The sequence below is a fragment of the Gossypium arboreum genome, chromosome 8 (genome assembly GCF_025698485.1).
Source record: "Gossypium arboreum isolate Shixiya-1 chromosome 8, ASM2569848v2, whole genome shotgun sequence".
Lineage (NCBI taxonomy): Eukaryota > Viridiplantae > Streptophyta > Magnoliopsida > Malvales > Malvaceae > Gossypium > Gossypium arboreum.
In genome coordinates, this window is record NC_069077.1 from 133,213,495 (window position 1) to 133,285,583 (window position 72,089).

General features: G+C 33.5%; 3 protein-coding genes and 1 non-coding gene across 6 annotated transcripts; all 4 read right to left on the reverse strand.

Annotated features, from left to right (window-relative positions):
- Window positions 1–3,288: 3,288 nt before the first annotated feature.
- LOC128279719 (small nucleolar RNA R71) lies at window positions 3,289–3,395 on the reverse strand. The gene has a single exon (XR_008269916.1). It is a non-coding gene; the product is annotated as a small nucleolar RNA R71 (small nucleolar RNA).
- A 12,748-nt stretch (window positions 3,396–16,143) lies between these two features.
- LOC108469358 (uncharacterized) lies at window positions 16,144–16,797 on the reverse strand. Its single transcript, XM_017770249.2, has 3 exons — window positions 16,662–16,797; window positions 16,501–16,589; window positions 16,144–16,419 (listed from the first exon to the last, which is right to left on the reverse strand). The coding sequence occupies exons 1-3, from the start codon at window positions 16,683–16,685 to the stop codon at window positions 16,272–16,274; spliced, it is 261 nt and encodes an 86-aa protein (XP_017625738.1). The 5' UTR covers window positions 16,686–16,797; the 3' UTR covers window positions 16,144–16,271.
- A 408-nt stretch (window positions 16,798–17,205) lies between these two features.
- Window positions 17,206–20,610, reverse strand: LOC108467984 (pentatricopeptide repeat-containing protein At3g53170). 3 transcript variants are annotated; one of them, XR_008286988.1, is made up of 4 exons: window positions 19,960–20,610; window positions 18,739–19,837; window positions 17,990–18,373; window positions 17,206–17,797 (listed from the first exon to the last, which is right to left on the reverse strand). XR_008286988.1 is itself a non-coding variant. In XM_017768827.2 (3 exons), exons 1-3 carry the CDS (start codon window positions 20,272–20,274, stop codon window positions 18,330–18,332), a joined length of 1,458 nt encoding a protein of 485 aa, XP_017624316.1. In that variant the 5' UTR covers window positions 20,275–20,610; the 3' UTR covers window positions 17,796–18,329. The 3 variants fall into 3 exon arrangements, 1 of the variants encoding a protein (XP_017624316.1); XR_001868945.2 differs by having other exon boundaries at window positions 17,796–18,062; window positions 18,245–18,373; XM_017768827.2 differs by having other exon boundaries at window positions 17,796–18,373.
- Window positions 20,611–21,349: 739 nt separating this feature from the next.
- Window positions 21,350–26,387, reverse strand: LOC108470188 (cycloartenol-C-24-methyltransferase). The gene is made up of 14 exons (XM_017771452.2): window positions 26,138–26,387; window positions 25,903–26,059; window positions 24,577–24,643; window positions 24,180–24,253; window positions 23,996–24,080; window positions 23,852–23,907; window positions 23,332–23,386; window positions 22,973–23,020; window positions 22,725–22,808; window positions 22,443–22,559; window positions 22,275–22,358; window positions 22,066–22,191; window positions 21,852–21,949; window positions 21,350–21,692 (listed from the first exon to the last, which is right to left on the reverse strand). The coding sequence occupies exons 2-14, from the start codon at window positions 25,983–25,985 to the stop codon at window positions 21,629–21,631; spliced, it is 1,041 nt and encodes a 346-aa protein (XP_017626941.1). The 5' UTR covers window positions 25,986–26,059; window positions 26,138–26,387; the 3' UTR covers window positions 21,350–21,628.
- Between the last annotated feature and the right edge of the window lie 45,702 nt (window positions 26,388–72,089).

A 72,089-nucleotide genomic window follows, 5' to 3' on the forward strand; every position in this document is an offset into this window, starting at 1 on the left:
GTTCATAACCTCGTACTTTTCGATTTAAGCCCAAATCTCAATTTTCTTGATCTAACATGATGAAATTCATTCATTTAATCATTACATTAATTAAAACATTCTATAATTCACAATTTGGCAAAATGATCATTTTGCCCTTAAACTTTACAAAAATTATGATTTTTCCCTTAGGCTCGTAAATTGAATTTTATCGAATTTCCTCCTTTACCAAGCCTAGCTGAATTCTTTTTATAACTATAGCAACTCACAATTTCAATTATTCCACACATTTACAACTTATTTTACAACTTTACAAAATAGCCCATTTTTAGGTGTTTTCAGGCAAACTTCTTTCACAAAAGTTGTTTATTACACAACCAAGTCTCATTTTCTTCCATAAAAATTTAGCAAACAACATAAGTGCTCTCATAGAAAAACCCTAGACTTTATACCATTTTATAAAATAGTCTCCAAAAGTGTAAAAATAATCAAGAAAACTTATCAAAATCACTTACTTGCAAGAGAACTAAGCAGCTGAAAGCTCAAGCTCTTAAAACCCCCTTGTTTGCTACCATTTTCGGTGGGGAAGAAGAAAGATAAAAAGATGATACCTTTTGTTTTATTTTATTCTATTTCTAGTCAAAATTAAGTTACCAACCACACCAAATTTTGACTTTTCTACTTTCTTTCTCTCTATGGCCGGCCAAGCACCTTTTTTAGGGTCTATTTACACTTTAACACTCCAAATTTTGGTTCTCTAGCTATTTAACATATTTAGCTAGCAAAACAAAACTTTTTCCTTTTATGCGATTTAGTCCTTTTTCACAATTAAGCATGGAATCGCTAAAATTATTTCACCAAAATTTTCATTCACTCATATAATCATGCTATAACACATAAAATAACATTATAAATAATTTCCCTGGCCCCGAAATAGTGGTTCTAAAACCACTATTCCGACTAGGCCCAAAATCGGGCTGTTACAGAAAATATGGTCAAAGAGTCATTGCATGCAAGGGTATAAACGTGAAACAAACTCAGAAAGCCTGGTATATATACACGATATAAGTACTCCTTCTTTGGTGCACAAGCTCTATATCTGAACTTGTGTGAGGAGGAAATGAAAGGATGTTGTGTAATATGATAAAAGAAGACACAAGTTTTGCCACCGATATGGCACTTTGGTGCAAACCGTGACTGGTGAAAACCTGACCTTGCAGAGGAACATATATGTGATAAACCATAATTTATACATATTTTTATCCCATGCTTAGCCTAATTATGAATGGTTTCTCCTTAGATTTCGTGAATTCGATGCTCCTAATCCTTTAATTTCATGTTTTATACTTAGGAGAGCATAGGAGAGTAAAAAGAGCGAGAAACGGGCCGAAAACGGAGAAAATGGACCCACGTTGGAAATCAACATGGCCTGGACTTTCTCACACGGGCGTGTCATACAGCCATGTCCCTTTGGCAGGATTGAAGCACGACTTACACGGGTATGCTACACGCCCGTGCCTGTACAACAGCCTTGACCACGGGCTGGAATAATCACACGGGCGTGTCTCTGCCGAGCCTAAGTATAACCTTATTCAGAAAAGGCCAATTTTAAGGGCTCATAGGCATTCTAAAGCCTATTTAAACACCTAATGAGGCACTTAGAAGGGGGACGCAGAGTAGGAAGCAAGGAATTACTCAAAGAAAGCCGATTGATCTATTTCAGAAGCTGGATTCGTCATCAAGACTAAAGATCTCCCTTCAAGTTCCTTCAGAAGTTTTGGGTTTTCTTATTTTTTGTTATCTCTATGCTTTTGAGATGTTTTCTTTCATAAGTATGAACTAAACCCCCTAAATACGTAAGGGGAATCAAACCTATGACGGATCTTGTTATTATTATCTGAATTGTATGATAAATATTTGACTTGTTCTTAATTATGTGTTCTTAATTCTTGTTTTGATATTTCAGGATATTGATTCAAGTTAAGCTCTTATTTAGAGGAGGAATAGACCCTGTCTAAGAGTAAATTTGTCATAATTAAGCGAAGTTGATTGCACACCTAGAGATAGGGTGATAAGATTTTGTCAGATTAGGGTGAAACCTAATAAGGGAATCCATAGATCGAGTTAATGCAATTCTAGGGTGTTAATTAGAAAGATATTTCAATTATTCAACCTAGGGTTAGATGTTATTAGTCTCGAGAGAGAAAATAATATAACTTAGGGATTTCTACGGATCAAGTCAAATGAATAAATCGTCTGATTCAGAGTCAAATTACAAGTGAAGTCTAGGTGGATTTTTCCTTAGGTATTGTCTTAGTCAATCGAATTTCCCCAAAAGTATTTTCCCAAATTTTTTTTACGTGTATTCTTAGTTAATAATGAGTTTAGATAACCGAACCTCTTAATTTTTAGGCTAGATAATAAAAAGGAAGTAAATACTAGTATTCGTAGTTCCTTCGGGTTCGACAATCCGGTCTTGCTGAACTATACTACTGTTCGATAGGTACACTTCCCTTAATCGTGATAATAAGTTAGTATCAAGAATGATTCTTTCATAAATCTTTAAAACCTGTTACGAATATCATGTATCAAGTTTTTGGCACCGTTGTCGAGGAACTAGGATATTAGGAACACTTGATTTTTATTACTTTAGTCATTTTACTTTTATTACAATATAAATTTTTATTTTATTTTCTAATTCTTAATTTATTTTCTTCTAACAGGTTTTTCTAGTTTATGACCAGAAGAAAACCATCAGGACCGTTACTATTTGATAGTGAGCTTGATCGCACAGTTCGCAGAAACCAAAAAGATATAAGGCAAAGCTTACGATACACAGAGAAAGAGCTAGAGGACAATACTTCAACCACAACTGAGGAGATGCCTGAAAACCAAGAAAATCCATTACCTCCTGCAATTGCAGTAAATCAGAATCCTGCTCCACGCACTATGCATGATTATGCTAAACCTTCTTTAACAGGAACTGAATCGAGCATAGTTAGACTTGTTGTAGTTGCAAATACTTTTGAACTAAAACCCAACACAATTCAAATGATACAGCAATTTGTTCAGTTTGATGGTTTGCAGAACGAAGATCCCATCGCTCACTTGGCAAATTTTTTAGAATTTTGTGACACTTTTAAAATAAATGGCGTTTTTTATTACGCCATTCGCCTTCGGTTGTTTCCCTTTTCGTTGAGAAACAAAGTTAAACAGTGGTTGATTTCGTTACCACGAGGGTCAATCACTACTTGGGAACAAATGACCTAAAAGCTTTTATTAAAATATTTTTCACCGGCTAAAACGGCTAAATTATGTAATGATATCTCTTCTTTTGTGCAGATGGATTTAGAAACACTCTACAATACATGGGAGAGATACAAGGACCTCTAGAGAAGATGCCCTCACCATGGGTTACCACTCTGGCTATAGGTTCAAACGTTTCATAATGGCATGAATTCTTCGACTCGACAGATGATTGACGCAGCTGCTGACGGAACCATCAATAATAAGACACCTGAAGATGCTTATGAATTTATAGAAGAGATGTCACTGAATAATTATCAGTGGCAAGTCATGAGGATAAAGCCAACAAAAGCAGTCGGCGTTAACGTCGATTCAGTCACCATGCTCTCTAATCTAGTAGAACTCTTGAATAAAAAAATTGACGATTTTCTTAGTTCTTCACAGGTTCACCCAGTAATGTAGTGCGAAGCAAGTGGAGGTGGATCGAGCAATCCAGATTACCCACCCTATGGCCACAACATGGAAAACAAACAGTTAAATTACATGGGTAATAATCCTCGATCTCAAAATAATCTTTATAGTAATACTTACAATGCAAGTCGAAGGAACCACCCAAATTTCTTATGGGGAGGCCAAGGAAATCAGAGACCACCACCACCTCCAGGCTTCTAACAACTGCCCTACCAACAAGAGAAAAAGCTGAACCTTGAAGAGATGCTAAAAAATTCATATCAGTGCCAGAAACTCGTTTTCAGAATACTGAGACAGCACTTAAAAATCAACAAGCGTCGATCCAAGGGCTCGAAACTCAGATAGGTCAACTCATTAAATTGATATCTGAAAGACCACCAGGAAGCCTGCCAAGCAACACTGAATCTAACCCAAAGGAGCAACTCAACGCGATTTCCATTTAAGATGAGGAAGGGTTAGTTCCAAAACCAAGGCCAGAAACGGTGGTAAGCAAAGGTAAGAATAAGGTAGGCCAAAATGACCCAAAGCCGATAAGTACAGAATATAATCCTTGTGTGCCATACCTAAATGCAACAAGGAAAGACCGATCAGACGAACAATTTGGTAAATTCCTTAAACTTTTAAAGAATCTACATATTAACTTACCGTTTATTGAAGCCCTTTTACAGATGCCAAACTCAGTCAAGTTTTTAAAGGAGCTTTTAACAAATAAACGAAAGTTGGATGAGGCGTCGCATGTGGAGTTGAATGCAGTTTGCTCAGCCATATTACAGAATAAGCTACCCAACAAATTGAAGGATCCAGGGAGTTTTACGATTCCTTGTTTAATTGGTAGATTAGATGTTCATCATGCATTGGCTGACTTAGGGGCAAGCATTAATGTTATGCCTTATAAAATGTTTAAATAGCTAAGTCTTGGGAAACCCAAACAAACTAGGATGAGCATTCAATTGGCTGATAAAACCATTAGATTTCCTAGGGGTATCATTGAAGATGTTCTTCTTAAGATCGATAAATTTATATACCCAGTAGACTTTGTTGTTCTAGACATGGAAGAGGATAGTAACACACCTTTAATTTTAGGATGACCCTTTTTAGCGAATGCTAGAACCATTATTGATGTTCGTACTCACACTTCGTGGTGGAGATGAAACAATCACCCTTCAAGCTCGTAATTCAAGTAACACATCAAAAATTGAATGTAACCGTACAAATCATTCTACTAGTATTGATCATATGGTGACACCCTCTATGCAAGAAACAGTTTTGAAGAATATATATGAGCCGTGTTCAAACAACAACAAAGGACCTATATATGAAGAACGAAGGTTACAAATCGAGGAGCTAGATGAATGGCAGACATAAAAACTGAGAACACCCGATAAACTGAAATCGAGCCAGGACAAGCTCAATACCTCACCAAATCAACTTAAGGTTGGAGACAAAGTACTACTAGATGCAGCAGATCCTCGAATTGCCACTCCTGAACCTAATGAAGAAATCCCTCTTATGGTACTCAGTATTTTCCCATATGGTACAGTCAAGGTAATTCATCCCAAATTTGGCACATTTAAGGTAAACAATACCCGTCTTAAACCTTATGTTGATAAATTTGATAGCAGGGATGAGGAGTGTAAACTCCTCGCACCACCTTGACCATGCAGAAGAAAGGTAAGTCGAGCTTAGACTATAAATAAGCGCTTCTCAGGAGGTAACTCGAGCATTAACAATGTTAATTTCTTTAAAATTTTAGTTTTTAACGTCTAACATACTAATTGAATCATGGAACGCAGACTTTCAAAAGACCACAAAGCCAGGCACACGGGCGTGCATTAGGCCGTGTGAAAACACGGCAAGATTTTCTCCCTAACACGGGATGCGATAAGTTGCCACAACCGTGTGACATGGCCGTGGGCGAATCTGCCAAAACAAAATGGGCGTGAGACACGCCCGTGCCTCAAAACCATGGTTGAAACTAAGAATGTAACACGAGCATGCGACATGCCCGTGCCATCCACCCGTGGTCGACACTGTCAAAATGAACACGGGCGTGGACCTATGTACACGGACGTGGGAGAAGCGAACAAAGTAAGACACGGCTGTGTGCACCCACACGCCCAAAGAACCTGGGCGTGGGCCAAATGTCAGACGTGCCTAAATTTAAAATTCGCGAAACGCACAGGCAAAAATTAGGCCACACGAGCGTGTCCCACGGCCGTGTGCCTCAAAATCTATATAAACCCCTCACTATTCATCACCTCCCTCCCCAAAAAACCCTAGCCCTAGCTGCTGCAACTTCACATACCCTACCCACCACACCCGTGTGCCACCTATAACACTGATTCTGACGCCTCAAGCTCCTTCTTTTTGCGTTTGTTTACTCTTTTCTCTCTATTTTCTTTAAATATGTTGCTTATTTCATGACTCCTCTACTATATTGAACTATTTTGAACGAATATTCATAGTTAGAATATTAAAATACTCATGCTTGTTTAATAAAAATTTTTTTTAGTTACTACATTATGCTATACTCTTTCATTTTTCCTTGTTTCCTTGAAATTTATGCTTACTCACATGCATTCATTCATTATTTCTATAATCCTATAACTTGATATATTTAGTAGTTTTAGTTTCTATCATCTCATACGTAAATCTCATAAAATATTCATATTTAGCCTTGATTTTCCATACAATTCTTGGGGCATATTGGTTGAACTTTAATTTTTCAATGCAGGTACAATGTCGTCCTCACGTAGTAAGAAGACCGCTATTCCCGCCTCGAAGAAGTGGAAAGGAGCAATGTCATCCTCGGGTCCTATCACGGAGATTAGGCACTCGTTCTTCTAGGTTCTCTTGGGACCCCAGGAGGAATTATATCAGATATTAAGGGCCCAACCTCTAGGTGTAGGCTGCTGCATTGACTGGGACACACTCGAACAGATTTAATTGGCTGACGCGGTCTGAGCCCTCCTAACGACTGACCCATAACTCTTTTTTGATATCGTCGAGCCGGCGTATCTTGAGTTTACATTGGAACTCTGCTCGACGTTCTATCTTCAGACTGTCATGACAAACTTTGACGATCCTGGAATGGTCCAGTTTCACCTTGGCAGTCTAGTACGCCAGTTGAGCGTACCCGAGTTCGGGATTGCACTAGGGCTATACACGGAGGGAATCATGGACAATAATGAACTCAACACCCTCCACCGCCACATCCACTACTCCCCCTCAAAATGCTAGAGGGACCTCATCCATGCCTCGACCACTTACGACCCTAGCCGCTTCAAGGCATCGGCTCTTCCTCCATCCTTGAGGTATCTATACGCCATCTTGGCTCACACTCTGACAGGGAGACGAGAGAGCACCGGCGTCGTCACCACCCACGACGCCTATTTCTTATGGAGTATGAAAAATGGGCACGTCATCAACCTCGCCTACTTTATTGCCCTCGCCATTCGCCACCAGACGGAGCGGCACAGGAGAAGGTTCATCTCTATTGAGCCCTATGTGACTCAACTGGCTCGGTACTTCGGGCTCCTCAACACAGCAGCCCAATCATCCTCCCTTACTCTCACTTTCCAAATGTCCCCGCAGGGCATCTCGAGCATGCTAAGTATAAGGATGATCGAGAAACGACGTGGCACCTACCCTCCCCAATACCGGCTGGTCCAGTCCACCGAGGAGGAGGATCCAGAGGACATTACTGGTTATGTCCTTCCACCTCATGAGGACCCACCATCTCAGCCACCACCCCCCTCTCGTCTAATTCATGCGGTGGCTTCATACGCTAACATCTCTGAGCGCCTTACTCGATTCGAGCAACAGTGTTTTCAGTGCTTCGATAACATTGATGCTACTCTACAGCAGATTTGTCAGCACTTTCACATCTCACCGCCACCCCACCTCGCGAACTATCTAGCGATGAAGATGTTTAAAAACTTTTATTTATTATTTTATGTTGTTACTTTTATTCTATTTTAAGACTACTTTTTATTTTTCTTTAAGCTTATTTTTATTAGGTTTTATAATTATTATTTTACAATTTTTAATTTCGGCTATTTCATTACAAGTAATTATTCTTCTTTATATATTTCCTAAAACAGTTCCTGATTCTATCATAGTTATAAAGAGCTCCAAAGCTCACTATTACTTAGGAACTTGGAACTCCACTGGGAAAGGTTCTCCACGACTGCCATGCCCTACTCGACCATGACAATAGCCAACATGAGATATAATATTCTTTTGGCGTAGTATTTGTGGAACCCAACCTCTACCACAACCGGAGTATCCTCCTCCACCCTCATTATTACTTTGGCCGTTTATTCTCCATGACTCCAATTCAAGGAGTTCATTAATCATTCAGGAAGTTTCACTTTCAGGAAGTTTCACTTCTCTCCCTACCTTATGATTATAAATCTATCTTTGTCAATATATCTTTCTTTGTACATTTAGGGCAATGTACATCTTAAGTGTGGGGGGTCTTTTATATCATCATTAGAAATCCCTGGATTTTGTCTTATTCTCACGTGAATCACTCATATCACTATTAGAATGAATTTTTATTAATTTATGATTTTTATTGATATATCTTGAATTAAAACATAGGCATTTATACAATGATTGTTTAAACTTTAAGACATTAGGGAATCAAGCATGATAAGTTGATTTTTGAAGAATTAAAAACTATTAGGTTGTTTCCCTAAGTTTAGGTATTATCTTGAGTTGAAATTCACAAGTTTAAACATCAAAAAGCCATAATTTTTGTCAGAGCTTGAGCCTTTAGAGCATATTTTATTCCTTTCATGCTCACTTTCATTATGAGTGCGTCAGTTTTGATTTGTTATTCTAGAACTTGCTTGATTATGCATGTCAAGACCACACCATTTGATTTGATATGTCAAGATGATAAAGGCACTTAGGTTTAACCCAATCACTCCACAAAAGCCTACATTCATAATTAACCCTTAGTGAACCCTTTTGAGCCTAACAAACCATTAATTGATTTACCCTCAATATTAACCCATAACCCATTATTGTTGAAATCCCCTAATTTGGTCCCTATTTTTGTCGAGATTTGATTTGAACTAATTTCTTAGCTATGTTTTGTTCTTCTATATATTTGACTTGCTCTTAAAAAAAATTACTTCAATACATATTAGTAGTAATTCGTCGTTTTTGAGCTTGAGTGCTAATTCCATATTCTGAGAAAACGCTCACTTGTATTCAACTTTATTTTTCTAGCTAGGTAATTTTTCAATTCAATCTCGATTCTAACATCTTCTTTCAGCTTGTGACCACACCCCTAACCAAAGCCACGTTACAACCCTCTAAAAGACTTTTTTGATTGATGTATCAGCTCAATATATAGTGGTGGAGATTTGATTTTCAAGCAAGCCTATGGTAATAACTTTTCATATTGACTAATGAGTGCTTTTATTAATATCCTTAAACACCTTGAGTGATTTAAGTGAATCTTTAGTGAGAATGTTAAACTCTGTGATATTTTGATCAAAGGTAATCACTTAGATGAGGGGAGACACCTATGTTTTCGTGATAAAATGCTCAACTTGGAATGTTTGAAACTTTAATGTACTTTTAGTTGAATTTTCAATGTATGAGTACTTATGGATTATTTTGAGATATTATTGATAGGGATTATAAATTGAGAAGAATTTATTTTGATTATGAGTTAAGGATTTTTGCTTGAGGACAAGCAAATGCTTAAGTGTGGGGATATTTGATAAACCGTAATTTATACATATTTTTATCCCATGCTTAGCCTATTTATGAATGGTTTCTCCTTAGATTTCGTGAATTCGATGCTCCTAATCCTTTAATTTCATGTTTTATACTGAGGAGAGCATAGAAGAGTAAAAAGAGTGAGAAACGGGCCGTAAAAGGAAAAAAATGGACCCACGTGGGAAATCAACACAGCCTGGGCTTTCTCACATGGGCATGTCACACGGTCGTGTCCCTTTGGCAGGATTGAAGCATGACTTACACGGGTATACTACACGCCTGTGCCTATTCAACAGCCTTGACCACGGGCTGGAGTAATCACACGGCCATGTCACATGGGCGTGTCCCTGCCAAGCCCAAGTATAACTCTATTAGGAAAAAGTCAATTTTAGGGGCTCTTAGGCATTCTAAGCCTATTTAAACACCTGATGAGGCACTTAGAAGGGGGACGCAGAGTAGGAAGCAAGGAATAACTCAAGGAAAGCTGATTGATCCATCTCAAAAGTCGGATTCATCATCAAGACTGAAGATCCCCCTTCAAGTTCCTTCAGAAGTTTTCAGTTTTCTTATGTTTTGTTATCTCTATGCTTTTGAGATGTTTTCTTTCATAAGTATGAACTAAACCCCCTAAATACCTAAGGGGAATAAAACCTAAGACGGATCTTGTTATTATTATCTGAATTGTAATATTTGAATTGTTCTTAATTATGTGTTCTTAATTCTTGTTTTGATATTCTAGGATATTGATTCAAGTTAAGCTCTTATTCAGAGGAGGAATAGACCCTGTTTAAGAGTAAATTTGTCATAATTAAGCGGAGTTGATTGCACGCCTGGAGATAAGGTGATAAGATTTTGCCAGATTAGGGTGAAACCTAATAAGGGAATCCATAGATCGAGTTAATGCAATTCTAGGGTGTTAATTAGAAAGAGATTTCAATTATTCAACCTAGGGTTAGACGTTATTAGTCTTGAGAGAGATAATAATAAAACTTAGGGATTTCTACGGATCAAGTCAAATGAATAAATCGTCTGATTCAGAGTCAAATAACAAGTGAAGTCTAGGTGGATTTTTCCTTAGGTATTGTCTCAATCAATCGAATTTCCCCAAAAGTATTTTCCCAAATTTTCTTTATGTGCATTCTTAGTTAATAATTAGTTTAGATAACCAAACCTCTTAATTTTTAGGCTAGATAATAAAAAGGAAGTAAATACTAGTACTCGTAGTTTCTTTGGGTTCGACAATCCGGTCTTGCTGAACTATACTACTGTTCGATAGGTACACTTGCCTTAATCGTGATAATAAGTTAGTCTCAAGAACGATTCTTTCATAAATCTTTAAAACCTGTCACGAATATCATGTATCAATATGTGTTCGAATAAAGAGGAAATTTAAGAGGAAATTTAAGAGGATATGGAGGTGATGTTTGTTAAATAGCTCTACAAAGTAAATATAAAGATATAGGGAAATATGGTTCTTCAAAATTAGGATCAGAAGTTAGCACAATGAAGTATGTGGAAAAAAGGGGTAAATGCATGAAAACAATTGTGCACATTGCATGTAAAATAAACAGAAAGTTTGACAGTGCAAAAGAGTAGTCGTGTAAGTGATGTATTCGTAGAGCAAATATGCTCGTGTCTGTCATAGGTGAGTTTCCTAAAGTAGATAGTGTAACCTGGTAGACTAAGTCTGATCATGGTAATATCCATTAGCGAAAACTCCTAATCATAAAAATTTGTATCTGCCAAGTATGGCTTGTCGGTTTGTCAGTTCGAGTTTGAACTTTTATTTCTTGATAGTGGATATTGTGGGATGTATGTTCCAAGAGCTCACTAAGTTCTTACGAACTTACTCTATTTTTCCTTTTTAATTTTAGGTTTTTAGGTTGAACGTAGTGATGGAAGGGAAACACCATATCAACGTCCATTTATGATCCTTCTTTGTTTTCATGACTAACATGTACTTGTTAGGAGTACTATGATGATTGTTAGATGCTGCCATTTAAAAATCATTAAACTATATTTTGAAACGATGTTTTCTACTTTGAATGTTTACTGAGAGCCTTTTTGGCTTAAGATTAATTGTGGATTATGGTATTTTTGAATTAATTTGAGTAAAGTTTTAATCTACAAGCTCGAGTAATAACTCGAAAGGAAATTTTGTTTGATTTTATGAATAATTTCTAAGTTGCCTTCAAAGGCTATATACTCGTAACTTTAAACCGTTAAAGTGGCATGGTACCATTTTACATTTTGATTTCAATCATTTATGTTTTCAAGTTAGTTGAATACCCCTCTGGTAAATGGGTACCCACCTAAGCAAAATATTGGTTTAAAGGAAAGGTTTAATGTTTTCAATGGTTCTGCTCGTGACGCTCCATACCTGGATCCGATGAACGGGTCAAACGTGGGGTGTTACAAAACATATTTACAATTTAAGCATATAAATCATTCATACCATTCACTTATTATTATACACCACAAGCATATTGAGTTTCTGTTTAAGTTCTCAGAATTTATAAAGTTTGCAAATTTACATTTTTGTCTTCATACCTATTCAAACACTATTTAGCCTATGTACATGTCAAACTAAACCAAAATTTAGTGCCATACTCTTCTCTAAGCTTGGCAATATGATAAGATGAGCCGACCATGACCTCAGTTCTAGCTTTCCAAATCTATTTTCAACCTACATGTTAAAAATAAATGCATTAAGATGGTGAAGGCTTAGTAAGTACATCAAGAATTTTTTAAAAAATATTAGTTATATAAGCTACTATGCGTTACATTCATATATATTAAGTTTTGTTCATCACTATCATTAATTCAATTTTTTTCTTTTCAAACATTTACCATAACTTACCATGTTACATTTTTGTTTGTTTATACCACATTTTGTTTGGGCAAAACAAATACATAGTCATACCAAAGTGCATTAACAGAACGGAGATGCACCAAAGTGCAATTTCAGAACGGAGGGAACTGAAGTGCTAAAAAACAGAGGGTGCGCTAAATACCCTTAATTGCATGCCATATATATATCCTAATAGTTCACATCTCATCTACATGGGATTTACTTCCAACGAATTGCAGCATTTTATATGTTTCAAAAGATACACTGTAATTTGTAACTTTTCACCATTTAGTCCTCGATTATATATATGTCAAACTTGTAGATTTCATCACACAATTAATATTCATAACATCATAACTTTAATATATTTCATATAAACCCTCTTTTAACATTTCAAATTATTATGACATATTTTACTTTCTTTTCAATTTAGTCTCTTTTTTACCAATATTATACTTCATTTTTACATCATAAAATAGAATATACATAATTTACATAGATTTCCATAGATTTCCATCAACAATTATTTCATAAATTCATATAATACTAGTAATTAAAACATCTAAATAGCACAATTTTTTGCTAAATTAAAACTAAACAAGGTAAAATTCTAGAAGTACTTACAACCAAAGCTTGGATAATAAGGTGACATTTCTTCTTACTTCTTGATCACCTCTTTTCCTTTTTCTTCAATTTGATCCTCACCCTTCTTCTCTTTTCTTCAATTCCATATCAAAATATATAATATATTCTGTTAAAACCACAATCAAATAACTTTTCTATGTTATTTTATTGAAATAAACATGTATGCCATGAAGATTTCATCCTCTCTTACCTTAGTCACTTGAAATCACAACCTTATTCTTACTTTCTCTCTCCTTCAATACATATATGAAGACTCTTCTCATGAAATTAAGGTAACTAGTAAACTCCTCTATTGATTTTGCTAAGGAAACATGAAAGAAACTTGAAGAAATAAGCTTGGAAAGGTTCAACAATTATGGAAAGACCTAAATGTAATAAAAACAAAAGTCCAAATGATGGAGGAAAATGGTGGTGGCGTGGGAATGAGAAAGATGAATGACTTTTCATTTTTTTATTCAATTTTCTACACAATTCCACTAACATATCTCTTAATTTAATAATCAATTTTTATTAATTTGCAAATTAATCCACCAATCTCATTTCAACACAATTTCTTCCTTTAATTAGTATGTTTCCATAATTATTTAATTTAACTAATTACCATTTTGTCCTTTACCTTTTTCCATAATACCATATGTGAAACATACCTTATTTTAGTAAAACTTCACTCCTAGTCCTTACTCCTTTTTCCACCAATTCCATGTAATCATTTCAAAATTTTGATTTTCTCACTTTTGCCCCATCAATTTTTATTTTCCTACAATTTAGTCAATGTCCTAAATCAAGTTTTCTCATCTAATAAGCATTACTTAATTTCTTATTAGCTTTAACTATTTTCTAAATTGACACTCAAAATTCCTATTTTATATTTTTCGAAAATTTCCTAATATTTTCTAACCCGATATATCATTGTACCCAGCTCCGAGGCATAACCTGGATTTTACATGAGTTTCATTTCATATCAAACCATGGTGATCGAATTTGGTTGGTTAAGGAAGGCATGAGATCGACATGTATTATCTATTAAGGCTTATCTTATGGATTAAAGTAATGATTTTATTTGGAAAATAAGGTTGTGTCTTGGAATATATTTTGGAGGATTTTATCTTGAATTATATTGCACCAAAATAGAGTATTTATCTCTACAAAATCTTATTTGGAAGGCTACCTCAATTGGCCTATAAATACGCAGCTTATTCACGTGAATGGATGCACCTTTTCGAAAAGTGTTTCATGTTGATATCATTGGGATCTTTGCTATGATGTTTCTTGTATTTTACATTCATATTATAGGCATTCTTTGAGAGGATTTATATCTGATTGTAAGTGAAGTTTTGGGTGAGTGGATGTAACAAGTTACGACTAGCTATTGAAGCTACAATTACTTATTTGTGTAATGGTAGATTAGGCTTTAACCAATAGATTGTTAGATTAATTGTTGAATAAATCATTTACTAAGTAAGACTCCACAAAATAGGATTGTTTTCGAATTGCGTAAATAAACCTTGTGTGCTTATCTCTCTTTACTCTCCTTATCTGTATTGTTTTTATTTCTGTTCACAACCTTGTCCAAAATCGTGTTTGAACTAGTTGTTTAGAGAATTGTTTGAAAAAGAAGCAATCTGTCTATTTATTTTCAAATCTCTTGTGCAAGGAAATGAATTTTTTATTTATAATCTTGAACTTCTTGAATATTGATTAAAAATTTAGCATTTTTATTTAGAAATTATTGTTACTAGTGTGATTATTATGAATCTTGTGTTTGAAAATTGATATATTGCATTCTAGTAACACCAAAAAGCACTTAAATGATTTTCTTTTACTTGTTATATATCGGTTTCACGAAAACTTTTTCTTTTAGTTATTGTTTAGTGTTATAATAGTCTTATATTTAACCCATATACATTGGTTTATCAAAGGTTAATATTATGTATTAATTTATATGACTTTTATAAACATTTTAATTTTTTAAAATTAACCCAAAATCTAAATTTTCTAATTTAACCCCGCCTAGACAAGGATATTGACTTAGATTTTGTTGAAGGTTGGATGGATCCAAAACAGGTTGCTACAAATGTCATGCTACACTAAGAGGAACTAAACGAAGCTGGAATCCGAATTTTGTAACCGGAGATATTTTATTTCTTGTAAATGTTGTTTAGGCTGTTTGATTAGCAACACAAAGGTAACTTCAGGAATTTACTGAAATCATCTAAAATGAATTAAGATCCAAGATTTATATGAATGAAACCGTTCATAATTTTGAGCTTAACATATTTTCTGTATCCCAAATAATTTATCACATTTGTCATTCTTGCTTAGATTTTTTGTCCCCTGATTTCTCAAATTAGGTTAAGCATGCAAATTATATATATATATATATATATATATGATATTTTGTAATATGAGTTTTGGAATGTAATTCAATTTTGATAGTTGAATTTCAAAAATGTTGTTTTTGTTCGGCTATAAATAATTTGTTTGATTGTTTTTCATGAAATTATTATAAAATTAGGAGAGGAAATGATAACAACAAAGTCTGAACGTTGGTCTTTAAAGTGTCCAACCATTGTTATTGGGAAAATTAATAAAAACTGCTTTATATAATTCGGTAACCCTAAATATATGCTTTGTTTTGCTTTTATCTCCTAAAATCACCATACTCTAACCTTATCAATGAGAGTTATACATAGCATTATCGACATCTACTTAAAAATATAAATACTTGTTATTTTTTATTTACTACAAACGTTTGGATATCTCTAACATACAACATACCTATTGTCATAGGAGTAATTAATTGTAGTTTTTTAATCTATCAGCATCTGGTTTTTTACTTTAATTTGTGAAATTTTGTTTAGATTAATTAAATTTTTTTCCATCATATATGTGAGTAGAATGATTGAAATATTATTAATTTGAAGATTTTAAAGTTTATAGACTATGAATGACATCAATATAGCATCGAGAGCCACCAAAACAGCCTGCTTTGCTCTCAATGCCCTCAACAGCAGCCCCGCTCTTCTTATAATTTTTCTAATAAACGTCACTTTAATTATCTTTTTCATATATTATATTGTTACGTTGCGTCCGAATTATCCAAGTAAAGATTGTAATTATTTTGTGCTCATATTTTGGAATCTTGCAATTTCAGCCTAGTTATAGCAACCTACATGTGTCATATGTAGTAAATAATTTGTTATATACAAATATAAATATAAACCTTAGTTCTTTATTCAATCCAAATAAAACCCCAAAAAAATGCAAAATACATATTGATATCTTGTTATTCATACACAAATTCATGTAAACCAGAGAGGGTATAATCCATTTGAACTGCTCATTTATCTTCAGAGAAGAAATGGTTAATGGCTGGCATGACTTCAGGGGGACGTGTTCTTAGGAATTTACGAAGCCCATGTTCTGCATATTTTTCTCCTTCCTTATAGTTTTCTAGCACTGCTTGGCTACGATCAGATTTGTTGATCCTGCAAAAAATTAACAATTTTGAGACCCAAAAATATACTTGTTTACGTAAGAAAAATTATGATTAAAAAACAAAAAAGTACCTGACAGCAGGATTTAAGAAAACGTTCCTTGTAAGTTGAAAGATACACATGCTAGTTACAAAGGCCATGGCTCCTACTAGAGGGTACACCTAAGAAAAAAAAAAGCCAATTAACCAAAGAAAATAAAATAATAAAATATAAATTATTCATTTTGTCCATACCTCTGCCTTCATCCAACGCCCCATAATGAACACTTTTTTCTTTTTTCGTGTGGTTGGTGAAAATAAACCTTGAAAAACTGTAGGGTGGATTTGTTTTGTATAGGCAGAATTTGGTGATTGAAAGTGCAATTTGAGTATTTATATGAAAAAGGCAGGCCAGGGAAGTTTACGATGGCTGGTTGGCTTGACCTGTATTTCAGTGGGCTACATTTAATATTTTGACTTAACCCTTAAAATGAGACCCAAAACCATGTGCTAAAGCCTATGGTTTTTTCTTGAGTTGATAACTTTGGAATATATTATCTTTTATTGCCTTATTGGCCTTGACTAATTTGGGTTTCTTTGAATTTAATGACTCTATAGAATGTTCCCAGTTCGTTTTTAGAACAAATCCAATTAGAACTTTTTAAAAAAAAATTAAATTTAGTAATCCCAAGGAACTAAGAAGATCATTTCCTTTCTTTCTTGATATTAGAAATTTCTTAAGGACATGGACTTTTTCTGTGTGGCTGTTCCAAATATACCCATCATTACAATCGGTTAATTTCTTAAGTTGCTATTCAATTAAAAAAGAAAATTCAACCTAAGCTTATCTCTCACATCTTTGATGACATTTATTATAGTATGAAATTAACAAATCAAATTATATTTGGACAGATTCACTATAAAGATCAAATTCATGCCATTACCTAATATCTTCTTCATGCGTTGCTTACAGTTCTGTTAGAAGCGTGGCCGTAAACATGACAGTACTAAGAACTCATTAACAACTCCATATCCCTCAAACAAAAGGGTGATCTTAGCTACACATGCCTTGCAATGATGTCCCAAACCCTACCAACTCAGATTTCACCTGCAATGTGTAAATGTATATACCTACTCTTGTATTGTATGAGTTAAATTAAGAGAGGACATTGGTTAAAGTTTGCACCCCAATGCTGCTTCGGCTTCAGAAAGTTAAAAAAGTTTCATATTATTGGGCTCTGCCTGTGCTCATCAGGGTGTCTGCTCAGATTGATAGCTCCATTAGAAGTTTCTTAGTTGGTTCAGTTAGAGAGAGAGAAAGGTCTCAACTGTCAACCATGAATGGCCCCAATTCAACACAAAGTACCCAAACCTAACGGCTATACCTGATCCTGTTCCAACACAAAATATTTACATACTAGTATATATAACAAATGGTTTTGCTTTCTTTCGCATTACACTATGACAAACAGATTTACATTCCACTAATTAGGAACTTTTCCCCCCTAAGGCCTTAAAAATACAAATGCAATGCAATGATATACAAAAGTAACGGAAGGAAGGGCATGGTTAGAAAGTAGTACCAGCCTCCTTCCTCAGTAGTCATCAGTTCGACAACCATCTTCCTCTCATTGCTCCCCGCACCTTCTACAGAAACTGCAAGTTGCAAATCAACATTCTTCAATGATTATTGTCCTACACATTACTTTTCCAAGTATGTTTATCTGATTGGTACATGCCCATTTCATAATCATAGTTCTTTAGTTAATCCATCTAATGGACACATCTCAATCAAATAAAGGAATTGTTTTACTTGAATCGGCATTCCATTTGAGTACCATCATTGAAGGCAGTTTCTTCAATCATACTCCACTTAAAATCTCATCTCTACCATCTCCATCACCTTCAACATTGCATCCTAATTCACTGATCACATGACCTCATTCTTCTCATCTCCTTCACCATAACTGCCAAAATTTCAAGAAAACAGCAATCATGTAAGAAACGTGGTCTTGCAAAATACAACATTTGTCTCATTGAACGCTTTGATTTGAGCAACTTGATCCAATTAATAATCTGTTTACTAAATCACAAAAAAACAGAAACCACAAATCAGGAGTCAAATATTAATTGTCACCATTTGCTTAGTGCTGTTCTTTCTATTGGATACAGACAATAGAGACTACGAAAAGAGCTTGTAGTTAAATGACCTTTAAGTTCAATTCTTGACAAGTATTAAACAGAACAGAAAATATCTTAAGTTGATTTGAAGTTAGAAAAGTATAGAATTACACAGATAGGACAGAGCATTTGAGCCAATGCTCAAACATACCTAAACATTTGCTTGTGTTGTTGATCAACTTGTTTTGTAAATCTTGAGCAGCTTCAATCATGCCTTGAGTGTTGTAGGCTTGAATCATAGTTGCAAAAGTGATGTTATCCGGCATGCATTTTTTCTCTTTCATCAACATAAACAATTCAGCCATCCTTTTAATGTCATCAACCTGACCATAGGCACTGATGATACAGTTAAAAAAAGGGGTATCGAGTATCACATCAGAATTCTCCACCTGCCTCAAAATTGAACCAACCTTCTTAATTAACCCAGCCTTAGAGTAAGCACTAACAAGAGAACAATACGTAATAGCATTTGGCTTCATTCCTTTATGCTTCATTTCCTTGAAATATTCCTCCATCTTCTCAATCTTTCCGGCCTTTCCTAATACTTCAATAACAATATTATAAGTAACAATGGTGGGGGAGAAAAATCTTTTACTCATGAACTTCATGACCGAACCCATCTTCTCATACATGCCTGTTTTCCCAAAAGATTTAATAAGGATGTTGAAAGTGTTAATGTCAGGTCTTATCCCCATTAGCTGAAATTCTTCATACCACTTTTCCATCTTCTCAATCTGCCCACTGTTTCCATAAGCCCCAATAATAGAATTGAAGGTGAAAATATCAGGCAGGGAATCACCACTTTCAATCATATCTGTCAATAAGTTCCCCATATCCTCAAACAATTCAGCCTTACCATATCCATCAATAATAGTATTGTATGTAACAGTGCTAAACCCAATTCCTAGATAAGACATCTCTGCAAGAATTCTACTGATGAGATCAAAGCGGCGATGTTTCACACAAGAGTCGATTAGAATGGAGTAAGTATATACATCAGGTTTGCAGTCAAAGACTGATTTCATATCTTCAACAGCAGAAAAAGCCTTGTCAATGAGGCCACTTTTGCCATATGCATGTACAAGAGCAGTATAGACATCAATGGCGGGTTTAAGTCCTTCCGAAAGCATTGTTTCGAATAGCAAACTGGCTTGCTCGGGTTGCTTGCATTTACCCAACATCACTATCAATTTTGTGTATGTTTGGCATCTAGGCTCGTACCACTGTTGCTTGCGTAGAAGTGCAAATATCTATGAAACAAGCGAGTAATAAAATATGTTGTAACCCATCTTATATAAATATTATTTACGAAGTAAGGCAAAACAGTTGACAGGAGAAGAGAATGAAACAACCCAGTCCATAAATGACAAACCTCAAGAGCAGAGTACCAAGCGTTGTCCTTTATGGCTTCATCGAGAGCCTCCAAGACAGCCTTAGGCCAAAGCCTCTTGCGCTGCTTCTTGGACTTGGCTTTCCTCCCAATGCCTTCAATAGCAGCCTCCCTTCTTATAATCCGAGACAATGCGTCCTTGGAATCTTTCTGGGACCCCGTCAGGCAGTACACGGAGCTTCGGTTTGATGAGCAAACGAGCTGTTGAGGGCGGATTTTTGTCGAACAAGTGGTGGGCGGTGAGGAGACTGACAGGGGGCAACTTAAGTTGACGGCGCTAAGGGGACTTCGCAGCATTGGTGAGTGAAATACAAGCTGATAGTAATAAAGAAGTTACGAAAATGAGAGGCCGGAACGGAAGGGAAGCATGGGAAAGGGAGTCAGGAATTAATGAGTCGATCCATTAGATGTGAGATGAGGTTTCATCGATGAGCCGAGACCCCAAATTTTGGAATATTTTTATATATACACAATTTTCTTTCAAAAATATATTAATACAATTATGCAGTAGTGAGTTACGAAGAAAAGAAGCAATCAATTCAAGATCAGTCGTTAATCAGCAATCCCAAGACGTTGAAAGAAGACCTCAGTTAGTGTCAGTAGGCATGTCCCATTTAATTCATAACAAATTCTAACTACATTTATTAACCAAAAATAACTAATAATAAATGTTGGAACATAGCTTCTTCTTTTTTTAAATAATGGGTTAATGCAAAATTTGGGTTTGAATTTGCTAATGGGATTTAAATGTTTTCAACTTAATATCATATTAGAATTTAAACTTTTTAAGAAAATATCAATGATTAATTTAGATAGAAAAAATTTAATTGTTAAATTTAAAGATTAACTTGAATAAAAAATTACAAGTCATATTGCAAGAAATATGTTCAAAGACTAAAATAAAACAAAAACAAAATTTGAAAATAATTATCAAGTACATGCTCTAAATATTGTACTAATCCAAAATTAACATTGGTAAAAGTATATATTTAGAGTTTATGGCTTTTGAACTTCCTTGAACCCTTTATATTCAAGCACTAAAATCATTTCTTTTTTACAATTAAACTCATTAGAGATACTTTATCATGTCTATTAATTTTTATACAATGTCTAAAATTAACTATAGCCCTCAACCCTTAAAATATGATAATGCACCCCACATCTTCTTATACTAACAACTTATACTAACAACAAAACAATAGTTTCTTGAAATCAACATATTTGCATTATCAACGGTATATTTTAACATAAGGACAAATTTTTTCAATCCAAATATACCCAAAATATTTCCATATTATACCCGCCATAGATTGGAATCATGATGTCTGTGTTTTGGTTAATTTTATACTGTATTCTATAGACCGAAGATGTATTTTGGTTAATATTAATAATTCAAATAAGTAATAATTATCCAACAAATATATTCAAAATATTGAACATTCCGCTAGAGATTTCAACAACTTAAAAACATGGAATAAGGATAAATTTATATGTTTCACATAATCCAGTAACTTCTATAAATGAAAATAACGGAAATCAACTAGCTAATAAACACCAAGTCTCTAAAACTGTTACTGACGATGGAACCAAACAACCAGCTTAAGTTCATATTTGATAGATTCACCCAGTTTTCACCCCCTACATCGATGCATCACTGGCTCTCCGAAAGTGGCTTTCGGGCCAAAAAGAAATACATAGGCGTAAATATCTCTTTCCTGAAATTGAAAACCAAAACAAAAATTAACATAATTAATTGGACCCAGACAGAGAACCATAAGAAACCGTCACCCATCTCGTTTATTTAGTTTTTAATTTTTTAAATACCGATTAAGATGAAGTAATCATGGGAAATAGGACTCAGTAATGTAACTCACCTACCACCTTCAACCAACCCTTCTGCAGCTTTCTCTAGAAAATCTTGAACTCTTTGACTTCCCTTGGGAGCTAATCCCACAAATTCTAGAGCCTTTACCTGCAAAGAAATGGATAAAAGTACTGGTAAGTGCTTATGATCTTAACATTGAGTCCATTGTTACTTCATGATGAGCATCATTAGAGTGGAACAATGTAATGTTTCGTAGCTTTTACCATATTTCTGGTGATGAAGCGTCCAACAGATGTTAGACGGAAGCTACTCAATGAGAAGTGGCTTGTATCCAAAGGCAAGTACCAAGGGAGTGGAGAGCCAACAGCAAGATCTTTCTCCCAAATTATCTAGAATACAATATGAAAATGGTTAACAATATTAAAAGATAAAAAGGTAGGGACAAAGGGCAGAGACCAAAGTAAGAGTTCACCTCAAAACCAGCCTGTTTTAGAGCTTCCAGGCACTGTCCAGTCAATCTGATATCCGGAAGACCATCACCAATCTCAATTTCAGCCTGTATAAACAAAAACTATCATTTAAGCTAAACTCATGGATGCATAACAAACCGGTTGCATTTTAATGCCCTTAAGATGCCCACCTTAATTTTCTGATGTTCTGAGTTATTTGGATCAAATGAATCTGTCATGCACCACTCATATGCAGCAAAATACTGTCCCGGCTTTAGTACTCTGTAAATCTCCTTGTAGCAGCCATACTATGTCATGACAGACAACAATCACATCAATAAAGTGGTATAATATGAAAACAATTAAATCAAACCAAATCAAATCAAATCGATAAATAATGGAAACTTCATAATTTATTCCATCCAAGATGAAAATGATCTTGAGTGTGATGGGGGAATTTTAAATTGACATACCGCATCCGGAGCATGGCAAGTAGCTTCAATTGCGTAAACTGCATCAAAGGCGCTGTCAGGAAATGGCATCTTCATGAAGTCAGCCTGCATTAGATAACAAAAAGGGAAAATCAGCCATACCACTACTGTGCCTCGTGAAAAAACCTTTATTGCATGTTGTATGAAAAATTGTAAAATAGGGAATAATAACAGACATAATGTTAACTTGAGTGCAACAATAATAAAACTTGACACAGAAAATTACCAACCTTCACAAAGTTGCAAGTCTTCTCCACTCCAGCAATGCGGTTTAATTCCTAAAATATTCACATTTTTAATAATCAAAAAAGTAAATTTTACAGTAGTCAAGCGAAAACCTAGACACAACATGAAACACAAAAACAAAATAAAGAAACTAACATAACTATGATCCATCACTTTTTAAAAACTTGAGAAGTTCTTAAAATGTTACCCTTCTTTTATCAACCCAATGCAGCTAATAATAATTTCAAAGATCAATAAACTGAGAATCAGAAACAAGAGTTAAAAAGAAAAATGAACAGAGAAATAAAAAGCCTATCTGCTGCATATCCATGAACGTTTCTATTGAGAATGAAGAGATATTCACCTTCCCTCTTGTTATTTGATATTCATTGTTGTTTATCCCAGTGACCGATGTGGAACTGCAGCAATCAGCAGAAAAACATGACTTAAGAGTCCTTCAAGGCATTCTCTAGATAAGAATATCAACTACAAATAAACTAGTCATGATTTATTCAAAAAATATATTGCTACAACTACAATACCATCCGATGAAACAGGGCAAAGGCTCAACAGCTATGAAACACCAAGAGAAGTTAGCTTACCTTACAAGATAATTGCAACATTTCCCCCCTAATTTGAGCTTAATTATTTATTCAGCCAAAAAAAATTTAAGAAATAATGAGAAAACACAGGTTTAATGAAAAAAAAAAACTGATATCAGATGACTCTAGTCTCCATGCTCATCCATACACATACACGTAAAACAAAGAAAACTAGCCTATTAAGCAATATAAGCTACAAAAAGGATACAAATAAACAAGGAAAAATACATAAAAGGAAGATGAAATAAAGCAAAAGGGCTTTGAAAACAAACTGCTATTTACCTGAATCGAGCAATTTCTCTAAGTGGTCCACCAATTCCACATCCAACATCCAACACCTAAAAGAAAATGTAAAATCTCAAGTCAAAAATCATACGTAACAGAAAACTCAAGTAATAGCTCCATGCTCTAATGAAGTGGGAAAACCTTGTGTCCAGGCTTCAACCCAAGTTGTAAAGCAAGAAAATGTTCATGCCGCTTTATGCTTTCTTTGAGAGACTCCCCATTCCATCTGCAGAAACAAATTTTATGATAATGATCAACAGTGACTTGAAAAAGCAACTGTACCACATTCCTTGCATACACAAGATAGAGGTGAATGAATGGATACCTGGGAGCAAAATGGAAAGATTCACCCCATCCAAACTCATAAAAGCTGGTAACAAGATCATAGTATTTGTTAACCTGAATTCATAACATCAAATGAGTGTTTGCACATGCAATCAAATCCTAATTCAACTTTACCATTCCAATAAAACTGCAAGTGAGAATACAGTATTCATTAGTTTAAGACAAAATAGCAGGTATCAGATCATCATATGGCTTGAAGAAATAGACAACTATATCTGCCAGTGTAAGTAATACAGTCAAACAAAACAACAAAGCAAATATCCAAGCTCCTAATTCATAACTAACAGAAAAGGTTGAAAATGAGCTAAAAGTAAAAAACCAAGCAGTAGGTTGCAAGGATAGCTGAAAGCAAAATTGGTAAAAGAAGCTATTCTGACCATGTCAGTGTAGTTGGCTTTTCTCTCTTCCTCTTCGCCTCCATAAAAGACATGATATCGCTCATACCTGAAGCATTAAAATAATCTCATATAAATTTCAAAAACAATAGCAAAAATCTAAAGAGTAAAAGACAGCATTTCAAGTGATCATGCATAATGTAAGTATACACAGTATGAGTTCTAAGTAACTACAAACAACCCTATGGTATTGGTCACTGTATAGCAGATTTTGCATGGGCACAAATGTCTTATTTTTGTTTAATGATTTACAAAATATTTTGATGGCATGCTATCGATATCTTTGAATAACTTTCACCACATGGCTCTTCAGTTGGAGTTGGAGGTCATTTTATGATTACATTTTTGCTTTGAGAGTAAATAGCAGGGTCCAATACTCTTTTTGCATAGTAGGAAATAAATGAAGTTCTAACTTCTTTGAGAAAAATCAACAACTGAAATCAACAGACCTGCCAAATTAAATTTTTTTTATATATTACAATCACCATTGAAGACCAAAGGGATGCTAACAACTAAGATAAAAGAAACCCATAAATCAGCTGCCAGTCATGTCATGTTGACACACAGGTACTTTTAATTCCTTAATAATATCACCATAGAAATCTATAGTCACTTGTATCTTTCAACCAAACCCGTCATGTCAGCCTTACCCAGTTACAGAAGAGTCAAAAAGTAAAACAGGTACCAGTCATGACCTGGTCCGTGTTCCGTGCAGTTATATAAATTTAATGACTCTTAAATTTGGGAGATGGAAACTTATTATGGACGTAATAAATGAGATTGTACTGCAAACCAACGTCACCTGTGAGTGAGAGAGAGATGCTAACAATCAAAGGTTAAGTACACAGAAAATAAGCTTAGCAACTAGAGAAAGATTAAATCAAGCAAAAAGCTTAATCCATAGAGTGGGAAAGAAATTTTAAGTTACTTTAACTAAAAGACACATTAATCCAGAGAGAAAGAAGTGTCATAATCTAGTGAAGATTGAAGTAAAATATACATTCGTTAGGCATTTTTCACAATAATTATTGCTTTTATCTTATTTCTCTCTCTATAAAAAAATTATTTCTTCGTATCATTTTTCTTTCCTGTCAAACACAGCAATTAAAAAATATATATGCTTTCTATATTTCTTTCCACATTCCAAGTAAAAGCTTAAGTGATTTTTTTCTCTTTTATTCTCATTATGAACATTTACCAAACACAAAAAAAAAAATGCATAAAAACTGAAAAAGGAGGGATCTATACTCAACTCTCAAGACATAATTAAAAAAGTAAAAAAAATTAAAAAAAGGGGAGAATGAATACTGTTCAACAGCGGAAAGGACTTCGGCTTTCTCGATCTTGCCGCCGAGACCGGATGCCAGATCCAATGCACCAGCCTTCGACATTTTTCTCCGTCTCTCTCTCTCTCTCTCTCTCTCTCTCTCTCTCTCTCTCGTCACTAGCAGCACCCGCAACAAATCTAGTTAAAAAAAAAACAACGAAGTTATTCAAGTTTCCACTTAAATGTAGATTCTTTTGCCTGACTATATATACATACAGCGGATGCAGATAAGGGAAGCGAGAGGAAAAAAAGGCGGAGAGTGGCGTAAACAGATCAAACAATAAAACCAAAGCAAAGGACCGGACTGGACTTGGACTTGGATGAGAAATGCAACAACTTTGAGGAGAAATTTAAGGAGAGGGTGTTGCAAACGAATAATCTCATGTAATGGTACAAAATTGCCCAACTGGACCAGCCTGTTACCCTAATAGGGCTGGGGCAGCCACAACGTGCACATTCTAAAAACTTATTAATACCATTGAAACATCCTTAAACAATACTCTAAATTCTAAATCAGTTCTAAACTTTTAAATTATTTTAATTAAGTATTCAAAGTATCCTTTTTGTTAGTTTAGCAGTTGATTTAGATGTTTAATGTGCAATTGGCAAGTGACATTGTACTCCCAAATAAAAAATCTTGGTTCGAAATTTAGATTTCATTGATAATATGAGCACATTAGGAGTCTATTTGATAATATTAAAATTTTATGGCACGCATATGTGTATGAAAATCATGTATTTAGAATAAAAATTTGTGTTCAAAAATAATATATAATAAATAATGAAATTTATGATATCAAAATAAAAAATAGATTAAATTGTAAGTAAATCGAAATTTAAACATATGAATACAGTGTATTTATCATGGTGTTATCATCAATCTTAAATTGATGTCAACTTAATTTGTGGCACCATCTCAATTAACAACATTATTAATATATACAATTGATGAAGGTAATAAAGCGTGTATAAGAAAAATAAAATGTATAAAAATATCAAAATAAAACTTTAGTTGAGTGGTAAATTTAAAGTTTTACTAACCTAATTGGCATAGGTTCAAATTCTTTATATGCATATTTTATTGAAATAGTTAACAATATTAAATACTTAAATTAACTAGTGACATTATAAAAGTAGAGAGACCAAATTATGTCAAAACTTGAAATATATAGATTAAACCTCAAGTTCCGACATAATATAAGAGTTAAAACTTAAGTTTGACAAACTCAAAAGAAATAAGAAGTTGCGTGTCCATCTTTAAGGCCCTTAGAGCATTCAAATTACATACAACCAAATACCATTTTAATCAGAAATTTAATGATATTAATTATTTGGACTAACTAATAATATTATAAAAAAATATAATGACTAAATTATTCTAGAAAGTAAAATATAAATGATAAATCTTAAATTGAAGATAAATAAAAGGACCAAAACTTAAATTTATCACTTTTCTATAATGAAAAAAGAAAGAAATGGTAGGATAATATCTCTCTAAATAATATTCCTTTATCTTAAAATTTGTTTTTTGGTACATATATTATCGATCCCTTAAAAAAAACCATTATCAGTTATTTTATTTTATGAAATATAAAATAAGTAAGATATTTTATAATAAGATATTACTTATAAGTGATAAATAAATTATTCTAACTTCTTATATTTATTATATGATTTTTAGTTTTTATTAGTACTAAATTAATTTTACATAATAATTTGAATCCAATACTGTATGATATAATAAATAAAAATATAATTAATATGATTTTATCTATTACCATTCAATTCAGTTGTATAGTTAAATGAATAAAATATTTGTTATATTTATCATATTATTTTATATGACTTTAGCTATTATTAATTATTAATTAATATTAAAGTATAAAAACAAATAAAATCATTTTTAAATTTTAACTATTAATATTATTCAACATAGTTTAAATGCATAAAAACTCTATTATTATATTTGTAAAACATTATTCATTACAAGTAACCTAATATTTTTACATTTATCAATAACCAATAAATTTACTATATTAATTTGTAGATAATATATAATTAATATAAATATATTATATTATATTAAAATAAATTAAAATAATTTTTTCTTTATTATTGATGGAAACATAATAATTTAAATATAAAATAATGCAATATAAAATTTGATTTTTATTTATTATGTTAATTTATTTAATAAGTATCTTTTAATAGATTTATAATTTTTATTTATAAGTATGATAAATTAATTATCAAGTAAAATTTTAACCAATTATTTTGGTAAAACTAAAACTCTTATTATAAATTTGATAAATTTTATAATAATAAAAAAGTGAAAATGACAAATTCAACTGGGTTATATTGTACGGTTCAAAAGTTTTTTTAAGCTCGTGTTTTTATGTACATTATAGATAAAAATAAATTATAAATAATTATTTATTTAAATTATTTATTAATGTTGATTGAGTCTTAGCTCGACTAGCATTGAAATTGTTACTAATCTAAGAGAACGTGGGTTCGAGTAATGCATTATCCTCTTATTTATGGGTTGAGAGCTATGAGTAATTTTAAACATTGTGTGTTAAATATGACTCCTATTTTCAGTCAAATTTGAAAAATAATCTTTCAGTTAAACTCTGTTTACTTGTTTCAATCAAACACTGATTAGTTTAGTTATTTTATTATTATTTGATCTATGAATTTAGCCTATAAATAGGCTCTTTTACAACCTTAGAAAATATACCCATTAGAGATTAGAACTCATAACACATTTAGAGAATTTTGTGTTTACGTTTTGTGGGTTCTTTGTTTTCGGGTTTTCGGGGTTTAATTTTTATCTCCATCTTTTGTACTCTTCGTTCTTTTGCTATTATAGTAAAATTATGTTTGCCCGCGGTTTTTTTATCCTCTTTGGAGGTGTTTTTTCACGTTAAATTTGTGTGTTCAATTTCTTAATTTATTCCGCTATTTTCTTGTTCGTTACTTAATCGGGTCGAAATCCATAACAAGTGGTATCAGAACTAGTTCAACTTTCATAAATCAGCCTGTTCAGAAATGACAGCAACAAGATTTGAAATTGAGAAGTTCGATGGTGAGACAAATTTCAATCTGTGGCAAGTTCAGATGATGGCAATTCTAATTCAATCCGGTTTGAAAAAGGTTGTTACTAGGAAAAAGCCTGAGAATCTAAATAAAACAGAATGGAAAGAGCTTGAAGAAAAGGCTTTGTATGCAATCCAGTTGTGCCTCACGAATACGGTATTGCAGAAGGTATTGATGGAGAAGACCTCATCCGCCTTGTGGAAAATGTTAGAAACTCTTTATGCGACTAAGTCTCTGGCTAATCGTTTAGTGTTGAAACAACGTCTATTTACGTTTCGCATGAACGAATGTGAGCTTCTTAGAGATCACATCAGTCAATTTATTACTCTTTTAGATAACTTAAAGAATGTTGAGGTTCATATTGATGATGAAGATCAGACTATGCTATTATTGTGCTCTTTACCCCCTTCATACAAGTCTTTAGGGAGACCCTAATTTATGGCAGAGATAAACTCTCGTTCGAAGATGTGAAGGGTCATTTTTTGAGTAGAGACAAACTCGACAATGAGCTTCATTTGGATAGCAAGACAGATAGGCAAGCTTCCGTTTTGGTAGCATCAAAGAAACGAGATAAAAGGTGTCGCTATTGTAAAAAGTTAGGTCACGTCAAAGCAGATTGTTATAAACTGCGAAATAAAAAAGCTACTGAGAGTAACGAGGAAGATGTAGCTGGTGCTAATTTGGCCGATGAAAATGGTGATGATTACTTGTTAGTGTCAACAAGCGATAACACCAAGCTCACGTCCGAGTGGATCCTAGATTCAGGATGTTCTTTCCACATGTGTCCCAATAGAGAATGGTTCTCCACATACAGTTCGATTGAAGGTGGAGTTGTGTGCATGGAAAACAATTCATCTAGTAAGGTAATTGATATTGGCGTTGTTAAAATTAAGATGCATGATGGGACGATTAGGACACTCTCAGATGTCAGGTATGTACCTGATTTACGAAAGAATCTCATCTCCTTAAGTATTTTAGACTTGAAAGGATGCAAAATTAACATCGAGCCGAGCGGCATTAAAGTATCTCGTGGAGCTCTCGTTTTGTTAAAAGGTAAAAGAACCGGCAGTCTTTATATTCTGGAAGGTTATACAGTGACCGGTGAAATCGACGTCCTCGTCTGCTTCTGAAGTTAAAGTCAACTTGTTTGGAGCGGAGGCAACTTGGTCATAGGAGGGAAAAATGTATGACCGTTTCGTTGAAGAGAGGTTCTCTTTTAGATGCAAGTTTTGAAAAGTTAGGGCACTGTGTTCGTGAAAATCAGACCCGGGTTAGTTTTGATTTGGCACTGTACAAGTCGAAGGCTAGAAGTCTTCTAGTTTCTAAGCACAAATTCGACTCAGTTAATTCCCTGCATAGTTCAAGATAGGCTCGTGGCGGGCTTTGGCAAAGATGGTGTTGTGAAAATATGAGTCAATGTGGATATTTGTTAAATATGACTCCTATTTTCAGTCAAATTTGAAAAATAATCTTTCAGTTAAACTCTGTTTACTTGTTTCAATCAAATACTGATTAGTTTAGATTATTTTATTATTATTTGATCTATGAATTTAGCCTATAAGCAGGCTCTTTTATAACCTTAGAAAATATAGCCATTAGAGATTAGAACTCATAACACATTTAGAAAATTTTGTGTTTACGTTTTGTGGGTTCTTTGTTTTCCAATTTTCGGGGTTTAATTTTTATCTCCATCTTTTGTACTCTTCGTTCTTTTGCCATTATAGTAAAATTATATTTGCCCTTGGTTTGTTTTATCCTATTTGGAGAGGTTTTTCCACGTTAAATTTGTGTGTTCAATTTCTCAATTTATTTCACTATTTTCTTGTTCGTTGCTTAATCGGGTCAAAATTCTAACATTTTGTATATAATATTTTTTTTGTCAAAATACCTATATGTAAAACAAAAATTAATTATTGACTTTTATCTGGTTTCTTCTCTCTTTTTTTTTTTCCAAATTTTTCATTGTTTCTTTTTGTTCAAAATTTATAAAGAATTGGGTTTCTACCATCAATACTTTTTTTTTTTATGTCCAAAAACGCCAAAATTGATGGTATGTTGGAATAGTATTTAAATCTATACTTTTTAGAATTTGCAATCTATTCTTTTTGAGAATTAAGAATTTGTAAGGGTGAGTATTCGATCGAATTAAGTAAAAAAGTTTTAGAATTAATTGAGTTGACGAGCCTCATTTTGTCATCCTATCTCAATTTAAATTTTTTTTGAATCGAGTTGAGTGAAATGAAGTTTAAGAGTCGAATAAAATCAAATGAAATTGTTAGAATTAAATTAAAAATTAAGCATGTCAAATTAAAATATTGTTGTAATATAACTAATTTAATATTAAAACACATAAATTTGAAAATTTTTCAAAACAAAATAAGAAAAAAAATATTTTAGTATGATAAATTTGAATAGTTAATTTATTTATTCATGTCCTTAAAATTATTATTTTAGAATTTTTATAAAATTTTAAACTTTTTTTATATATTTGAGTTTTTTATATTTTTAAAATATAAATTTTGAAATTTTTGTAAATATTTTGAATTTTTATAATTTTGTTGAGAGAGATAAATTTGCTCATTTTCAAAATTGACAAGAATGAAAAAGGTATTCACACCCATCTATTATTTAAGTTATTCAAATTATAAAATTTAACTCGACTCGAACTCGAATTATTTATTCGAGTCAACTTAAATAAATCGAATAACTCAATTCGATTAATTCAAAATTTAAAATATTTTTCAATTTTTTTAATAAAATCTAGTTGGAGTTTTGTTAATTCAACGGGTTTCTTCGATTCACTAGCGGTTGCTTTAATCAAGCCCTGCAACCTTTGAATGTGTTTCATTATTTTTACAAAATTTTAAAATAGTTTATTTTTTAGAATATTTTAATAGATCTACAAATTAAAAATTTTAAAATAAATAAAAGAAAAGAAATCAATGATAAAAATAAAGGAGAAACAAGCAAAAGTAATTATGTAAATAATTAGAAGAAAAATTGAATTTGTACCTTACTCATTTTTTTATATAAAATAAAACCCATTAAGAATGAACTTACATGGAAATTGATAATTAGTTTTTTATAGAAAAAAAGATCCCTTGATGCAGTATAATGAATGCGGAGATTTATGCTTAGGTGTAAATATAACGTAAAAGAAAATATCATATAGCTTAGCTTAATTGGTTATCACCGTAGCTTCAGTGATGGAAATGAGGGTAAAAAGTATTATGGAAGATTTTGTTTTGAAACTTAAATTGTATTTTGTTTTATTTATTTAAAAATAGATAAATTAGTCATTGTACATTAGATTAAAGAATAAATTTGTTCTTCTTATTAAAATATTTATTTATTTCTATTATTAAAAAGTGGTGTGTTTAATAGAATAATAAAATAGTTACACATAGCATATCATGTGTATCTTATTCTAATATATGTGAATTAATTTTAATACTAGAAATGAATAAATTTTTTAATAAAATAGCTAATTTATTTCATTTTTAATAAAAAGATAAAATATATGGAAATCACCTGTAACCTAACCATAATTTTTACAATTTTTGAAAAAAGTCTTCTTGCTTAAGATGGTTAATGTTGCCTTTTATTTAGTGCTACTCCATATATATAGATTTCGTGACGGAATTGTAAGGCAACTCATGTTCGTCTTGTAAAATTAAGAAGAAAGTACAGAAGAGCTTGGTTTTGGGGGCCTTACTAATTATATAAATGATGAAATTTTATGTGGGCAAGAATAAGATCAGTTGTTTTCAAAGAATATTTTTAGGAGAAGACATAATATCAAATAACCACATCAGCATGGTAATTAAGGATCAAATTTGGAATAGCTTACCAAGCTTCGAGGTCAGTGCAGACCAAAAAAGGTTCAAGGATGAAGATGTGAAACTTTCCGAGTTGAAGGACTAAAAGTTAACATACCCCATTACTTAATTAATGTGCTTGGTGGGTTGATTTTGGCGTTTATCACGTGAGTTGTGACGTGTTGAGCGCGGTGAATACCTTAGTAAATGACAAGAACAACAGCACATGTTATAGGGTGAAAGTAACGTGTCGCTTATTGTAAAAAAAAAAAAGAGAGAGGAAGGTAACATGTCGCTTTCTTACAGGGACTTTATTATTAAAAAATCACACGCCTGACTTTTACAAAAGAAATTATTATTAGGTATTTTTATATAAAATTAATAAAAAATTTAAAATTTAAACTTAAAATATTTCAATCCTTAAAAGTAAATTTTAATAAGTAAATTTTTACATAAAATTTTTCACATATAAATGTGTCATTATCCATGTATTTTTAAAATTTTAGTTTAAGCTTAAATTTTTTTCTATACAATATTTTTACATCTTCTATTATTATAGATATCCTTTTCAAGAAATTTTTTACGAAATGAGGTAAATCTTCAAGAATAACCAAGCAATTAATTCTATTTCCATCCATTTTTTCTATACAATACTAGGAGTAAGGGATTGGGATAACATGATTTGAACCTCTGACAAATAAATATCTGACAAGAGTTTTAATCAACGTTCCATTCCAAGTCAAGATAAAATTATGCCATTTTTTAAACAATAAATATTTACTTCCTTAATATGCATTTGGCTTAATACATAATTTGGTACTTGAATTTGACGTTATTTTATTACGTGATACATGTGTTGTTTTTTGGTCAAATCTTGTATTGTATTTGACAAAAGTTATATATTTTAGCACCTAAAGATAATAGTGTTAACTTTTTAATGTTTAATTAGTATTAGAGTTAATTTGATAAAAATCATAATTAGCTAATAATATTAGCAATTAAATTCCATCAAATTAACTCTAAAATCGAATTGGATCACATCCATCAAACTATATTTGACAAATTAAACACAAAATTAAATAAATTCACAATTAACACTAAATTTTTTATTAACAAAATCATGAAAAAATCAAACCTAATTATATTATCAATTAACTTTAATCAAATCAACTTTAAAACCTGAATTAAATACTAAATAATTAACACTATTATCTTTGGATACCAAAATACATAACTTTTGTCAAATACAAGTATCAAATTAGACAAAAACAACACATATACCTATCAAACTTAACTACCAAATAATATATTTAATGTAGTTATTTTTATTTTAACATAAACTAATTTTGACCGTATGGTAAGTAGATGATGAAAATTTGTCTTGTGCTGTTTTGGAAGCAAAGTTTAAAGTATTGTTGGAACCGTTTAATAATTGAATTTGGGAGTAGTTGCTTACATGTTTGGGTAATTATTATAATTGATGAGTCTCATCGAATTGGGTCTAATTAGAGTATCCAATTATGCTTTCTAATTTTTGTAAGTGAGGGTTAGAATTGGAGTAATTATATTGAAAGTCAATTTTAAAAATTGTTTTTATACAAGTTTCATCTATGAGTGCTTGAGATGGTAAAAATTTCTTATATTATAAGTTCTAAAAAATTATATTATAAAAATAATTTATTTATTTTATAAAATTATAACAAAAATTTATGTTATTTAAATCCTAAAAAATTCTGAAGTTATGGATAACAAGTTTATTATAAGAAAATTATTTTACTTATTATAAAAGTATAATAATGTATTTATTAATAAAAAATATAGTCAAGAAGTATTAACATAACTTATTTATATATCTATACTATCGTTAAAAATAATATAGTTATATATATATATATATATATATATATATATATAAAACTAAAGTTATGGTAAAAAATTATAGTATTTATAAGAAGTGTTATGAAAATTATTAGACAATTTATAGACTATTTTTATAAGAGTTATATATTATAAAATTTATATTATTTTTAATTTAGTTTACATATTATTAAAAAGGATATAACTTAGCGTAAGTGTTTCTCCAAATTAAGTTTGTATAAGTTTTTATAATTAAAGTTATAGACTATTTGGATTGTAAACCCAAATATTATAAGATTGGTGCTAATTATGCAAATACAAAATGTTTTCTTGCATCATATCATAGGGTATGAATTACCATTTGAGAGAATGATGCCAAACACAAACACCATAGACAATTCATGAACTTTTTAATTTGAGACATTAAATATTTTAAAATGTGATTGAGAAGATATTTTTTATTCTACAAAAAAAAACATATATTAACAACTTCACCTTAGTATAGCACAAAAAAAAAATGTAGGGTCGTACTAACTTGTTGCATATTTCATAACTTAAATCATAGGTGGAAGATGATTTATACTTTGAAGACTGTTAGAACTGTAAATAATATCTAATATAAAATTAAAACTATAAAGCAGGATCTATGATGTCAAATCATCATGAATAAATTAAGAACAAAGGCATATACGGAAGCGTACCTAAATTCATCGATTTCTTGAAATCTACGGATCTTGGAGTTTTGATATTCTAAATTAGCATACAAGTGATCTAGAGAAGGTGACTCTCTCTTTTCTAAAGATGGGATATTATAAAAGTTACCTTGTGAGTAATTTGGGAACCATAACCCTAATATATATAACTTTGGCACATTAGCCTTAATTTCTAATCAGCTTATTATCAATTAGAAATTAGTTACTACAGTATCTACACATATTTGACCCATATTTTATTTAACAATTAAAGCCCAATAAACTATAATCAAATTAGATCGCTTTTAATTTGGGCTAACCTATAATGATAGTAAATAATAACATGTAATTACTCTTATTATATATGTGATATCCATATTTTCCAACAAAGACTACATAAAAGAAAGAGATATTGATAATCTTAATTACACCAATTCAAATTCGGATGATGAACTCAGTCAATAACCAAGCAGATGATGATAAAGAGAACATGTTAAATATTAAAGAGGAATAACTCAATAAATATGCAGAGAGAAATTAGATAAAATTGCATAAGATGTGTATTTTATTGTTATTTGTATTAATAATCATATTATCAACTACATTTTTAGACTAACATAATACAAATGATGATTTGATTTTAATTTTGTTGTTTAAAAATTATTTTTATCATACTAGTAATTTTATAGTAATTAAACTTTTTAAAAAGTATAAATTATATAAATGTGTAATTACAATTCATACTATCAAACATGATATAGAGAATTACGATGTAATTACTCCCGCTTGTAACACCCCTCACTTTGTCCGATCGTTAGACTCGAGCTATGGGATGCTACTATTATTACTGGAGCAGATACACACAGCTCATACCAAATTATTCAATCGAATGTCAATTCATTTTATAATTTCATGTGTAATATGATTTACAAACAAAACCAAGACTTAACTGAGCTTATGAAAGCTCTAAAATTAATCAGAACATAAATGAGGACCAAACTATAAATTTTTCAAAGTTTGAACATAGGTATCGATACCCAAATTAGGTACTAATACCATCTTTAGCTTTGATGTTTTAAAAATCGAGTAAATATACACAGGTATCGATACTAAAATTAAGTATCAATACTATTTTGGCATTCTGCTATTTTCATAATTTTTGGACACAAGTCAATCCATATCGATACCTTTATAGAGTATCGACCTTTGTGATTAAATACTGATACTTTATATTGGTATCGATACCAAATTGACATTTAGTCATTTTAAAACACTGTTCATTTGATAAAGTACTGATACTTCAACCTATAGTATGGATACTTTTTGTTAGAAAGTTAAAATTTCAAGTTTTGATACTCTTTATGCTCAAATCAAAAGTCAAACCAAATCATACTTATAGGCATTTATTCAATCTGCAACAACCAACTTCCAAACATACCAAATGCCACAATTCATTCATTAAACCAATCATGAACTCAACATACTTCACTTAGTAACTAACATATGCTTTTACCTATACAATTCAACAATTTAACCATGACGTATACCAACTCCATTGAACAATCAACCATACAAATAGCCATTTGCAAGATCTTTCTAAACCATTAGACATCAATATCGTCCTTATACTAATGCATGACAACCTGTGAAGTAACAATTTATGAAAGATAGAATGCTATTCAATTCCACCATCTAACACAACCATTTCTTTGTCAACTTTCACAGTTACAAACAAAGTATATAACCATTCAAAATCAAGGCACATTTTATATTCAAAACACCATCATTCAAGGTCCACCATTAAACATAACATTGCCTATATACATGCCACATAAAAGAACAATAAAAAGATTATTGAATTGAAGGCTTGATAGCGTGAGCTTCGAAGCGATCCGATCACCTCGTTCCTCAAAAGACAACTACAAACAGAGAAAACACAACAGAGTAAGCATTACGTATGCTTAGTAAGTTCATATGAGCTAAAATAGTAAACTCACCTCAATTCAGAACAAACATAATGAATTAGCTAATTATACGACTTTTCTATCATCACATTCTACATCAGCAAGGTGAGCTCATCAGTTACAATCTTATAACATTTCAATATGTACAATACATTTTCATTCAGTTTCATTCTATCAGAATCATCGAACATATACGTCATTTCATCATTCCAACCACATATAGATATTTTCATGTACAGTACATATTATCAAACAAATATTTTCCATTTTACACTAACTGTTTATCCTGATGAACTATAATAAACATATACGGATACGCGGGTAACCATCAAAACACACCAAATTGTTCATTCGAGCAATAACTCCAAAACACACATGAGCATTGAAGTGCTAAGCCCGTAGGGCATCATATGTCATAAAACATTACATACCTCTAGAACACACCAAGGTTTCCATAGACACAATCAATAACAGTGATCTCCGTAGAGGCAAAACTCGGTAATCCGCAACAGATGTCGGATTTCGGTTCAAACAGTGAATTCCCTATACATCATTATCATCCCATATCATATCCCGTACAACGTAAAAATAACCCTACTGGCACACCAATTGCATCCTATCCTATCTTGAGTTCATCCGGGCTCATTTAATAGATTATTTCATTTCTTTATAATTCAGTCTATTTCTCACCTTATTGTACTAACTTGCATACAATTCAAAACACATTAAAAGCATGTAAATTCGTAATTCAAATACATACATTACATTTACATATACAACTATACCATATGAACTTACCAGACAAAACAACAATGAGTGAAGTGTAGATGACTAATCCGAAATTTTCCCTTTTCTTCGATTATTTACCAGTTGATTCAAATCTTAATCTATATAGGTAATTGATTTCAATTTATCAGTTTCAATTACCTTATAACATTTTGGATTATGCATATAACAATTCAATCTTTTTTGAAAATCCCTAAATTTTTATATTTTATTCAATTTAGTCCCTAAAATAGAAACAATCATAACTTTTGTAACACCCCTATACCATGTTCGACCCAAAGAACCTAATATAGGAATATTACATTTGGTGCCAAAATGATTTTGGCTAATCACTAAATATATTTGAACATAAAAAAAATAATAAATTTAAATAATTTATATTTTAGTCCCTACTACTACTTGGAACATACTTGGAACATACTTAATCTATTCAAGATTTTAAAACATACCCTCTTGATACTTAGAGATGTGATGAGATGAATGTTCGCAATCTCAAATACAACTCTTCAAAATTATTATACCTAATCTGCGAATGGAAACAAACCGTATGCTAAGTATACACTCAGTGGTATTACTATAATTCAAATACTTAAGGTAAAAAATAATAAATATGAATATTTAGTCTTACCACCATTTACTGTAACACCCCAAACCCGGCCTAGACGTTACGGCCGAATCCAACGTGTCACGTTGAAGCGTTACTGAAAAACTCATGTCTTATCTAAAATCTTTCTTAGCGTTTAGAGAGTATTTTCGATATAGGTTAAAGTGAATGGAAGCTGAGCACCAGGTAGGAAACCGGAAAAGAGGAAGTGAGTCCATCGAACTGCTTAAGTACCAAGCTCCATTCGGATCCAATCCTAGACATGCACATCACCATTGCCACACCTTAACTTAGTGTATGTTCTTAGGAAACCAATTTAATTAAGTCCAGTTTAAGGAAAAATGATTTATTTTGGAAAACATTTTCGTTGCGGAAGTTTTGCTTTGTTGTCGTGATATTTTAAAATCAATTACTATTTTTGAAAATGCGCCCTAAAACTAATCAGTTTTAGCGATTAAGATAATATCATACCTATTCTAGTAAAACATATTAAAACCATTTAAAATAATTAAAGTGGCCTTATTACAACTTAAAACCCAAATAATAAAAGTAAATGAAAACTAATTAAATTAAAGGAGAAAATCTAGTTTGCAGTACGTGTGGCCACTCCGAATCCCTCACAGCTCCAAGTCCACTATGGTTGGGGTTACCTGCATGGATAAAATTAAGAGGTGAGTTTGGGGAAAACTCAGTGTGTAAATTAACCCAACCATAGTCCAGATCAGTTCAAACCACAGAAACAGATTAAGTTGGGCCTTAGCCCTATACTAAATTCAGAATGAAGCCCATAGGCCCATAACAAAAACAGAACAAATATATCAAGCATGCAGAAAACCTAACCCATATCCATCCGTATACACCCCCGTGCCAACCTTACACCATGTGGGGAGACTACTCGACCCACCCATCCGTCTACACGTCACAAGTATTGTAATATCCCGAATTAAGGCCTAATCGAAATAGTGGTTTCGTGACCACAAATCCGAGATAGAAATAATTATTTTATAATTATTTTGAGGTTTATGATATGATTGCATAATTGTGTGAAAATTTCGTGAAGAAATTTTTGGCATAACGAGTTTAATTTAAAGTTAGGGACTAAATCGAATAAGTTGCAAAACTTGCATTCTAGAAGTTTTTAGTATGAAATTGCTTTGAAATATTAATTAGGAGGTCTTAAATGGTAATTTGACCAATTTTAAGTTCATGGACAAAATTAGGACATGGAAGGAATTTTTGGAAAGTTTAGTAGTAAGGGCATTTTGGTCATTTGGATATTAAATGAAATAAAAATAGGAAAAATAACCCAAAATGATCATCTTCTCCATATTGTTCTGCCGATTTTTGCTCTCCTCCATAGCTGGGGTTTCTTCAACTTTCTAACTTCATAGTAAGTGATTTCAAGCCCCGTTTTTAATGATTTTTATGTTTTTGAAATCCCGATAGCTCGATTTAGCTTATGTTAACAATAATTCAACCTATGGTTCATATTTGGAAAAATACCCATAGGTGAAATTTGTGTATTTTGGTGTTTTATGACAGAATATGAGGTTTTAAATTTTGTTAGACAACTTGTGCTACTCGGTTTTGAGTAAAAACGAGTAAAAAGGCTCAATCGGTAAAAATATTTAGTAGTCATAAATACATGTTAGAGTGAGAATTTGATGTTGCCATAGAAGGGAAAAATGATCAGAATGTCATAAAACATAATAATAAGGGATGAAGTTTAATTCCCGAGCCTAGGGGCAAAAGTGTAATTATACAAAAGTTTAGGGGCAAAATGGTAATTTTACCAAAGTTCGTATTAAGGACTGTTTTAATGAATGCATGTATTAAATAAGATTAATTTGGTATTATAGATCAAAAGAAACGAGATTCAAGTCGTGATCGAGGGAAAAACAAAGTTTACGAGGAATAGGCTCGATTGTTAAAAATTTTGTACCGAGGTAAGTTCATGTGTAAATAAGGTAGCATAGTTGTTATTTTTAAGTTATTGATGTTAAATATATGATATGCTGATTTTTATCATGAAATATATGCTTTGTGGTTATTTTCGAATAAATACAAATTAAGTGTATTATTTGTTAAATATAAAGTGCTACCGAGTATTGGTTTCGGTATTTTACGGAAGATGGCAAGGAGATGTGTTCGAGGAAAATCCCGTTTAAACCTTAGGAATAGATTAGGATACAAGTGACATGTCACTAGGATGGTTGAACATCCGAACTCGTTGAGTTGAGTCCGAGTTCACTTATGGATGTGAAATGTCCGAACTCGTTGAGTTGAGTCCGAGTTCGTGAGATGTAACTAGGCATCCGAACTCGTTGAGTTGAGTCCGAGTTCACTTATGGATGCGAAAGCCCGAGCTCATTGAGTTGAGTCCGAGTTCACTTATGGGCGGGTTACATGGTAGCTTGGCTACAAATGTGGCACTTATGTGCAAATTATCCATGTATCCGAGTTATATTCCGATGTGTTCAACGGGTAAAATTTCTAGTGAAATGGAAGAACACTTAAGATGCAGGTGACGTATTGGTAAGTATTGTGAAATGGACACTTTGGACAGATATGTACTTAACCTTCGGGTTGAAAATAGATACAACAACGATAAGGTGGTAAGATGATTAATGATGTTTAGAAATGTGATATATGTTTTGGTGATACCATGCTAAGGTTGTTTGGTATAATTGTATTGTTATGTTACTTGTTATTTGCATATGACTTACTAAGCATTTATGCTTACTCCCTCCTTTTCATTCACTGTAGTTTTGAACAAGCCGGCTTAGGAATCGGGATAGGTCGAAGGTTCGATCACACTATCCGAAGGACTCTTTTTGGTAAATGGCTTGTAAAACTTAAGTATGGCATGTATAGCAATACACCTATTTTGTGTAAATAATTTTGTGATATGGCTATGATTTGGTTGATAAAATGCTTAATAATGATAAGTCATGGAAAATGCTAAGTTAGATCATGTTTGATGTCATTGAAGTTTAATATGTTATCTAGATCATAAAAACTCATGAAAAGATGAAATTTGCCATAAATGAATATTGCAGCAACAACGACATGAGTTTGAAAATTTACTAAAAATCATAGAAATTGAATTTGGTGATGGATTAAATATGACATTGAAGCCTAGTATGTCTAGTTTCATATAAAACACATGAAACAAGTAAAGGAATTATATGTTATAAGATATTTTAATTTTAGTGAAATAGGGCTAGAGCGATTTTTGGATCCCCTGTTCCAACTTTAGAAATTTACCATAAATTGTACAAAAATAATTAGGTGGTATATTTTATATTATTGGAATCCTTATTGAGTCTAGTTTCTGAATAAATAAACGACATAGTCATATAAACTTTTCACAGAGAGAAATATGGTTTGTAGTAAATAGAGGTCAGTCCAGTCAAGTCCTGAAACAGGGGTAACTTTAACTAATAAACTGTATTAATTTGGCCAACCAAAAATTCTAGAAAAAAATTAGTAAATAGATATATGAGTCTATATTTAAGGAAAATTTACGGATCTTAATTTTGAGTTTTTTAACTTGAGATATGATTTTTCTTGTAACTGTGACGCAGGTAGCTAGAAAGCTGTGAATGTAGAAATAAATGATTCGAAGTTCTTAATTCGATAAATTATGTTCGGTAACACCTCAAGCTCGACTCCGGCGACGGTCTCGGGCATGGGGGCATTACACTTAGTGGTATCAGAGCAGTTTTAGTCAGTTCTCGGACTACGTGTTGTATGTACGGATTTTGCTATACATGCCATATGTATAAATTGTGATAGTGTGACGACTTTTGACCTATTAAATGATTTTTTTATAGTAAATGGATCCCGATCCAACTGCGGCTGATGATGTAGAGAGTAATGCACCAGCTCCGACTGAAGGGGCGGTGCCAACTAAAAATCCACCTCCTACTGTTGGTCAAGAAGGAGGAGAAGGGGCTCGGGAAGCCTTTCTCCAAATGATGAATGCTTGGTATACTGAGTTCGTTCGTACGAACCCAAATGCACAACCTCCCCCACCTCCCCCAATTCCTCAACCTATATCCCCGATGCCTCAGGGTGTGGATATGATAAAATTTCACAGAACTCCGGTTGATAGAATTCGTAAACAAGGGGTCGAAGAATTTAGCGCAAATATTGATGACGATGCCGATAAAGCAGAGTTCTGGCTTGAAAATTCTATCCGGGTATTTGATGAATTATCTTGTACACCTGAAGAATGTTTGAAATGTGCTATATCTTTGTTGAGGGATTCAGCTTATAATTGGTGGAAGACTTTGATTTCGGTGGTACCGAAAGAGATGGTAACCTGGGAATTCTTTCAAGAAGAGTTTCGAAAGAAATATATTAGTGAAAGATTTATTGATCAGAAATGTAAAGAGTTTCTTGAGCTGAAGCAAGGTAATATGACAGTCACAGAATATGAAAGAGAGTTTGTTCGATTGAGTAAGTATGCCAGAGAATATGTTCCTACAGAGGCCAAGATGTGCCGACGATTTGAAGACGGGCTCAACGAAGACATCAAGGTATTTGTTGGGATCCTTGAACTAAAAGAAATGTTGGTACTTGTCAATCGAGCTTGCAAGGCTGAAGAACTACTTAAGGAAAAGAAAAAGGTAGAATCTAAGACACGAAATTGGAAGAAAAGACCAATGAGTAATGCACCCTCACAACAACCCCGAAAGTCAAGAAATATGAATCCTCGTTCCCAAGTTTCAGGTGGGCAATCATATGGGAATTCTAAGAAGCAAAATGTGGGTCCAAAGTCCTAGACTACTTCGGCAACCAGTGTAGGGAACTCGAGATTTGTTAAACCCGAGTGCCAGCGGTGTGGTAGAAATTATTATGGTCCATGCAGAGTAAATGAATGTTTTCGATGTGGTTCTCCGGATCATTTTATTAGAGACTGCCCAAAGAGAGCTGAGAAAGAAAAATTTCAGTATACAAAAGCAAGTGGTGCGGATTCGAGGGGAAGGTATCCAAGAAAAGCTGAGAATGAAGCAAGCAGTAAGAATGTAGCCAGAGATGCAACAGTTAGATCTGAAGGTAGGGCTCCATCTAGAACTTATGCTATTAAAGCGCGTGAAGATGCTTCATCACCCGATGTGATTACTGGTATATTTTCTCTTTATGATGTTAATGTTAATGCTTTGATTGATCCCGGTTCTATTCATTCATATGCATGCATGAAACTGGTGTCTAGTATGAATATACCTATTGAGAACACAGAATTTATGATTAGAGTGTCGAATCCACTAGGCAAATATGTGATAGTTGATAAAGTATGCAAGAAATGCCCTTTAATGATTCGGGGTCATTACTTTCCGGCCGACTTGATGTTGTTGCCGTTTGATGAATTTGATATTATTTTGGGTATGGATTGGTTGACATTGCATGATGCTATAGTAAATTGCAAAGAAAAGGTTATAGAATTAAAGTGTGAAAATGGTGAAACTCTGCGGGTTGAATCAAATAAATCAGAGGCATTGTCTAGTGTGATTTCTTCAATGTCAGCTCAAAGATATTTGAGAAAGGGTTATGAAGCTTATTTAGTGTGTCTAATTAATACAAAAGAAGTTGAAAAGAAAGTTGAATCAGTGCCGGTTGTGTGTGAATTTGCGGACGTATTTCTAGAAGAATTGCCGGGTTTGCCTCCAGTCAGGGAAGTAGAATTTGGTATTGATTTAATACCAGGAACAGTTCCGATCTCGATTGCTCCATATAGAATGGCACCAGCAGAGTTGAAAGAATTAAAGTCGCAATTGCAAGAGTTGACTGATAAAGGCTTTGTGAGACCGAGTTTTTCACCTTGGGGTGCTCCCGTGTTATTTGTGAAAAAGAAGGATGGTTCTATGAGATTGTGTGTTGACTATCGGCAATTAAACAGGGTGACAATCAAGAACAAGTATCCGTTTCCAAGAATTGATGATTTATTTGATCAGCTAAAAGGAGCGACATGGTTTTCAAAGGTTGACTTGAGATCTGGATACTATCAGCTGCGAGTAAAAGAGTCAGATGTGCCTAAAACTGCTTTTAGAACAAGGTACGGTCATTATGAATTTTTAGTTATGCCATTCAGGTTGACAAATGCTCCTGCTGTGTTTATGAATTTGATGAATCGCATATTTTGGCCATACTTGGACAAATTTGTTGTGGTGTTTATTGATGATATTTTAATTTATTCAAAGGATGAGATAGAGCATGCTGAGCATTTGAGGATAGTTTTGCAAACTTTGAGAAATAAGCAGCTGTATGCTAAGTTTAGTAAAAGTGAATTTTGGCTCCGGGAAGTTGGATTTTTGGGTCATATTGTTTCAGGTGATGGTATACGGGTTGATCCTAGTAAAATTTCAGCCATTGTTGATTGGAAACCACCAGAAAAATGTAACCGAAGTTAGAAGTTTCTTGGGGCTAGTGGGTATTATCGGCGGTTTGTAAATGGATTTTCTATAATTCTTGCTCCTATGACTAGACTACTCCGAAAGAATGTTAAATTTGAATGGACGGAAGAATGTCAATGAGTTTTGAAGAATTGAAAAGTTATTAACAGAGGCGCCGGTGTTAGTACAACCCGAATCGGTAAAGAATTTGTGGTGTATAGTGATGCTTCTCTAAATGGTTTGGGGTGTGTACTCATGCAAGAAGGAAAAGTGGTGGCTTATGCTTGAGGCGTTAAAACCTCATGAGAGGAATTATCCTACTCACGATTTGGAATTGGCTGCGGTGGTGTTTGCTTTGAAGATTTGGCGATATTTTTTGTATGGTGAAAAGTGCCGGGTATATACCGACCACAAAAGTCTTAAGTACTTGATGTCACAAAAAGACTTGAATTTGAGACAACGAAGATGGTTGGAGTTGTTGAAAGATTACGAGCTTGTTATTGACTACCATCCAGGAAAAGTGAATGTGGTTGCCGATGCTTTAAGCAGAAAGTTGTTATTTGTTTTGAGAGCTATGATTACTCAGTTAAAGATATCAGGTGATGGTTCGATTCTAGCAGAGATTAGAGCAAGACCGATATTTTTACAAGATATTTCTGAAGCTTAGAAAAATGATGATGATTTGCTAGCCAAGAGAAAACAGTGTGAAGCTGATATGGGATCAAATTTCAGAATCGGTTCTGATGGTTGTTTGATGTTTAAAAATCGGATTTGTGTACCGAAAAATGATGAGTTGATTCAAAGGATTTTGTATGAAGCACATAATGGCTATTTGGCGGTTCATCCGGGCAGTACGAAAATGTATAATGACTTGAAGAAAATGTACTGGTGGAGTGGAATGAAAAGAGATATTTCCGAGTTTGTATCAAAGTGCTTAGTTTGTCAACAAGTGAAAGATGAACACCAAGTACCTTCGGGATTACTCCAGCCTATCATGGTTCCTGAATAGAAATGGGATCGAATTACCATGGATTTTATATCAGGGTTGCCATTAACTCCGGGGAAGAAAAATGACATCTGGGTAATAGTTGACAGACTGACTAAATCGGCTCATTTTTTTCCGGTACGTACGGATTATTCTCTTAATAAGTTGGCTGAATTGTATACCCGTGAGATTGTTAAACTTCATGGAATACCTTTTTCAATCATTTCGGATAGAGATCCGAGATTTACTTCACGATTTTGGCGAAAGTTGCAAGAGGCATTAGGTACAAAGTTAAATTTCAGCACTGCCTTTCATCCACAAACTGATGGATAATCAGAGAGAGTAATTCAGATTCTTGAAGACATGCTCAGATGTTGCGTATTGGAATTTCAAGGTAGTTGGGAAAGGTACTTATCGTTGGTAGAATTTGCTTATAATAATAGTTATCAGACGAGTTTGAAGATGGCACCTTAAGAAGCATTGTATGGTCGTAAATGTCGGACGCCATTGTATTGGGTGAACTCGGAAATCAGTTATGGAGTTGATCTAATAAAAGAAACGAAAAAAGGTGAAAGTGATTCGAGATTGTTTGAAAGCTGCTTCAAATAGACAGAAATCTTATGCGGATTTGAAACGAAGGGAAATCGAGTTTCAAGTTGGTGATAAGGTATTTTTAAAAGTGCCTCCATGGAAAAAAGTCCTTAGATTTGGCCGAAAAGGAAAGTTAAGTCAGCGTTTTATTGGACCATATGAAATAATTGAAAAAGTTGGACCGGTAGCATATCGGCTAGCATTACCACCTGAATTAGAAAAGATCCATGATGTGTTCCACGTATCTATGTTACGTCGGTATCGTTCGGATCCTTCACATATAATTTCACCTACAGAAATTGAACTACGACCGAATATGACTTACGAAGAAGAATCGATTAAGATTTTAGCTCAAAAGTTCAAAAAACTAAGAAATAAAAGTGTCGCTCTCGTGAAAGTATTGTGGCAAAAGCACGGGGTAGAAGAGACTACATGGGAACCTGAAGAAACTATGAGAAACCAATACCCACACTTGTTTACCGGTAAGATTTTCGAGGACGAAAATCCTTAAAGGGGGGGAGAGTTGTAATATCCCGAATTAAGGCCTAATCGGAATAGTGGTTTCGTGACCACAAATTCGAGATAGAAATAATTATTTTATAATTATTTTGAGGTTTATGATATGATTGCATAATTGTGTGAAAATTTCGTGAAGAAATTTTTGGCATAACGAGTTTAATTTAAAGTTAGGGACTAAATCGAATAAGTTGCAAAACTTGCATTCTAGAAGTTTTTAGTATGAAATTGCTTTGAAATATTAATTAGGAGGTCTTAAATGGTAATTTGACCAATTTTAAGTTCATGGACAAAATTAGGACATGGAAGGAATTTTTGGAAAGTTTAGTAGTAAGGGCATTTTGGTCATTTGGATATTAAATGAAATAAAAATAGGAAAAATAACCCAAAATGATCATCTTCTCCATATTGTTCTGCCGATTTTTGCTCTCCTCCATAGCTGGGGTTTCTTCAACTTTCTAACTTCATAGTAAGTGATTTCAAGCCCCGTTTTTAATGATTTTTATGTTTTTGAAATCCCGGTAGCTCGATTTAGCTTATGTTAACAATAATTCAACCTATGGTTCATATTTGGAAAAATTCCCATAGGTGAAATTTGTGTATTTTGGTGTTTTATGATAGAATATGAGGTTTTAAATTTTGTTAGACAACTTGTGCTACTCGGTTTTGAGTAAAAACGAGTAAAAAGGCTTAATCGGTAAAAATATTTAGTAGTCATAAATACATGTTAGAGTGAGAATTTGATGTTTCCATAGAAGGAAAAAATGATCAGAATGTCATAAAACATAATAATAAGGGATGAAGTTTAATTCCCGAGCCTAGGGGCAAAAGTGTAATTATGCAAAAGTTTAAGGGCAAAATGGTAATTTTTCCAAAGTTCGTATTAAGGACTGTTTTAATTAATGTATGTATTAAATAAGATTAATTTGGTATTATAGATCAAGAGAAACGAGATTCAAGTCGTGATCGAGGGAAAAACAAAGTTTACGAGGAATAGGCTCGATTGTTAAAAATTTTGTACCGAGGTAAGTTCATGTGTAAATAAGGTAGCATAATTGTTATTTTTAAGTTATTGATGTTAAATATATGATATGCTGATTTTTACAATGAAATATATGCTTTGTGGTTATTTTCGAATAAAATGCAAATTAAGTGTATAATTTGTTAAATATAAAATGCTACCGAGTATTGGTTTCGGTACTTTACGGAAGATGGCAAGGAGATGTGTTCGAGGAAAATCCCGTTTAAACCTTAGGAATAGATTAGGATACAAGTGACATGTCACTAGGATGGTTGAACATCCGAACTCGTTGAGTTGAGTCCGAGTTCACTTATGGATGTGAAATGTCCGAACTCGTTGAGTTGAGTCCGAGTTCGTGAGATGTAACTAGGCATCCGAACTCGTTGAGTTGAGTCCAAGTTCACTTATGGATGCGAACGCCCGAGCTTGTTGAGTTGAGTCCGAGTTCACTTATGGGCGGGTTACATGGTAGCTTGGCTACAAATGTGGCACTTATGTGCAAATTATCCATGTATCCGAGTTATATTCCGATGTGTTCAACGGGTAAAATTTCTAGTGAAATGGAAGAACACTTAAGATGCAGGTGACGTATTGGTAAGTATTATGAAATGGACACTTTGGACAGGTATGTACTTAACCTTCGGGTTGAAAATAGATACAACAACGATAACGTGGTAAGATGATTAATGATGTTTAGAAATGTGATATATGTTTTGGTGATACCATGCTAAGGTTGTTTGGTATAATTGTATTGTTATGTTACTTGTTATTTGCATATGACTTACTAAGCATTTATGCTTACTCCCTCCTTTTCATTCACTGTAGTTTTGAACAAGCCGGCTTAGGAATCGGGATAGGTCGAAGGTTCGATCACACTATCCGAATGACTCTTTCTGGTAAATGGCTTGTAAAACTTAAGTATGGCATGTATAGCAATACACCTATTTTGTGTAAATAATTTTGTGATATGGCCATGATTTGGTTGAGAAAATGTTCATAATGATAAGTCATGGAAAATGCTAAGTTAGATCATGTTTGATGTGATGGAAGCTTAATATGTTATCTAGATCATAAAAACTCATGAAAAGATGAAATTTGCCATAAACAGAATATTGCAGCAACACTGACATGAGTTTGAAAATTTACTAAAAATCATAGAAATTGAATTTGGTGATGGATTAAATATGAAATTGAATCCTAGTATGTCTAGTTTCATATAAAATAAATGAAACAAGTAAAGGAATTATATGTTATAAGATATTTGAATTTTAGTGAAACAGGGCCAGAGCGATTTCTGGATCCCCTGTTCCAAGTTTAGAAATTTACCATAAATTGTACAAATATAATTAGGTGGTGTATTTTATATTCTTTGAATCCTTATTGAGTCTAGTTTCGGAATAAATAAATAGAATAGTCATATAAACTTTTCACAGAGAGAAATATGGTTCGTAGTAAACAGAGGTCAGTCCAGTCAAGTCTTGAAACAGGGGTAACTTTAACTAATAAACTGTATTAATTTGCCCAACCAAAAATTCTAGAAAAAAATTAGTAAATAGATATATGAGTATAGATTTTAGGAAAATTTACGGATCTTGATTTCAAGTTTTTTAACTCGAGATATGATTTTTCTTGTAACTGTGACGCAGGTAGCTAGAAAGCTGTGAATGTAGAAATAAATGATTCGAAGTTCTTAATTTGATAAATTATGTTCGGTAACACCTCAAGCTCGACTCCGGTGACGGTCTCGGGCGTGGGGGAGTTACAAGTATGCAGCATGGTTGCCAGAACAGATTGTGTGACAGAGTCACTAGATACAGATAATTGTGGCAGGGCCACCAGAAACAGATATTTGTGGTAGAGCCACCAGAAACAGATATTTGTGGCAGAGCCACCAGAACACTTCCTCTATCATTATGACCTATATCCCATGCAACAGATATATATGTCATGGCATACAACAAACAGAATCAGAATATCATGCATTTTAGTCAAAATCAACCCTAGGGGTATAATAGTCATTTTGCACCTAGGGGCATAATGGTAATTTTCATACTTAGGGTATATTAGTAAATTTACCTATTTTAGGGTTTACATACATACTACAGCCATTATCACATCAACAGAAACACTTACCGAGCGTTCTTACTGAATTGGGCCCGCTGGCCCATTATCCCATTTTCGGCCTATTAACCCCAAAATATCGAAAGGCACAAAATCGTGCACTCTGCAGTCTTATCACTGTAGTTTACCAAATACGTTAATCGATCTATCTCACGAGCATTCGCACACTCGCAAGTTCACAAAATATCAATTTTTCGGCATTTCGGCTTTTCGGCTTTTGTCGATCTAGTCTATGAAAGGGTGTCAATTACACACCTGTTCTGTAACGATACGTTGGCGAGATCCACACATAAGTTCCTACAATCGAGTTACTAAAACATCAGTCTAAATATCAAAAGCAAGCTACATACTAGACCCCTTACCATATTCGGCCAACAATGCCTTAAACCCCAAAGTTCTTACCTTTCTGCCGAAATATGGGTTGGATCTAGATGTATAACCGAGTTAACCTTCAAGGCCTTTGCTGTACGCCCCCTTGTCCACGCTAGCGTATACAAAGCCAAAAGAAAGAGGCAAAAATGCCCTTAGTCCTAACGTTAGTCACCCTTAAGGGGTTTCGGCTTTTTCTTAAACCATGAATAACTAACGAAAGTGATTCGAATACTTACCAATCGTTGTTCTGCCCAAGAGAGTATTCTTATCTATGATTCTAATCCCAATCTACCATAGTCAGAAGAGACAGGTTCAAATAGCCAAAGATTCGGCTTCTTACACCGTGTATATGAAGGTTTTCGGCTTTTGAAAGAAAAAGGGAAAATGGGTTCAGTTATAGCAAGATTCGGCTTTTGGGAAATAATGAAGAAAGGAAAATAAAGGAAGAGACAGAAAGAGAAGGGTATGTGTTCGGCTATGGAGAAAAAAAAAGATGAAAGAAAAGAAAAGATGAGAAGAGAAGTAGTATTCGGTTATGGAGAAACGGTATAGTGAGGGCTTTCAAGTTCGGCTATGGGAAAAAAAAGGGAAACAGATGACTGAAAGAAAGAAAAGAAGATGAGAGAATTTGGTTCTTGAAAAGGAGGAGTCGGCAGGTGTAGGTATAAGTTCGGCTTCTATCAAAAAGAAAAAGACAAAAAGAATTCACCAGCCACCCTTCCCAAAAGCCGAAATTCCCAACACTAAATGACCTAGCCGAATTTCCTATGCTAAAGGCCCTTGGTCGACCAACTCTTGCTCCTTGATCAGCTCCTAAATTTCCTCCCTTATCTTATCCTTACTCAATCCCCTTACCAGCTTAAACTTTCCCTAACGGAGTTCCCCCTTGAGTTCCATCACATCCCCTTTTTGTTCACAAAAAATAAATACCCTATTTGCTTACCTTGTGGCTCGAACCTTGGCTCCCCCTAAACATCTACACGCCACTCCCCCTATACCTTATGTGGTGTCACATGCCAATTTACCACAGGTTCCTTGTACCCTATTTTATCATCTTTAATTTAAAAGCCCTCAACGCTAGTACTTTCTCTTTCTAAAATTGGGAATTCAGAAATTGCCTCGAATTGGATTTACTCTTGGGCCTTTTAAAGGCCCACTAACATACTCAGACCTACTACAGACAGTTAAAACACAGAATTTCTTAAATTCATTGAAAATCATAGAAATCCTAAGAATCCAGAAAATTGGGGTGTTACAACTCTACCTTTCTTAAAGAAATTTCGTCCTTGAAATTTTGCCTGATTCAAACAGATGAGGGTATTGTTGCCGCATTGCCTTTTCTGGCTCCCAAGTGGCTTCCTCTCTGCCATGATTACACCAAAGCACTTTTACCAAGGGAACTGACTTTCTTCTTAGAACCTTAACATCACGCTCCAGTATCTGCACAGGCTTTTCCTCGAAAGTCAGATCTGGCCGCACCTCAATTTTTGCAACTGGCACGACATGGGTAAGGTCAGAACGATATTGCCTTAACATGGAGACGTGAAAAACGTCGTGAATCCTGTCTAACTCCGGAGGTAATTCCAATTGATAAGCCACTGGAACTACTCGTTTAAGAACTCGATGAAGCCCGATGAATCGCGGACTCAACTTGTCCTTATTACCAAACCTTAATATCTTCTTCCAAGGAGAAACCTTCAAGAAGACCATATCACCTACTGAGTACTCAATCTCCTTACGCTTCAGATCCGCATACAATTTTTGCCTATTCGATGCTTCCTTTAACCGATCTCTGATTATCCTGACCTTATCTTCAGTATCTGCTAGTCCAAGAACCTGTCGTTCTCCCAACTCAATTCAACAACTAGGTGTACGACACCTACGTCCATACAACGCTTCATATGGTGCCATTCGGATACTCGTCTGATAACTGTTGTTATACGCAAACACTGCCAATGGCAAGTAATCTTCCCAACTACCTCGAAAGTCGATAACGCAGCCCCTTAACATGTCTTCCAAAATTTGAATAACCCTTTCCGACTAACCATCCGTCTGCGGATAAAAAGCCGTGCTAAAGTTCAATCGCGTTCCCAACGCCTCATGCAACTTTTTCCAGAACTGAGATGTGAACCTAGGATCTCGATCAGAGATAATCGATACTGGCACTCCATGAAGTCGCACAATCTCCGCCACGTACAATTTGGCTAACTTCTAAAGTGAATAATCAGTGCGGACAGGTATGAAATGAGCAGACTTGGTCAACCTATCTAAGATCACCCAAACTGATTCCTTCTTCGTCGGTGTCAAGGGTAACCCACTAACAAAATCCATGGTTACCCTCTCTCACTTCCAAAGTGGTATCTTTACTGGCTGTAAAAGTCCGGAAGGTAGTTGATGCTCAGCTTTCACCTGCTGGCATGTCAGGCATCTCCCAACAAGCTCCGTTACTTCTCGCTTAAGCCCAGGCCACCAATGCAATTCTCGCAAGTCGTGGTACAACTTATTTCCTCTAGGGTGTATAGCACAAAGTTTTTCATGAGCTTCTTTCAGTATTGACTGCCTTAAGTCAGAGTCCTTCGGAACGCAAATTCTCCCTCAGAAACACAGAACTCCTTCACTATTCAACCCAAACTCGGAAGTTTCCCCTCTCTCAACTTGCTGGAACCTACCAACCAAAGACTCATCCTTCAACTGCTTTTCCTTAATCTGATCCACCCAGGTTGGCCTTACTTGTAATTCAGCTAACAGACTGCCATCCTCATACAGACTCAAACGAGCGAGCATTGCTTTCAGATCAGATATAGCTCTACGGCTTAGAGCATCGGCTACCACATTAGCCTTCCCTGGGTGATACTCAATCGAACAATCATAGTCTTTAAGCAATTCTATCCATCTTCGCTACCTCAGATTCAACTCCTTCTGAGTTAGCAGGTACTTGAGACTCTTATGATCCGTGTATATGACACACTTTTCTCCGTACAGGTAGTGCCTCCAAATTTTAAGTGCAAAGATTACTGCTGCCAATTCTAAATCGTGAGTAGGATAGTTCACTTGTGAGGCTTAAGCTGTCGTGATGCATAAGCAACCACCTTACCCTCTTGCATTAACACATAGCCCAAACCCACATGTGATGCGTCACTATACACGGTAAAATCCTTCCCAGACTCCAGCTGAACCAAGACAGGTGCCTTGGTCAGAACTTCCTTCAGCTTCTCAAAAGCTTCCTGTTGCTTCTCGGTCCAAATAGACGGTACTCATTTCCTTATAAGCTTTGTCAATGGTGCTGACAACACAGAAAAACCTTCCACAAACCTTCTATAGTACCCTGCCAAACCTAGGAAACTCCGAATTTTCGACATCGACCTAAGTGGCTTCCACTCCAGAATCGCTTTAATCTTTCGAGGGTCCATTTTGATCCCCTCAGCAGAGACAACATGACCTAAGAAGGTTACCTCTCTCAACCAGAACTTACACTTACTAAATTTGGCATAAAGTTCTCTCTTCTTCAAAACTTGCAGCACAATGCGGAGATGTTCCTCATGTTTCTCTTCAGTTTCAGAATACACCAGAATATCATCAATAAAAACGATTACAAATTGGTCAAAGAATGGTTGGAATACCTGATTCATCAGATCCATAAATGCTGCAGGAGCGTTTGTCAACCCAAATGGCATAACCAAAAACTCGTAATGTCCATTCCGAGTCCTGAATGCCGTCTTATGAACATCTACCTCCTTGACCCTTAATTGATGATATCCAGATCGAAGATCAATCTTGGAAAATACTGAAGCTCCTTTAAGTTGGGTCGAACAAGTCGTCGATTCTTGGCAAAGAGTACTTATTCTTAATCGTTAGTTTGTTCAACTACCAATAATCGATGCACATCCGCATCGTCCCATCCTTCTTCTTTACAAACAACACCGGTGCTCCCCACGGAGACACACTCGGCCTAATAAAGCCTCTATCCAACAACTCTTAAATCTGTGCTTTCAGCTCCACTAACTCCTTCGGTGCCATCCTGTATGGTGCGATGGATACTGGTGCTGTTCCAAGCAACAAGTCAATTCCAAACTCGACTTCTCGGTTCAGAGGCAACCCCAGGAGTTCTTCTGGAAAAACATCTTGGAATTCCTTAATGATTCTGACTTTATCCATCGTCAAACTTTTAGTCTCTAACTGACTTATAAATGCCAAATACGCCTCACAGCCTTTACGAATCCACTTCTTGGCTCTCAATGCTGACACAACATTGGACAAATAATCCCTTCGTTCACCTACCATCATAACCTCCTCACCCTCCGCTGTTTTAACACCATTTGCTTAGCTGCATAGTCTAAAGTTGCCCTATGCTTAACAAGCCAATCCATCCCCAAGATGAGATCAAATTCTCTGAACGATAACTCCATCAAGTCTCCAACGAATATCCTACCTTGAGTTTCTAGAGACACGTCCTTATACAGCTTGTCTACCCTAACCGAGTGACCCAAAGGACTTAGTACTAATACCCCACTCACAGTCTCCTCAGAGTGCACACCCAATGACCCAGATATGGCACATGCAACATACGAATGAGTAGATCCAATATCTATCAAAGCAGTATACGGCATGCTAGAAATAAAAAACGTACCAGTTATGACGTTGGGTGCATCACCCTCCTCTCGATGACGAGCTGCATACACCAACGCTGGCTGTCGAGCCTTAGTATTTTCGGCACCTCTGCCAAGTACTCATCATCCCCGACCATTTCCGTTACCACCCCTACCATGACCACGTCCTCTCGGTGGTTGTGGTCTACCTCTCGCTGGTTAGGCAACCCTCCATTCCGCAACCTGAACCTGATTTATTTTCTGAGGACAGTCCTTGACTTTATGCTCCATAGACCCACACCGGAAACAAGCACCAGAACGTTTCCTACACTCGCCCAGATGTACCTTACCACAGTCCTTACAAACCTATGGTCTAACAACATTCATCAGAACTGCTCGAATTGACTTTTCTACTCTTGCCCTTTTAGTACTCCTATTTGCACCACCCAAGGGTCCTGAATCCCTCCGGAAACGGTTCTGATCCTTTTCACGATTCTGTTTTTCGGTGTGCTTTACCTCCTCCGCTATCTTAGCTTTCTCCACCTCACGATTCTGTTTTTCGGTGTGCTTTACCTCCTCCGCTATCTTAGCTTTCTCCACCAAGGCAACAAAGTCACGCTCCCTCTGCGGAGCAATTAGCACCCTCAGTTCATCTCTAAGACCATCCTCAAAGCGCACACTACGTTCATACTCAGTAGCGACTATCCCAACGGCATACCGGTTCAGCCTCAGAAACTCAGCCTTGTACTCAGCAACTGTCTTACCTCCTTGAACCAGATTCAGGAATTCTTTCCCGCGGGCGTCCACATAACTTGCCCCAACATACTTTCCGTTGAAGACCGTCTTAAACAGCTCCCAAGTCACCCTGTCAGCGGGGGTCCCATCTCTCACCGTGAGCCACCACTGATAAGCCTTATCCCATAGTAATGAGATGGCTCCCTTCAGCTTCTGCTCCACAGAGTAGTCCAAATCATTCATTATCCGTTCCGTGGCCTCTAACCAATATTCTGCCACATTCGGGGCTACACCAGATACACCCCTAAAGATCTCCGCTCTGTTAGCCCGGAGTCGCTCAGAAATAGATTATCGAACTCTATTACCCGTGCTTGCCCCGGTAACCTTTTCCAGAATACGAAGCATTGCCTGTGATAGGGCGTCATCCCCTGCACCTCGATCATGAGATTCCACTTCTGTTGCCGGTGGTACCCGTGCATCTGCCGTCGGCATATGCCCTAAAGACGAAGATCCAGCCTGTGTACTACCTCGGCCACGTCCACGGCCCCTTCCACGTGCTGCACTCGTACTCATGTCATATTATCTGATTACGAATTTTATGCATCCATTAAATATTTCAGTGTTTATTACAGATGTTTTATGAACAGACAGTAATTCAGGGTTTGTTTTTCATGAAAGCGTAGCCTAGCTACAATCTTTAGTCTACTTATCAAAAGTTCCTACAGTTCACATATCATCTTCACCAGAGTATCATAGGGTTTTAGTATAGTTGTATAGCTGATAATTCTGGAATATTAAGAAAAATTTAGAGTAATACTTACAGACTTGAGCCGAAGATTTGGTGAGCCACTTCTTCGGTTGTTAAATTTTAAAAACCTAGAAAAACTTAAACTATTTTCAGTTTAAACCTTAAAACATGTACACCTTGTAAAATGTCTTTGAAAAGAACTTTTCAAAACCATTTCCAAAAATACCCTTCTTGGGCCTAAGTTTTTCAAAAAGCTTTTCAGACCCGCTCCACAACCAAGTTGTTGCAACCGGGCTCTGATACCACTAAATGTAACACCCCAAACCCGGCCTAGATGTTACGGCCGAATCCAGCGTGTCACGTTGAAGCGTTTCTGAAAAACTCATATCTTATCTGAAATCTTTCTTAGCGTTTAGAAAGTATTTTCGATATAGGTTAAAGTGAATGGAAGCTGAGCACCAGGTAGGAAACCGAAAAAGAGGAGGTGAGTCCATCGGACTGCTTAAATACCAAGCTCCTTTCGGATCCAATCCTAGACATGCACACCACCATTGCCACACCTTAACTTAGTGTATGTTCTTAGGAAACCAATTCAATTAAGTCTAGTTTAAGGAAAAATGATTAATTTTGGAAAACGTTTTCGTTGGAAGTTTTGCTTTGTTGTCGTGATATTTTAAAATCAATTCTTGTTTTTGAAAATGCGCCTAAAACTAATCGGCCAAATGATTAAGATAATATCATACCTATTCTAGTAAAACATATTAAAACCATTCAAAATAATTAAAGCGGCCTTATTACAACTTAAAACCCAAATCATAAAAGTAAATGAAAACTAATTAAATTAAAGGAGAAAATCAAGTTTGCAGTACGCGTGGCCACTCCGAATCCCTCACAGCTCCAAGTCCACTATGGTTGGGGGTTACCTGCATGGATAAAATTAAGGGGTGAGTTTAGGGAAAACTCAGTGTGTAAATTAACCCAACCATAGTCCAGATCAGTTCAAACCACGAAGCAGATTAAGTTGGGCCTTAGCCTATCTTGAATCGAGAATGAAGCCCATAGGCCCATAATGAAAAGCGAGCAGATATATCAAGCATGTAGAAAACCCAACCTATATCCATCCGTATACACCCCCGTGCCAACCTTACACCATGTGGGGAGACTACTCGACCCACCCATCCGTCTACACGTCACAAGTATGCAAAGCATGGTCGCGAGCGATATTATGACAGAGTCACCAGATCTGAGATAATTGTGGCGGGGCCACCAGAAACAGATATTTGTGGCAGAGCCACCAGAAATAGATATTTGTGGCAGAGCCACCAGAATGCTTCCTCCATCATTATAACCCATATCCTATGCAACAGATATATATGTCATGGCATACAACAAATAGAATCAAAATATCATGCATTTCAGTCAAAATCAACCCTAGGGGTATAATGGTCATTTTGCACCTAGGGGTATAATGGTAATTTTCATACTTAGGGTATATTAGTAAATTTACCTATTTTAGGGTTTACATACATACTACAGCCATTATCGCATCAACAGAAACACTTACCGAGCGTTCTTACCGAATTGGGCCCGTTGGCCTATTATCCCATTTTCGGCCCATTAACCCCAAAATATCGAAAGGCACAAAATCGTGCACTCTGCAGTCTTATCACTTTAGTTTACCAAATACATTAATCGATCTACCTCACGAGCATTCGCACACTCGCAAGTTCACAAAATACCAGTTTTTCGGTATTTCGGCTTTTTGGCTTTTGCTGATCTAGTGTATGAGAGGGTGTCAATTACACACCTGTTCTGTAACGATATGTTGGCGAGATCCACACACAAGTTGCCTACAATCGAGTTGCTAAAACGTCAATCTAAATATCAAAAGCAAGCTACGTACTAGACCCCTTACCATATTCGGCCAACAATGCCTCAAACCCCAAAGTTCTTACCTTTCTGCCGAAATATGGGTTAGATCTAGATGTCCAACCGAGTTAACCTTCAAGCCCTTCGTTGTACACCCCCTTGTCCATGCTAGCACATACAAAGCCAAAAGAAAGAGGCAAAAATGCCCTTAGTCCCAACGTTAGTCACCCTTAAGGGGTTTCGGTTTTTTCTTAAACCATGAATAACTAACGAAAGTGATTCGAATACTTACCAATCGTTGTTCTGCTCAAGAGAGTGTTCTTATCTATGATTCTAATCCCGATCTACCGTAGTCAGAAGAGACAGGTTCAAATAGCCAAAGATTCAGCTTCTTACACCGTAGATATGAAGGTTTTCAGCTTTTGAAAGAAAAAGGGAAAAGGGGTTCGACTATAGCAAGATTCGTCTTTTGAGAAATAATGAAGAAAGAAAAATAAGGGAAGAGACAGAAAGAGAAGGGTATGGGTTCGGCTATGGATAAAAGAAAAGAAAAGATGAGAAGAGAAGTAGTATTCGATTATGGAGAAACGGCACAGAGAAGGCTTTCAAGTTCGGCTATCGGAAGAAAAAGGGAAACAGATGACCGAAAGAAAGAGAAGAAGATGAGAGAATTTGGTTCTTGAAGAGGAGGAGACGGCACAGGTGTAGGGTATAAGTTCGGCTTCTAGCAAAAAGAAAAAGACAAAAAGAATTCAGCAGCCACCCTTCCCAAAAGCCAAAATTCCCAACACTAAATGACCTAGCCGAATTTCCTATGCTAAAGGCCCTTGGCCGACCAACTCTTGCTCCTTGATCAACTCCTAAATTTCCTCCCTTATCTTATCCTTACTCAATCCCCTTACCAGCTTAAACTCTCCCTAACAGAGTTCCCCCTTGAGTTCCATCACATCCCCTTTTTGTTCACAAAAAAAAAAAACCCTATTTGCTTACCTTGTGGCTCGAACCTTGGCTGCCCCTAAACATCTACACGCTACTCCCCCTATACCTTATGTGGCGTCACATGCCAATTTACCACAGGTCCCTTGTGCCCTATTTTACCATCTTTAATTTAAAAGCCCTCAACGCCAGTACTCTCTCTTTCTAAAATTGGGAATTCAGAAATTGCTTTGAATTGGATCTTTTAAAGGCCCACTAACATACTCAGACCTACTACAGACAGTTAAAACACAGAATTTTTAAAATTCATTGAAAATCACAAAAATCCCGAAAATCCCGAAAATTGGGGCGTTACATTTACTTTCAATGAGTCATCCATGCATTTAAACTTTAAATTTTCTTAATAATATCTATCTTAAATAGCTTTTCTTCATTTTAATTTACATATCTCCTTACTATATCAATATCCATTTCATGCATTTCATCAATAACCATTTCATAAACCTTTATTTCATACATTTCATTTTCATATCCCAATTCAATATCTTATTCCATTTCATATCTAAAATCTTACAACATTAGTCTTTTAATAATCGTTCATACGTTGTTCTATCATTTCTTATTAATAGCTATTTCCAAATAGCACTTCTTTACTTAGATTTAAACATCATCTTACTATATCAAAAATCATATATTTTTTTTAATATTTCATTTTAATATCTTATTTCAATTCTTATTCAAAATCACTCAATATCTTTTCTATTACCAATTCATTTATTTACCCCTATTAACACGACTATGACTTTAGCGGATACACAGATCCAACAAAAACACTCCAGTATTGCACCCAGTGCCTCATCGGATAGTTCGAAGCAATAGTTGACACCCAGTGTCTCATCGGCCAAGCCGAAGTAAGTTGGTACCTAGTACCTCATCGAATCTATCTAAAGTAACAGTATAACACCTAGTCTCTCATCGACTCGAGGTCGAAGTATCCCTGAACACTTCCAATCCTATGACATGCCAACTATATCCGACTCAGCCCTGCTAGTTAATAGGGAATTCAAAACACATTTCAATTTCACTTAATATTTATATCAATTTCACTTCAATCACAATTTCTCATACTTTCAATTCAAATCACTTTCCACTTTCCAATCAATATACATTTTTCAAATACTCACATATATTCATAATTCAATTTAATATCAATAGTCACCTCATTTTGCTTACCATGCATTTTAATTAAAATATAACAATTAATAATAAATAGATTTGAATTGTAGTAATACAAACTGTATATCATCGTGTTATTACTCGTCAACTTTCTCTTTCCCCTTCTTAGCTGATGTTTGCAGCGCGACGTTAGCTACGAAAATTAAAACAATTTAAAATTATCAAAGCAACACCAATTCACATTAAATACTTTGATTTTCTATTTAACTTTTGCCTAAATTCCAATTTAATCTTTAACTAAAATTTTCTCCATTTTCATCTCCATTCACTCTTTATTTTCACTCAATTTCTACTTATAACTAAACTTAACTCTCTAATTTTCTACATAAAACCCTAGATTCAAAATTCTCTCAATTTAGTCCCTATTACACAAAATTTATAACTTATTTTACAATTTAATCTTTAATCAATTCTAACTTGAAATTCTAACAATTTAACCCCTAATTTATCAATTTGTTCAACATGAACTATGTCTAAAAATACAATAACTTCTAAAATTTTAACATAAATCAAGTAGTATTTTGTTCTAGGATTCCAAAACTCAAAAATCATAAGAAAATGGACTAAATTAACTTACCAAATTAGCTTGAAACCTTTAAAACCTTATTTTTCCCTTTTTCTTATCTTTCTTTCTCCCATCTCAGTTTCGTGCTTTGCTATTCTGTTTCTTTTCATTCTTTTGTTTTGTTTTATTTAGTTTAGTTATAATATAATATAATATAATATAATATAATATAATATAATATAATATAATATAATATAATATAATATAATATAATATAATATAATAATCTTATTTATTAAGTAAATATATATTTTAATTATAAAAATCTTTGATATTTTCCACATTAAACCACCTCAACAATAGAAAATGATATAATTGCCTATTTAGTTCCTTTAGTTTTTCTTTAATCTATAATTAAACTTTCACTCTTATTGCAATTTAGTCCTTTTTCCTAATTACTCCTAATTTAAGCTAATTCTCCTAACCAAAACTTAATCAACTACACAACTAACTTCGTAAATATTTTTAATAAATATTTACGAATCCGTTTTACGAAAATGGGGACCCAACAACACATTTTTTCGATGCCCATAAATTTTGGGACATTACAACTTTCACATTTAAGTCCTGTTTTCCAATCCAATTTCAATCACATCCTTTCACAACCATCTAACATCCGTAATTACAAAAATTTCATGCTAAGTTTGAAATGTTTGTCCTTTTTTACTAAAATAACTATTTCACTTTACAAATTAGTCCTTTTTCATAACTAAACTCAAAATCTATCAATTTATTACCAAAAGCTTCAAGATTCAGCAATGACAACCTTTAAAATCCATAACAGTTTTGCGAAATAATACCCATGTTAACTAAATCGAGCTACAACAATATTAGAAACAAAAAATTTATGAAAAATGAGTTTGAACACACTTACCATGTAATAGTCGATTATTGGAGCATTCAACAATGGCTTCTGTAACATCTCTTACCCGGTTTGGTCGCCGGACCAGAGTAATAGAATGCTATTAACAAATATCAAACAACTCTATGTAATAACACCCCTTAACCCCAAACTGTCACCGGGACGAGGTTATGAGGCATTACCGGACATATCAGACAATTTACGAATAATTTACAATTAATATAACTTTCATAGTATAATATAATAATTAAGTCCCTATCTTGGACTCTCAAAGTTCAAACACGTATTAAAAGTAGAACGGGACTTGTTCGAGTATTCTGAATTTTTTTTTTTATAAAAATTTTGACAGCATTTCTGCTTATTTTTACCTAAACCTCCTGCAAATTCAAACCAAAACAACCAACACCAATGTTTCCCATTCATATAACTATATTTATATCATTAACAAAATTTTAACTTAAAAACTATCATAGCATCATTCAAAATTGATTAAAAACTTCATTCATTTAACTTAATGTTAATGTATCAAAGTATCATGTACTTTCTTTACCATTTCATTTAACCATCTAAATGTTATAATTCATCCTTCACTACCCAAAGTAATATACATATTCAAGTGACTAAACAACACCTATGTACATGCCACCTTTACCCAAAAGAAAAATATACATCACCAAGTTTGTGTTGAGTCGGGATTGTTCGGATCTTGAGGGACACTTGACTTCTACTAACTGCATGACGGAAACAACCATACGTTGAGTATGGATATACTCGATGGTATTACTATAAATCAAGACTATTTAACATTAATAAATTACAAACATCAACCATAAATTTTATAATTATTTAAACTACTTTTATATATAATTATTTTACTTCATAAATCTTAAATTCATAATTCATTTTTCTCATACCAACTCAATTCATAATTTAGTTCATACATTCTTTCTCGTACTTTTCAATAGTGCTAAAACAAATAATCTCATTTTCAAAATTTCATTTTTATTATTTACCCTATTAACAAAGCTCGGACTCTGATAGATACGTGGATTCCACCCAAACACACCAGAATGTCCAACCCAAACACACCAAGAATATTATAAATCCTCCATAACACACCAGTAAGACATTAAGTGCCTCTTCGGATAAACCGAAGTATATAATAACAGAAACATCTTCTCGGCCGAACTACAATCTCCTCATCACATCACAAATCCAATGACATGCCATTTGTATCAAATCTAGTCCGACAAGTTAATAGGGTATTATTTTACTTTTTCTAATTTCAATTTCATTTACACAAAAATTTTCAATACTCAATCAATTCAAACATCTATTATCTTAATTCATATAAAAATTAATTTTCACACATACTCATATTTAATTTCAAATATAATACTTACCTTACTTTAATTATTCCATAACTATAAATTCAATATACAAATTAATAAATAGTTTGAGTTATAGTAATACAAACCCGGAATACGAGTTTACTCCTCAACAATATTTTCTTTTCCTTTGGATGTCAATGCCTCGTTTTCCTTGTTAGCAAATTAACTCCAAGCTTCAAATCCTTAGTTTTCTCTTTTATTTTTCTTTCCCTTTTTCTTTCTCTTTTCTCCCCGCTTCCGTTTTCAATTTGTTTCTATTCCCTTTTGTTTCTTTATTTCTCTTTTATATTTATTTGTTTTACTTATTTAATTAGCATATATTATAATATATTTATTTTAAATATCTATTTTAACATCATTTACATATTTTACAATTGTACACATATTTAATTCTACATTTGTACCAATAATTTTATTACATTTGTCATTATTTAATTTGTTTCTCAAACAAAAATCTCATAATTTAATAATTTAATTATTTAATTAACAAATATCTTTTACTTAAATTATAAGTAATTTAGTATTTAAATTACAAATGTACCAATATAATTTTTACACATGTATATTTTATTACCATATATTTATCAACTATTTAATTTACTTAATATAATATTCATTAAATAATCATAATAATTATAAAACCATAATAATAATTTTAATATATATATAATACATACATTCAAGAAAAATCTTGATTTTTCTTCCATTTATACTCAATTTATGTAAATGGCTTAATTTCCATTTTGATCCTTTTTATTTTCTATTACTTTAAAATTAAACTTTTACCCTTATTCAATTTAGTTCTTTTTACTAATTTCTCTAAATTAAGCTAAATTCACCTAATTAGATCCTAATTAGACACACCACTAGGCTCATAAATATTTTTAATAATTATTTTCGAAACTTATTTCACTAAGACGGAGGCCCTATAACTCACTTTTCCGGTGCCCGTGAATTTCGGGTCATTACACAAAATCTCAAATAAATATCAACACATCACATACGAGCAAGTATATCATGCTGTTCAATTGATTTCAGGTTTATATAGGGCATACAAAATCTTAAGAACAAATCGGTATTAAACAAGGATCAATTTGAATAAAAAATAGTTAAGAAAAATCTGAAAATAGGGGACAAACAACCATATCCCGAGGCAGTGTGAAAGGGTTAAGGCCTTGTAGATGGGTCACATCGTCGTGTGAGAAAATCGTGTGAAATTAGGGTCACACGGCCGTGTCGTCAGGTTATGTGATAAGGCTTAGCTCGTGTGGCTCAAGAACATGGCCATGTGGCCTGATTGTATACAATTCAAATATAGGGTCACACGATCGTGTCACTAGATCATGTAACTCATTGAGATCATGTGAACAAACATGCACCAAAATTAAATAGGCCACACAGATGTGTGGTAGATCGTGTACACCTAAAATAACTTCAATTTTAAGCTATTTCATCTACCATTGCTTGGATATCAAGCCATACCATTTGCATCTATAAATACCCATTTCAAAACACACCAAATCATGTCAAAACATGCCATATACCATTCAACCTAAATGCCTAACCAATATGCCCACAAAAGCGCCTCAATTTGCAATTCAAAACAACCAAAATGAATATGCTCGAACATACCAATTCATTAACATTATATGACACTCTCACTATCACTTACTCAAGAACAACTAACCTTTAAATCAACCTCATGTTTCATACATCACATATATCAAATCATACCATACATCCTTCCACATCTAAGAATCAACCAAAAACATATTGTATAACAAGACATTTCTCTCAACCGTAAGGATATTAAGCATACAATTCAAGCAATTTAACAAGTCATCAACCAAATACCATTATCTGCTCATATATACATATATACATATACACTTATAAACATAATAAGCAAGACCATCAATATACAAAATGAACATTATAACCAAAAGACTTCCTAGGTACATGCTAAGACCAAAATGATCATATTACCAATGTTTGAGTTCAGAATTGTCATTGGATGCTGAGTCAACGATCAAATTGTAAGGTACCTAACCTGCGTAAGGAAAACAAAATTGTACACTGAGTATAACTCAGTGATATTTCTAGAATCGAACATTAAAACATATTATAAAGGTTATAATACATTTTAACATGTCAATCTACTAGTCCTATTACATCACCTAATTGTTCAATCTAATTACATATCTTAAACCGAGCTATTATAGTTGCAACATGTTCATTTTTCCCTATCTCAATCGAATTGATTAAATCGTACATTATCAAATCCCTCATTCTAAGCTTATTAATTGATAAGGACTGACCGTTCTTGTTTCAATTTCATTATACTCAATTTCTCAGTTCTATAATATAATTTCATCAACCAATCATTAAATCACATATGTGACAGCATAATTCATCACTAATTGAAATCAACTGCACAATTAAAACAATATATCATATTTCTAAATCTATTCAATTTAGTCCTTTTCATAAACAACTAATTCGAATCGGTTCAATTCAGCTCGTCCTATCATTTCTAGCTTACCTTACGTTATTATCCTACAACAATTGAAAAGGTCCGGGTTATAAAAATACAAACCATAAACTCCAAGCTATTCGTTGACGACCTTGTCTTTTCTTTTATTTCTTGAGGATTCCGGGTTGACGTTAGCTACAGATTAAAACAAATATAATAAATTAACAATACACAACCCAATACACATTCAATTGCTAAATTATACAACTTTTTCATATTATTCAATTTAGTCCCTAAAAATGGGACTAACATAACTTTCACAATTAACCCCCCAAACTTTGTCGAATTTCCTAGAGTCTTTATAGGACTTCCTATTTCTCAATTACACCCTAAATTTTGAATTTTTCACAATTTAGTCCTTATTGTACAAAATCATCAATTGACTTTACAAATTAGTCCTATTTCACTTCTAACCTTAAAATCTATCAAAATAACACCTTAAACTTCAATTATTTAAAAATGGCAACATCTTCAATCTTGAATAATACCAAAAAATACTATATGGGTTAGCTAGCTTGTATAAAAATTACAACAAAAAGGACTAAATTGACTAACCAATTAAAGCGTGCATCTTTCTCCATCTTCTTTTTTCTTCGAATGGTAACAATGTTTCTCTTTTACCATCTTTTATTTATTTTGTTTTTATTTTATTTTTATTTTATAACCTTATGTTTTGTTTTATTTATTAATTTTATTACGTTTTATTTTAAAACATCATTTATTATCATCCACTTTCATTAAACCAATGGTTTAATTACCTTATGAGTCCTTTAGTTATGTTTTACTTTATGGTTTAATTATAATTCAACTTTTGATTCTTACGTGATTTAGTCCCCATACTTAAATTAAGTACTAATTCAACAAAATGACCTAACTAAATTTCAAATTGCTTCTAATATAACTCCGTAAATATTTAATAAAAATATTTACAGGCTCGATTTATGGAAACGAGGTCCCAATACCTCAATTTCCAAAACTATTGACTTTAGAATCGATACACTTTTACCTTATCTAACTTTCCAAATAACCAAAATTATTAGATCAAGCTTCAGTTTATACTGTAAAACCCTTGTAAATATTAATAATTAATATTTACTAACTTTATCATCAGAGAACAGAATTCTAAAACCATTGTTTTCGACACCACTGACTTCCGGATCATTACAACTTCCCTTGTTCTTTTTGGTGTAAAAACAGTGATGAAAGAAGGAATAATGAATATGGAAACATTTACTAATGTTTTAACTATTGTAAAATGGATGTTCATATAACTCCCATAACCCTCAAGAATTCATTTTCTTGTAACTCTTGTAGCCCTAAAAATTTATAGGGTACCTTAATTATATGTTTGTAACCTATGGTAATTGAGGTCCTATAAATAGAGGGCATATATAAGCTTTTTGATATCTCAAGTGAAAGTTGCATCATCTTTTCATTTCTTTGTCTTTCTTTCTCTCTTAATCTTTATATTCTTCTTGTAGTTTTATAATACATTATCAGCAACTTTTTATTCGAGAGTAATATGCTCTTAGTTTGTTTCAAAATTTTGTTGGGATCCAAGCATTGAAATTTAATTTTTTTGGTTTAAAAATCATTAGAATCATGGTTGTTTGATATTTGCTTGGGGATGATCACTTTCTCTTTATTACAAAGGATGCTTATAATCACTACTTATCCATGGTAACGTAAGTCAGTCTAATCAACTTCTTTTGAAATTTGATTTGATTTCTATTAAAAAGTTCAATTTATATAATGTTTTATTCAGTATATCTATGAATTTATAAAACCATTCACGAATGAATTTATATAATATTTTATGTGGAGATAAATATTTTTTTGTTCATTTTAATAGAATTGATTGGTTTAATTTTAATTTTGATTAAAATATATGATTATTGTGGAATGGGAGTAAAAGTGCATACTTGTCATGAACTTTGGGATATTCACCTGTCTATATAGTTTCATGATTATCGTAAAATTTGAAATAAAATTATGCCATAAGAGGCGGAGGTTAAAAATATTAATATTTAAACTCTTATAGTTGTAAAGTTACTTTAACCCAACATTATAATATTTTGTATTTTATTGTGTTATGGTATATAGAAAAATATTACTTAACCATAGTGATTTATTAGTAACATGAATTTATTATTTGTTATGTTTAATATATGTTTTATTTATACCTATTCATTTTATTTTTATATGAATAAATAAATTTCTTGAAGATCAAAATTTTTATCATTCATGTTGAAAAGAAGTGCAAAAGTGTATATTATTTAAAATAAATTAAGCACATTAAGGTTATGTAATAAAATGATTACATGCTCCTAAAGAGCTAATATTGCATCAAATTGTAAAAAACTCTTTTAAGAGCTAATACTTTACCTCATTGTGATGTAAACATTGATGTGTTTTACATTAAAACCATATATAAAAACAACATGAGATACTGGTGTATTTATATTATATATATTCCTTGAAGAAATACATTACAGTTATATGATTGAAATATCTAATGTGCTCCTGCAGCAGCAATATTGTGAAAATGGCTTTAAAAAGTATTTTGAAACGATCTCATACCTTCTAGTGGCTAAGCAAAATAAAAAGTTACTGATGGAAAACCATGAAATTCTTCCCACTAGTTCTGCTTCATCCCCTAAAGTGAATATAATAGTACATAACAATTATGAAAAATGAAAACATAAAGATTGTGGTTGTCGGTTGTAATTGAGGATCTGTTTAGAGACGTACTAATAATCGTTGTCATAGTGGTTATAATAGTGGTATTTCTAACCACTAGAAAAATAATAATAATGAAAAATAAGAAATGGTGGTCAAAATATTTGAAAGTTATTGAAAATTCATGCTACCTATATGGTACGAAAATGCACTAGTCACATACCTGTCGTACATTTAAGCATCTAGTAAACATTTATCAAAGCATCCATTAAAAAGGAAGGGAAACAAAAATATCTGGGTGTCCCATTCTTCCACAATAAAGTGGACATTGATACTTTTCAGTTTATCTTGGACAAAGTTTGTACTCGGCTAAATGGATGGGAGGCAAGAAAGTTATCTTTGGTTGGTCGTTTGACATTGGTTAAGTCAGTATTACTTAGCATCCCAAACTATTTCATGACAATAGCTAGAATACCTATATCAATTTGTAATGAGATTGAAAAACTGGCTCGTGGTTTCTTATGGGGATCAACATCTTTTGAGAGAAAACCATCACTTGTGAATTGGGAGGTTTGTTGTAAACCTCGGGACTGTGGGGGCTTAGGCATTCAGAGATTACAAATTCAGAACAAATTATTTTCTTGTAAAGTTAGGTTATAAATTGGTTGCTAATACAAATGAATTGTGGGTCCAATTTTTGAGGAATAAGTACAAAGTACATGGGATACTGCCAGACAACATACATCGAAGCAACTACTCTTATATTTGGCGCTCCATAGCCAACATTTGGAATGAGGTAAAAAATGAGATCTATTGGACAGTAGGTGATGGGAGATTGGTGAACTTTTGGAACGACGTTTGGTTACCCAATGTGGGCATTCTACGACATTTTTATATCGGGCAAGGGATTCCATTAGACTCATTCCAGGTTTGTGATGTGATGACAGAAGAGGTGTGGGACCGATAATGGCTAGCCTCGGTATTCCCGCAAGAGATTGTGGAACATATTCTGGCTTGTACACCTCCTTCACTGAATGTAGGGACAGATCACCTAATGTGGAGATGATTATCTGGAGGAAATTTCTCCATATCGAAAACATATAAGCACTTGTTTGTTGACAATCCCAATGTTAGAGTTGAAAGCGATGAACTGACATGGAAAGTGAGAACACCACAACGAGTTTGGATCTTTCTCTGGTTACTTGATCGTGGTAAACTTTTAACAAATGAGGAACAGTTCAAACGAGGTTTGACTAATTTTTCTTTTTGTGAAAGGTGTGGTCTAGACATTGAAAATATAATGCATGTCGTTAGGGATTGTGGTTTTTCTAAATCAATCTGGAAATCAGTTGTACCTAGCAGCCTTTGGAATGTTTCTTTAGATTATCAACTGTCTAGTAGCTTATTTGGAACATTTAGAATGAAGGTAACATAGTCATCCAAAAAGGGGAATGGCTTACTTTCTTTTCCATTATAAGTTGGTTTCTTTGGAAAAGTCGGAATGACTTCATTTTCAAACATATAAGTTGCAATAGTCAGGCTCTGTTAACCATGACGGAAGCATAGACAAGGTCCTTGGGTGCTAAAGGAGGATCGGACGAGTAATTCTACGAATAAAGGATGTTGGCAGTTTCCAGCTAATGAATGGATCAAAGTGAATATGGATGGCTCGGTGTTAACAACGAGACCAAAGGTATCCATAGAGGAGTGGTGATAGGACCAAATGGAGGTTGGATGGGGACTTTGAGATAAAGATAAGACTGTCAGATATTTTTCAGGTTGAAGCTCGAGCACTGCTTGAGGGATTAAAATTTGTTTGGGCACAAGGATACTGCAAAGTGGAGATTGAAAGAGGCAGTGCTTTACTGATTGTCATAATCCAAAACGGGTTAGTTGTGAGTAGCAAGTACAATGAAGTTTGTCAAGTATACGAGTGGTGCTTCAAAGTTTGGGATGTGACATTCTATTAGATCTTGAGGGACAGTAACAGGGTAGCTGATCGTATTGCTAAAGAAGCTAGAGGTGAAATAGAGTAGTTAATTACCCATGTAGATCCATCAAAACATGTGATAAGTCTATTAGAAGATGATATTCATCGTGCGATGCATATATTAATGGTTGAAGATCAACACTAATACAATTTAGCCTTGGCTAATGTTTCATCATTTACCAAAATAAAAAAATAAAAAAAATGTTGATGTGTTGTGCAAGTAAAAACACTTGTAAAAAAAAAAAACTCATTATTAACTAATATATATTTTTAATTGTATATAAAATTATTCAATGAATTCATTTAAAGTAAATATACATGTCATGCTATAAATTTGAAACATGACATATAAAATTAATAGTGTCATGTCAGTATGAAGCATACAGGTATTGCCATTCAGATTGTTACACTAACATAGTTAAAAAATTAATATTTTAGACAATATTTTTATTAAAATAGTTATTGAACTCTTTTAAAAGTTAATAGTCAAATTTAGCACAAAAAATTATCACATTGAAAGTTTTTTACATTAATAGTATGAAAAAAATAATTACAAAACTGAGGTGGAAAGCAAATAATTTATGAGAATGAGTCGTTTTGAACCGTAAAAAGCTATATTACCAACGCAACGCAACACAACCCATAAAAATAATATTTTAATAAAAATAATAATATTTTAATTTCAAAAGGGTTTGGCCACACTCCTTTTCACGTATTTTATTTATTTTATATTTTAAACAAATTTTATATGTTTTAGTTTTATATTTATATTTTATAGTTTTTATAATTTTATTTTATTTAATAATTATTTTAGTTTCATAATATTTTTAATATTTGTAATTACAAATTTTGAATATTTAAAATAATGAGTAAATTGATAATTTTTTGTAAAATTGACATAACATTATTAGGGTAAACTGTCTTGGTCTCCAAATTTTTCATATTTATAAAAATGGTTTGAGTTGTTTTGTTTTTCTAATTTTATATTTTTAATATTTTATAATTATAAATTTTGAATATTTAGAATAATAACCGAGTTAATAATGTGTTAATATTGATGACAGAGGTGAATCTAGGGGAGGCCCCCTAAAATACAAAATTACGATTTAGGCCTTTAAATTTTTTAAAATTCTAAGTTAATAAAGGTAAAATTACACTTTGTCCCCCTAAAATTATAAAAATTTAATTTAATCCTTTAAAAATTATGAAGATAT

Bases quoted from the DNA above. Each gene is read 5' to 3' on its own strand.
- LOC108467984 (XM_017768827.2), bottom strand. From the start codon at position 20,274: ATGCTGCGAAGTCCCCTTAGCGCCGTCAACTTAAGTTGCCCCCTGTCA. The intron at 19,838-19,959 runs GTTTGTCATTTA...CTTGTTTCATAG, and splicing joins CTTGGTACTCTGCTCTTGAG to ATATTTGCACTTCTACGCAA. The intron at 18,374-18,738 runs GTATGTTTGAGC...AAATTTTGGCAG, and splicing joins CAACACAAGCAAATGTTTAG to TTATGGTGAAGGAGATGAGA.
- LOC108469358 (XM_017770249.2), bottom strand. From the start codon at position 16,685: ATGGGGCGTTGGATGAAGGCAGAG. The intron at 16,590-16,661 runs GTATGGACAAAA...TTTTTTTCTTAG, and splicing joins GGCGTTGGATGAAGGCAGAG to GTGTACCCTCTAGTAGGAGC. The intron at 16,420-16,500 runs GTACTTTTTTGT...AATTTTTTGCAG, and splicing joins TTCTTAAATCCTGCTGTCAG to GATCAACAAATCTGATCGTA.
- LOC108470188 (XM_017771452.2), bottom strand. From the start codon at position 25,985: ATGTCGAAGGCTGGTGCATTGGATCTGGCATCCGGTCTCGGCGGCAAG. The intron at 23,908-23,995 runs GTTTTCCCACTT...ATTTTCTTTTAG, and splicing joins GGTTGAAGCCTGGACACAAG to GTGTTGGATGTTGGATGTGG. The intron at 23,387-23,851 runs GTAAATAGCAGT...TGATTGCTGCAG, and splicing joins AGAGAAATTGCTCGATTCAG to TTCCACATCGGTCACTGGGA.